The sequence below is a fragment of the Trichogramma pretiosum genome, unplaced genomic scaffold, assembly GCF_000599845.2.
Source record: "Trichogramma pretiosum strain Unisexual culture from Peru unplaced genomic scaffold, Tpre_2.0 scaffold137, whole genome shotgun sequence".
Classification (NCBI taxonomy): Eukaryota; Metazoa; Arthropoda; class Insecta; order Hymenoptera; family Trichogrammatidae; genus Trichogramma; species Trichogramma pretiosum.
Genome location: NW_019641636.1, coordinates 38,362 through 108,245, shown reverse-complemented (window position 1 = coordinate 108,245; position 69,884 = coordinate 38,362). Strand labels below are relative to the sequence as shown.

The window sequence follows — 69,884 nt, the reverse complement described above, 5'->3', positions numbered from 1 at the left end:
AATTTGTAAATAGTGTATATAGTATTATTGTAAATAAATCATTATTGTTGAGTTACACAAACTCTATGTGTTGTGAATCACACAGCCTTTTCCTCTTTTCAGGACGCGGTGTAGAGTTTGCTTGTAAAGTAAATTTAGCTTCAAATATTTAAATATTCTTATTTATTTCTTTTTTTGCTTATTTGATTAAGAAAAGTCGAGTCAATTGTTCGTATACCACCAAAGAAGAGAGACAGCGGACCACGGGAACTCACAGAACTTCAGTATTGGGTACCAGGAGACCGCAAAAAAATGTTGGAGCAAATCCATGACCCGCACCTCAAAAGCTCTACTTTTAAGTTTGTAAGTTTTGTTAAATAAATAAGAGTTTTCGTGTGTGTACCTGGATGTGTGCTAATAATCTCTAAACCCTCTCACGCCTCTTCCCCGAGAGAGAACAAACCTCTCGTCCTTTGGAGAAGATAAAGGGGCCGAAACCCCGAGAAGTTTTTATGTAGCGTACGCGCGGGGAGTTACGTTGCACGTGTGTATGCATTTTTTTCAAGTGCTTTTATCGAACTATATTCATATTAACATAATATAAAAACTAGTTAAACAATATAATTACTAGTTGAAAATCTTGCTTTCGCTCTCACTCGGGATGGGCACTAGGTTAGGATCCGGACTCGGCGATTATTCACCAAAATTGTTGAACTAGCCAAGTTTTAAAAATTCATTAAATGCTTATTATATGGAGTCGTTGAATGCACTGCTTAACTGCTGAAAGGAAAAATTCACCGAAAGTTTTGGGGTACCCAAAGTTATTCAAAATGCTTCAAATACACAGTGTGCTTGAAGAGCTTATAGGTTTGCCAAAAATACCTCCAAATTCTGTAGTAATGGTTCGAAAGTATGTGAAACACTGAACATGAAACCGTTCGAACGAAAATTCTAACTGCTACTCTAGTAAAATGTCTTCTTAAACTGTATCAAACCATTATTGCCGTTATTTAAGGTGATGCCGAAGTCCCGATTTTGACCGACCGAGCATTAAAATTGTAAATTTAAATAACTTTTTTACTAGACTGATTTTCAAAAAACGGCTATGTGGAGCCCTCCGTATTGTAGCTGTGAATAACTGCATCAAATTTCAGCTAATTTTGTCGGGTAGTTTTTTCGGAAAACAGGATCAAAATTTTTTATCCTGCAAACAGTAATCAAAAATTTTGATCCTGTTTACCGGAAAAACTATCCGATGAAATTGGCTGAAATTTGTCGCATTTACCGTTTTTGGAAAATCAGCCTGGAAAAAAATTTACGAAAATATACATTTTCTGTGCTCGGTGTGACGGTGAACTCCCCATGCTCACCGCTTTTACGGGCTTCACAAGGTTTGGCCAGCTTTGCCGGTAAACGACGCGCCAGACCAGTGGATACTCGTCGCCGGCCAGGGTCTGGCTAGCTAGATAGGAAGAAAAATGGCACGAACTTACCTCGAGGTCGTAGGCACGACTCTCCTCCGAGAGGAGACGCCGACGGGTAGGGAGCGGGGACTCCGTGGACTGCAACACTGTACCTGAAAACGTACCTGCAAACGAGAATATTCGCGAGAGAGAGAGAGAGAGAGAGAGAGAGAGAGAGAGAGAGAGAATGGAAGAGAATATGAAGGGTTGTTCGAATAATAACACCAAGAATTAAAGAATTAAAGACCTCGTAATGAAACGTACACATCCGCTCTCGGTCGGAGGGAAGAGGTACGCAGCCACACTAGCCGACAAATTCGATGGACCGTTCAGAGTCGCGCGTGTTCTAGGCCCGGACGTGTATTTGTTAGACCTCCCATCGAAAAGGGAAAACCCGAAGGTGCACGTCGTGCACCTACAAGCGTGGAGGCGACGTAGCCCGCGAAACCTTAAACCTACCGTGAGTCCAGACGCACCGGAACCACAATAGATAAATCGACGATAAGAACCCAAGAAATGCGAAAATCTTTAGAATAAGCAAACCGAACGCAAATCCTAAGTCCAAAATCAACCACCCTACAGTCGATAATCATGTAGGCGCGACACCCTTAACCGTGATGTATGTACTTTTTTTCAGACAGCAGCAACCATGGCAGATAAGAACAAGTGGGTGAACGAGTACTTTGCCATGATGAGCGCTCGCTCGGCATCGGCGATGGTACGTGACCTCGCAGAGAAGCAACGGGTGGCAAACCCCTCCGAAGGGGCGAATGATGACGAAAACAAGGACTCAGTGCCCTTGCCCTCCACCACTGACGAAACCAACAGTGGAGATACTTTGCCGCCATATGCTGACCCCGTGGAGATAGAGCTCTCGACCGCACGAGCCGTCAACGAGCCGGACGATGGTTACGTCCCGCTGCGCAAGCCAACTCGGCAAGCTGTTCATCAAGTGAAAACAACGGTGAGCGAAGTCGCGTCCAAAAGCGACACTCCAGAGGAGCCCGCCACTGCGGATACACCACAACGCTCTAGAGCATTGAGACGCGCACCATCAGTTCGTCCGATGCGCCCACCATCAACGGCACACAACACCGAGCCGGACGCGACTACCACCGCTTCGCACCTGACAACAGCCACGGTAACGGTGACGGTACCAACGGCACCAGCAGTGGCCCCTACAATCTGACCATTGGACGCCCTGCCTTCGACCTCGGGAATTGAGCTGGTGAAAACGGTCAAGGCGGCGTTGGGGGCCGTCCCGAGAAACCAGGAAGCTCCATGAGAGGCTTCAAGGTCTCGGCCAGGCATGCTGAGAGCTATCTCGAAGGAACGAGTCGCGCTTCCTCCGTCGTGTGGCAGATGCCGATGCACGGCGGAGTCGTTGTGGCACCTCGTCGACGCCGTACGACGCACCGAGTGAGGGGGCGTTGTTCGGCAAACTGGATTACCTGCCCTGGGACGAATTGGACCCTTCCCGTCGCAGCTGCTTCAACTGCTGGGGGCGAGACCATTTCCGCAAGCAGTGCCCAACGAATAAGTACTCGTGGTACTGTTATAACTGCGGGCGTGATGGGGTGCTGATGGACGCATGCCCACGCTGCTCCAGGGAGTACTTCAAGTGGTCGGGCAACCGTAAGGACCCCCGACCACATTTGAACCACCCTGTCAAGCGCAAAGATGCCGTCAAGCGCCGTCCGATGCCGTCAGCTGCCTGCTTGGCTCCATTGCCGGGCGAACCGGCCAGGAACCATTACGAGGGCCTGCGTACGGCGTTACAATACACCAACCCGGCGGAGCGTGACGTGGTATTCCTACAATACTTTCTGCATGGACCACCGAGGACACCTCTCAAGCGTTGGGACCAGGTGAGAAAGGAGGCGCGCGACCATCCCTACTATCGATCGCGCCCGAATAGACACTAACCTTCTTGCTGTTTTAGGACTTCCAATCGTACAAAGATTTTGGCCACGACGAATGAGAAGGAGTTTTTGGACCTCACGTAGCCTCGACGTGGCCAAGCGCCAGCGTAGTCTCTGTCGCGCTCTAGCTTTATCTATTCCCGGCAATTGCCAATTGTTCCTTTATTTTAGGTTAAGACAGACTAAGTCACGTAGTCGTAAAACGAGACCAATCGGGCAATGACGTCAATACTATTTGACTATCTAGATTTTCTTTTGTTTATTCTTGTAGATTGTAAGATCATCGGTTAACTGACCAGGCAATGACGCCATGATTTGAGTTAATTCTGCTCATTCGTTTTTTTTTTGTTTATTTTAGCTTGTTTTGTTGTTTATTTGAGTTACTTTTTTTGCTTAATTCTTTTTTTTCATAATTAGCAAAGTCCTGACCAAGAACGGACTCACCTCCGATTACTCACATAAAACAGCCGTGAGGCCAAAATCTCTGTTGTGTTGCCAATAAAGTACCTTTACAATCACATAAACCATAACATGCATCTCATCACTCATTTCCAGCCCTGTCCAAGATCGGCCGAGGTAGCGTGTGAGATGACGAAACATATAACGGTGGATAGTTTCGGCTTAGGGGGGGAGGAGGGGGGGGGGGTTACGAGTGTCACAGCTTCGCCTGCGGAGAGGCAACCCTCGCGCGCGCTATACGTGAAATGCCAATCACGAGGATACCGCGCCGACCAAGCGAATAGCCTGCATGTGAGTAAGATTTTCAGGCCAAGAGACGATACAGCAGAGCAGCGGGGCCGAGACCAAGATCGCAGCATGAGCAAGCAGCATGACACAACGACAAGGCGGTGGCGTGCATGGGTAAGCCACCTGCCGCCATCTCTCGAGCGCCGGCAGGCACGTGCCGAGCGAGCTGAGCAGACGGAAGAGTCAGTAATCAGCGAGCCTTCGCAGGTACGAGAGCGAATGTGACACGTGCTGACAAAAAGAGATTCATTACGGTCGAGTAAGAGAAAGTACGGTGAAAAGTGCAGTGAATGGCCGAGATAAATCACCTATTCTACCAGTGCATATAGCGAAGGTTCCGTCCGAGAACTGGTTGAACTTGCTTTGCAAGGCAACGACGGCAGCGTACACCGCTGCGTGGAACGCTCTTCGGTACCAGGAGAGATATTGAGGTTAACCGCACCTAGCCAAGATCATCGCTGCTGCCGTGAAGTCGCCGTCCGAGAGCTCGAAGAGAGAAGATCTCCGATAAGTAAAATTCAGAATTTAATTAGTTTAGTAAGTCGCTTGGTCGGTCGCGTAGGTGTGCGTTCATGCATGAGAGTGTGTGAGCATCGCGAGCTGTGTAGTGCATCGTGCTTCGTCGAGCCATGGCGTAAGACGCCATCTTGACCGCGCTCGCGTGTGTGTTGTGTTGGCGTGCATCGTCGCACACACTCGCGTGTTGAGTCGTGTCGCGTAGCCGCCGGCGGCCAGTATTCGATTTCGATGGCGAGGGCTGCATTGCGTGTGTTGGCGTGCATCGTCGCATACGCGTGCATGGGTTCAGCGGATCGGTGCCCTTTCTCGCTGCATCGAGCACTCGGCGGATCAGCTCCGCTTCTCGTTGCGTCGCGCGCTCAGTGGCTCGGTGCCACGTCTCGCTCTCGTCGTGGCCCACGTGACATCGGCCATCTCTTGTCTGATTCGACGCGTTTCGTGTGTGTTTCGTGCGGGGCACCACGGCTAACGCTCGTGTATTAGCGTGCATCGTCGTATACGCGTGTGTGTTGAGTTGTGCCGCGGCATACGTGCGCTAGGCTTTGGTACGGTCAACGATCGTAGAATACATACTATACTAACGAGACGTTAGATCTCGGTCGTGATAGCGTCCGTACAGCAGCGAAACGAGCAAAGCGAGTTCGGAATACTGCCGAGAATATTTTTCGGGCCCTGCATGGCCCAACTTAACAGGAAATTAATAATAAAAATCCACAGTCGTAATTAACAGTAAAATCGCTGTCGTTGTTATTGCACATCTTGGACTTCCTATTGCACCCGAGACCCGTTCTTTCAGGTAGTGACGTCTGACGGTAAGTTGGTGACGCGAGTTGACGCTCACGACTCGATTGACGACGGCCCAGACCCCCTTCACATGAGGTAAAGTAATAACTGCTCGAGCTTGCCCCGCATAAAAATTAGACGACGAAGGAACGAGCAGGAGCAGTTGCCTTCCCCATTTCTGCCTCGTCGCAAGACATTATTTAATCTACTCTGAACTGATCTCTTGTACACTCACACTTTGTCGGGTACGCTAGCTGCGTTGCCGCCTGAGGGTCGGCACGGGCACGATAAGACAATCGAATTACTCACGTTGCTCCTCGCCCACGAGGCTCACGACCACACGGGTGGACTCCGCGTCGGGGGGGTCTCACAAAGCCGAGGTGCTCTCCTCGCTATCGTCTGCTGGCCGCAGACGTGAGAAGGGACGCGCTGGAGTAGTAGAACCGATGTTGTGTTCGATGAGGCTTGGTGCGCCACGTGAATCGCCAGCACGCACACTCGATAACTATGGCCACCAAATTCACCAAACGCAGAGACTGAACTCTCCACCAGATCACTGCAATTCACACGAACACTCGCACACTACTCTTAACACACGACTCTCTACACTCGATACAACAAGGATAGCAGCGGCGATTGCGTACCAGAAGCTCCTGATGCTGATGCTCTGAGATGTCATTCTAGGATAATATTCTCGAGTAAAACCTGTAATTTTGTGGAGAAAGTTATCTTCGAGTTTCGAGTTCGACCGGGCTACCCAGGATAATTGAGAGAATCTTGATGTCGAGAGAAAAATCTACATGTATCGCTTAAATAAAACTCATACATATCAAATCGATGAGCAGCATCTATATTTATATAGATACATATATCCTAGCCTTCCCAGTTGAAAATAGTTGCATGGATTTCCTCGTGGATCAGCTACGTGGAATCGATGCTGATCGGAGATGGATTATGCGTGGAAATAGCGTGGAAACAACGTAGAAACAGCGTGGAAACAGCGTGGAAAGTACATCGATTCCACGAGGACAGTTTATAGATTCCACGAGGAAAGATCATAGATTTCATGTAGATTTTCACCAGTTTATCCACGAGGACTTTCTTAGACGATCCACGAGGATATTTTGGTCATCGAAAAAATGAAAAAAAGTTTCTCCCGTGAGTAGGAATTGAACCGGGGATCTTTTGTTTTCGAAGCTGGTACTCTAGTGACTGAGCGCTCAATCAGATATATTAGTAATCGATTTTAAGTGAATAATAAGAAAAAAATATAATGAGAACAATTTCATTTTTTGTAATTTTTATTCAAAATTTAAATCGTTTGAATAAAGTTGTGTGTAAGTGGAAAAGAATTTAATTACCAAACTTTTGAGACCTAAAGGAATCCAATTGAATGAATGTTGTTTTCAAAATCATGCGGTCAAGGACTTCAAAAATACAATTCAATATATATGAATCCTGGATGAATTTTAATAATAAAAGGAACTACAGACATATTGCTTCCTCATAGAGGGAGCTCTGTGATAGGCTCGAAAACGAGATTCTGAACCAGACCTCGTAGGACAATTTGGTTTATATATTTGGAAACTACATTGAATTACCAACAAATGTCTGTATGAGTTTTTGTTTTCTCGGCCTTTTGGCTAACATAGAAATGTAGGTAGGTCCTGATGGTCGTGATCTAACGTACTTAGGACACTAGACAGTGAATCAAAATTTTAAATTACGAATTTTCAAGTTAATAACCGATGCCTTTTGTTAATATTATTTTTTATGAGGAATATATGAGGAATATATGAGGAATATGAGGTTAATATTTTTTTTATGAGGAAGCTCTTTGCCAATAAATTGGCAGCGGTTTTTTTGTTGTAAAAGGACCTGCAAAAACATATTTTAACATAAAAAACCAAAAATTTTAATATTAATCCTTAATTTTCATGTTATTGCATTTATAGACATAAACACAGGTGTGTCCCCTTTAGAATTCGCAAAGTAATCATATTTTATTCGAAAGTTTTCTTTAAGAATTCTTTAAGAGTTATAGATATGACCACCAATAGAATTATTTTTGAGTTCTTATAGTATTCTAAAGTATTCATAAAGTATACTTAAAGCATTCATGAAGAACTCTAAAGCATTCGAAAAATTTCACGCGTGTTTTGACTTATTTTTAGGTAAAAAATTCATACATAAGGTACGTAACCATCTCCTGTTCTTGAGGGCATTTGGTCACTGATGTAGCACTAAGACTACTTCTCCGAAAAAATTTTTACCTTCATTTTGTTACTCTATTACGTGGTAGTTACCTCTTTCAAACAAGAAAAATCAAAATTTTGCTGGTAAAATAAAAAAATTCGTAATGATATTCGCGTATCTAAGAGTAGAGGCATACTTCTAATACTCATTACTATCCTGGCCGAGTTTCGTCCAAATCAATGCATTATTGAAGAAGAAAAAGGAAGACAAAAAATAATCATAATCAATAATAATTTTTAGGTTACAATATTCTGTATCCTCGTTTTTCTCCTTTGATAATGCATGGATTTGGATGAAACTCGACCAAGGTGGTTAATAAGTGTATTAGAAATATGCCTCTACTCTTAGATACGCGAATATCTCCCAATTTTTTTAATTTAACATAAATTGCTCGGTAGCCTGACGGTATCAGGCATTCATGGTTAACGACAGCTTTACGCCTTGACAGCAGTTGGCTGCGACACTATGTCTCTCTCTCTCACTCGTTTCACGCCAGCAGATCTCGGATGAAAGGAGCACTTGCCTTCTCTAGGCCACGCAGCGATGCACGTGGGCTTGACTTGCCCTTGCAAATCAAGTTCAGACTTCGATACTCGTCTCCCTCGATTACAGATCACGATCTGCACGTACATGCTCATTACTTATTTCTCTTGGGTACTGAACTGCACTCGCAACTTCACTACTTTTTCGATCTTGGTCGCGAGTTAGCCTCTTGCTTCTATGCATTTGCACGACCACTCTGTTCGCTACGAGGGCTGCGTGGTTACTCTATGTTTCGCGTCTGCTCTGCTGGCCGGGCACGTGCCTAACGGCACTTGCGAGATGGTGGCAGGTGGTTTACTTTCGCACACCGTCGCATAACTCAGTTGACCATATCTTTTGGAATTGTAAGCTTTTCGAAGCTCCTAGAACCAAACTTTTGTCTAATTCAAATCAAATATTTATTTGTAACCAATACTCTGTGATAACACTAGTAAGTCGGAAAACATTCATGTCTTACAAAGTATATGTATATATCCCACTTTATACTAGAAATCGACTGTACACTGTAGGTCTTAAGTTTTTCTACATTATACTTCTTGTATGTATAAATCCTATGTATCGTTACTCGTGGCAATGTATAATATGAACGCCAATTAATATACTTTCAATTCAATTCAACACCGTCGCATTGTTGTGTCGTGATCATGCCGCTGACTAGTGATACCCGTTGTTGATCTTTGTCTCGGCTCTGCTGCTAATCTGCACTCTTTCTTGGCCTGAAAGTACCTACTTAAAATACATGCTACTTGCTTTATCTCATTTTTATTACGCTTTTCACGTGGAGCGCGCGTAAGGGTTGCCCATCCGTAGGCAACTATGACTCCCATCACAAGACCTCCACGTGTTCTGGGCCTGCCAAAAACACAACGCACCTAGAACAGTACTCTAAAAAAAATTAAGTAAACTAAACAAATTTCCATCCTTTACAATATCCGAAACTCTTTATCATCTCGAACCACTTACCATCGAAATCCTCTCCAAATTCTTAATTCTATGCAACAAAAAACTTCAATCCTTCCTTTTTATACTTTAAATTCACCAATCTCTTTTTATATATTCTCGCGCCTTTTTTGTAAGGCCTGTTAATGGCCATATGATATACAGCTCACTCACAATCGGCGCCACCAATGAAAGAAGAAAAAGAAGAAGATAAAAGTTACCTAGTTTGCTGCTAAAAAACGGCTCAAAAATTATTTTTCAACACTTTTTTCTTGACACCTTCAGCCTTTCAATTGCTTCTGAATAGTTTATTTAGAATGTGCTAATTACTGTGCATAATTGGCTATTCATAATTTATAACTCGATTATGGCTACATCTGTGGAAGCTGAGGAAGATTTTAGGTACTGTTGCTGTTGTTAAAAAAAAAAAAAAAATGTATCTTTGGATTGCTAATAAAACCTTACAATCGTACGACTTCGACGTCATATGTTTTTCTTAGCTTTCATTTTGTGTGTTAAGTTTCATATAGATTTAAAAGCTTTCAAAATTCGTATTCGTGTCGTATATTCATTTGAATTTTTATTTAATCATTTATGTCATTTGACCTTCTTATAAGAATATTATTCAAATATAGTTGCTCATTGAAATTTTTTATAAACTATGTATTTAAATCAGGCTTTTATTATTTTTTTTAATATGTTGGAATAAGTTTTTCTATTTTAAGCTTGAAAGATTTAGTTTTCACGCTATGATAAAGAAGAAATAATTTAACAATAAAGCGATAAACATATAAGCTGAAATGGCAATTGATGATCCACTATTGCAGAAATCATTTGTACAGGAACATACTTCCTGACGTCCACCAAATCCTCCTCTTTGATAACATTTCCCTTTGTAATTTGATTCGTCCCAGGCGCAGCTACGTATGACTCGAGTATCTGCTGGCACTAAAAAATAAACATCCTTTATTATAAAATTCTACAAAAAGATGAAAGTTGCAAGTTAACTGATTTCGTATAAAATTCATATAATTATAAAGATGATCTCATTAACCGACACTTGCGCGCTAGAAAGTTGGGCAGAAATAATCAGTCGAATAGAGGGCCTTCTTTAGAGGCTTAAAGTTGACTATTTTAGTGTTTTTCCGAAATTCTTTAAAAATCGCCAATATTCAAATAATCCGTAGATCAGTGTAGAATGATATAAAAGTAAAAGTGATTGAAAGCTTTTTTGATGCTTTGTTGAAAATTGTCCAAATTTTTAGAAAAATGTTTTGTAATAAACAATTGATTTTTTTTTAATTCTCCAACAATCAGTTTAGGCAGTAATTTAACTCACAATTTTATGAGTGTTGATTCTCTACGAAAATCGAAGATAAGACGATGATTTTCAAGACTTATGATGATTTAAAATACGTGAAATTTTTCTACGCTAATTTCAAATCTGTGGCGTTGAAAACATCTAAAGATGACTATATTATCAAAGCCACAATGCAATTTGGAAATGCAACCTCGACCATGAGTTCAACCTGGAACTCTCGCCTATAGCTGGCGAGTGCTATACCAATTTCCCTATCGAGGCCTCGGTCAAATTCATCTCTTCCCCAATGAAAATATTTTTTTTGATCCCCTGGGCGAAAGTACGCGGTTTCGCCATCGATTTCGATGGCAAAAGTCGTACTTTTAGCCACTGTTATTTCGCTTTTTTTCACTGCAAGCAATTTTGTCCCCTAGCAACCGTATATTGTTATTGGAGGTTTTAGTTCGAATAATCAATCTCGTTTATATGAGCAAACGTGTTATTGAAAATGCATTTTCAGCGACCGAAGACTTTGACGAAGAAAATGAAATTTTTCGGAAATTCGAAGAAGAAGCTGATTTGATTAGGCTATAGCCGGTATATAATAGTTCAAGTATAATACAATCATTGGGAGTAAATTCAATTGTAAATTCTACGACGAATACTCCTAATACTATTAATGATTGTACTTTTGTCAAATGTACGTTTGTTAATTGTAAATTTATTAATTCAAACCAATCTAATAAGTAAAAAAAATTTTATTAGTGTTTTTGAGCAAATATTGAATAATAGAACCGATAAACAAAGATCAGATAAGGACAAACGAAACTAGCTAGACTTCGAGACGAAGTCAAATTGCGGCTCCGTCTAGCGTTAGCGCGTTATCAAGGTTATTGAGACGATTGAGCTCATAGATCATTTTCAAAACGTACTTTTATGACTTAAATTTCGGCAAAAACGAAAAATGAAAAAAAATGTGTGTTTAACTGTTCATGCAGAGCAACCTGGGTGTTCGGTCGTCTTGCCCGTGGTAGTGGCCATAACCATTCATGTTCTGAAGAAGTGTACGCGACCCTGGTGCAGAAAGTTCAACCGATACCATCTGAATATTACGACAGGTGACCAAAAACACTACTCGCCAGAAAACGCAAAAGAAGAAAAAATTTAACATTTTTTTTTTTTTTTTTTTTTTTTTTTTTTTTTTTTTTTTTTTTTTTTTTTTTTTTTTTTTTTTTTTTTTTTTTTTTTTTTTTTTTTTTTTTTTTTTTTTTTTTTTTTTTTTTTTTTTTTTTTTTTTTTTTTTTTTTTTTTTTTTTTTTTTTTTTTTTTTTTTTTTTTTTTTTTTTTTTTTTTTTTTTTTTTTTTTTTTTTTTTTTTTTTTTTTTTTTTTTTTTTTTTTTTTTTTTTTTTTTTTTTTTTTTTTTTTTTTTTTTTTTTTTTTTTTTTTTTTATAGATAGAGAAATGCGTTACGCACCGTAAGGAGGTTTGAGTTGAAATCAACCCCGAACCTCCCCGTGTGTGGGACTCGCCCTTAACCGACTTGCGTCGGTGAGGGAATACCCACTAAAACTTTATCTGCCCGAGCGATGGAAGTGCTCGGACGCGGCTTTATTTCGTGGTGCCATCTTAGATGGTGGGAGACCACGTTCTCCAAAGTATAGGAACGTTCTCGTAAAGTATAGGAAAAAGGCTCACGGAAACAGCTGTATCTCAGGGCAAAATCAAAATTTTGGAATTTCGAAAAAAGCAATGGAAAGGGGAGAAAAAATCCTATTCAAAAATTGAATAAAAAAAATTTTGAATTTAAGGTGTATATAAGCCCTTAATGTCTCCTAAAGCGATTGAAGCCACCTGGGAGGTTATAGAGTGGAAAAAAATTGAAAAAAACACCAAATCGGTTTGACCAAACTAAACACCAGTCCGGTTCGAACTCAATCAGATTTGGTGTTTTTTTCAAGTTTTTTCCACTATTTAGCCCCCCAGGTGGCTTTAATCACTTTGGGAGACATTTTTTTCTAAAAATTTGGACGATTTCTAACAAAACATCAAAAAAGATTCCAATTACTTTTACTTTTAAATCATTCTACACTATATCCAGGGATTATTTGAATATTTTTGATTTTTAAAGAATTTCGGAAAAACGCTAAAATGGCCAACTTTGGGCCTCTAAAAAAGTGTAATAAAAGGCTTCAATGTTCCTAAAATTTTTTTGGGACAAACCTGTCATGGAAGAAACCCAGTTTTTCATTATTGCCAAAAAAAAATTTTTTTTAGCCATTCGACTTCACAGAGAATTGGCCAAATATTATAAAAAAAAAAGAAAAATCGAGAGAAAATCGTGTTAAATGCCGGCATTGAAATTGGTTCATCTAAAAGTTAATTGTTTACCTTACCACCGTGATGAGAAAAGCTTGATAAAAATATTACTAATATTTCTTGTTAGAATCTTCTTTCGGGTCTGATGTCAAGGTTAGTAGAAATAAAAACGTAAGACATATATGGGCTATTCCACAACAGGTGTTGCAAGCCCAAAAAATGAAGTTGAAACTAACCATTTACTCTTCAAGAACACAATGAAAAATGAAAATCCCGAAGAGCACAACCCCCTAGGTCCAACCCTCATGGATCTACAGGGGCTCAAAGTTGGATTTTTATGTTTTGAGGATATTTTGCTTGTTACTCTGTTTTTTTGGGGTGAATATGAAAAAAATTTTACATAGCAGCGGCCCGAAAGTAGCATTTCCCGGCCGCTGCGCTAAACGGGATATTGATATTTTCGGGCCCGGGGTATGTAAAATCGTATACTGGCCTATACCGGGAAAAAAGAAAGCCTCAGTGCACGTGCTAATCGACCTCGGCTTCGCCTCGGTCGCTTATTTCACGTGCCCTGGGACTTCTCTGTTTTTCCTGGCCTAGGGCAGTAATATACTATTAAACCATGCTTTTTCATGTAAAATTTGATGTAGAATTCAAATCTGTAATCAGATGAGATATTCATAACCTCAAAGACCCTTGAAATAGCAAAAATGGTGTAATAGGAGATGAAAGTCAAAAAATAAATATGTTCGTATGCCTCAAATTGGCCCATATTGTAATATGTTCATCGATACACCAAAATACAACTTCTGATAAAGTTTGGTAACTGCATTTTACATGAAAAAATATGGTTTAAAAATTTTTTCATATTCACCCCAAAAAAGCAGAGTAAACAAGCAGAATATCCTCAAAACATAAAAATCCAACTTTGAGCCCCTGTAGATCCATGAGGGTTGGACCTAGGGGGTTGTGCTCTTCAGGATATTCATTTTTCATTGTGTTCTTGAAGAATAGATGGTTAGTTTCAACTTCATTTTTTGGGCTTGCAACACCTGTTGTGGAATAGCCCATATACATTTATCCATAGAAGTAGCCTGGTTGTAGAAATGTAAGATATTCATTGTGCGAGTCATCTAAGCTCAAGCTCACTTTCATTTTCAGTCCCGTCATAATATATAATTTTATTTTTAATCAAATATAGACGCTCATTTTATTTAATTTATGCAAAAACTTATTCACAGTCAAAACAGATTAATGTTCAATACTCACATCCATTGACACTAAATTCAATAACTTGTTTTATTTTTCTACACATCGTATATTTTGCTCCTTCCACGTGCTCCGAACAATCTTTCTTCAATGCATCTGGTAGATTTCCTTCTGCACATCGACTATCTATATGACTGTTACACTCAAAACAATGCAAAGCCTCCACACCTAGAAAAAAATAAGTCAGTTCAACTGAATAGATTTATAAAAACGTATACATGAGTAGTCATATAGTTTTTAGGTTAAACTAAAAAATGAATAATACTTCTGGAAAAATAAAGGTGAGAAGTAAGATATTTTATTCGCCTAATTTACAAAGATATTGCTCGTGAAAAAATAAATGGTAGCCACCACGTTAATAGGTCATAAGGACCGTGCAATTATCAGCCACGTCAAAGCGGAGGATTGATTCACACAATGAAACGATGCAAACTGCAACAGAACAGTATTTGCAGCTCTGTTGATGTAATAATTTATGTGAAATTTTATTTTATTAAATTTATTCAAGAGTATATAACTTACAAGGAGAGCTTTTCAGGTCCGGGTCACAAATATTTACCAAACTTTTTTGGGGGTCTTTTGGTACTCAACATGGAAGCTCCCAGTGCTTAGTTTGATCTAATGGGCCTTAGGGCCCATTTTTAGAGGATTTTCCACATTATAAAAAAATCTTTGTTATTTTCTATATTGATATAGAAGTACTTAAAAGAAAAAATGCAAGAATCATAAGTTTTAAAACTTTTCAAAGAACCGGCTTGGATTTTTTCAGAATTTTTGGGACCATCTATCACTTAATTCAAGAGGCCCAAATTTGACGCTTTTTTAATAGATTTTAGGAAGACAGTGGTAGATGGTCCCAAAAATTCTGAAAAAATTCAAGCAGATTCTTTAAAACATTTTAAAAATTAGGTTATAGGTGGTGCTAACATACAGGCTCGCTGGATCACAACTTTATTAGAATATTCTCACAATTACAGTCACAATTATAGTCACGAAAAAATCGTTTTCTATATAACTATGCATAGATATAATGATTGCGCAACAATATTCTATTCGTGTGATATGCAAGAAATACTTTGAGATCTCATAAAAAATTTCAACATATTCCACGAGCACTGCATCAACGTTACCGTCGATACCACTTTTTACGTGGCTGATGGATTTCTGCCACTCTCCTCACCGCATCAGCATTTAGAACACATAACACAAATGTAAAAAAAATGTTAACATTGGGCACTAATAATTCATTCTTCGCAACACTATCACTGAATAATTTGTTGTTAAATTTAAACTACGACACCGCGATTTTTCTGCCACACGTCAAAATTCACGGATATTATAGTTTGTTTATTACGTTGTTTTTTTTTACATCTCACTTCATATAGTTGTCAACTTGGGCCTGGTTATGACTCCTTCGCTCTCTTGGGACGCTCATTATAAAAGCATTTCCTCTCGCATTGATGGAGTGCTTCATTGTCTGCGAGCCGGGGCTAGTTTTTTGCCCGTCAACATAAAAAAGATGCTTGTCAACGCTTTCATCGTGCCTCATTTTGATTACGCCTGCCTCGCGTTCATTGACATCTCTAGCTCATTGGACATCAAGCTTAGGCGATTACTAAATGCTTGTATACGCTATATTTTCCAGCTACCAAGAGACGCTGCACTACCGCCTTATTACACCAGGCTCGCCAAGTGAATACTTTCTAAACATTCAAACGTTTAAAGCACTCAATGGACTATGCCCCGTATACATCTCGGACATCTATCACTGGACGGGCGAGAGAGTCCGTAGATAGGCGAGAATCGCGGATGGAGCACCGAAAATTGAGGTCCCATTTGCGAATTACACTACCTTGAAAGCAGGATTTTCTATGAGAGTAGCCAATTCATAGAATACACTTTCAGCTCAACTACAGTCGTTGGGTCCCTTGGAATCGTTCAAGACGTTGCTTGGACATTATTTGAGGCGGCACCAGACTGTTCACTAATTGCTATATATTTATTGTGCTCATTTGTATATTTTCACACTTACTGCTTTTAATTATATATATCCTTGCTTATAAATATATAAATTGTGTATTATAATTTGCAATTTGTTATTATAGCCTACGTTTGCTTATCGTTTGTATTATTTGGCTCAATATTTTTTTAATATTTTGTTTATCTGTAATTATTGTAGTTTATTGCTAATTACCATCGGGTCTTTTGACCTTGGTAAATAAACTATTCAAATCAAAGGGTGACAGGAATCTATCAGTTACGTAAAAAGTTGTATCATTGGTGCCGTTGATGCAGTGCTCGTGGAGTAAGTTGAAATTTTCTATGAGATCTTGAAGTACTTCTTGCATATCACAAGAATAAAAAATTGTTGCTGAATCATTATAACTTTGCATAGTTACATGGAAAACAATTTTTTTTCCATCTGTTCACAGGTCCGAGCACAGCTCTTTATCTCTTAATCGCAACCCTTACATCCAATCGGCTATTGCATTTATTCCGACTAGCTTTCCTTGGGTGCACTATAACGAATTGAGAAAAGAAAAATGAAAAAATCTAAATTTGGAATGGCCAAAATTCACCGTGAACTCAGGAAGTCACAATGAAGAGTCTAAAATTGATTTTTATTTATTAATACATATGCATGTATTGATTTATGAACTAATGCCCCGCAGTGCTATAAAAATAAAAAATAAAATTATTCGTCAACCATAGTGTCATTCATTCATAGCTTGATAAAAATATTATGAACAGAAGAAATATCCCAATCAATGCACGAAGGAAGGAAAATACCCATTCAACTATAATTTTTATCAATCAATCTAGCTGGAATTCGATGGTTTATATTTTGTGTTGAAACATAATTATGTTTTCTCGAGCTCAGCTCGGTGGCTCCCTCGTGTGTGCATGTGTTTACGGATTGTACTGTGTGTGCAAAAGAGTGGCCAGATACTGCTGGGACTTCAGACCGAGTACAGCTACGCTGCTTACTTTTGTTCGCATGCGCTCACATCAAAGGGCACTACAAAGCACTAGCACAACTGACAGTTTCGTATCACCGCTAGTGCGCGCGAACCCGTAGGGCCATTAATCGGCAAGGCCAAGACAAATTCATCGCAGAGTCGCCGCAGCCAAGTCTACGAGCTCGACGGGGTTTCCAACCTTCTGTTGCAGAGTTGACTCCGGAACAACATCGGATCTCGGCTACCACTCGATCCACATCACTCACCAACTAAACAATTTGGAACTTGTACACGCCAACTCGGCCCCGGTCCTTTTCAGGACCATCTCACGTAGGATTTCGAAAGACCTCGAACTTTTGCTAAAGATCGAGGCTAACTGACTTGTCAATTGCAGCGTGCAAACTCTGCAATTCTTTTCGGTTTCCAGCCTCTTCAAGGCTACCGTTCGAAAGCTGACGAACTTTTGTAAAAGTTCAATTCAAACCGTCTTAGCAGTGGCAGAGTGTAAACTCCTAAACTCTTTTCGGTTACTAGCCTTCTCAGGGCTACTGTTCGAAAGCAAACGAACTTCTGTAAAAGTTCAATTCAAACCGTCTTGGCAGTAACAAGAGTGTAAACTCTTAAAGCTCCTTTCGGTTTTTAGCCTTCTCAGGGCTACCGTTCGAAGGCAAACGAACTTAATCATAATTCGACGTTTCCACATAACAAAAATAAATACGAAAATATTACTGTAATGCCAAAAAACATCGAACAAATATGACAATATCAGATATTTGTCATTTTACTAATGGTTTGTGTCATTTTACTCGCATTGAAACTGTTGTGCCCCCTTTAAAATTGGTCACTTTAAAAACATTATAAGTCACACAGAACCGGAGATACAGCTGTATGAGATTCCTTATTTTGTATCTGTTTCTATGGAAACAAGCCTCTAAAGTGCTTAGATCATTTTAGAATATTTTTTTCTGAAAATTTTGACAATTTCCAACCAAAAAGTGTCCTTGCACTTTTTCGTTCAAATAACCCTATACTGAGATAAAAATAATTTTATATTTGCGATCATTATGAATTTCGGAAAAAGGCCAACTTTGGGCCTCTGAAAAAGGGAGAGATATCTTTATGGGTCTATAGACGGTTCCGAAAATTCTTATAAAATTTGGGAACATGTATAGCATCACAAACAACAAAATTTTCATGTTTTTTCCGAAAAACAGAAAAAAAATAGTTTAGGACATTCGATTTCACTGAGAATCTGTGAGCTTTTAATGTATATGTTTACGAATTTTTTTGTAGTTTTTTTGCTTTTAGAATTTTTTTATTTTTGTATTAAAATTCTAGAGATCAAGACTTTAGTTTTCTTATGGATTGATTGTCCAGTCGTAGGCACTTTTTATTTCACAAAAAATCAATTGGGATAATATTAGTGCAGTGTTATAAATATTTTTTTTCAGTTTCATATTAAATTTGGAGAATTTGCTGACGGTACTCACTATCACGGTACTCACATTCTAGCATAAAAAGATCCTATTTATTTATAATACTTCAATAAAACTTTTTTCTGACTCAGGAAACTTTAATTTACAGTAAATACCTACGAAATGAGAAGTTCAGTGACAGGCTATATATTTACGTACTCTAATGCTCCGGTTACGTGATTTTCGCAGAGGCAAAAATAAGTCACACTCAGCTCTACCGAAGCTAAATATGTAGCAGCGGCTGCAGCCGCTAGAGATGCCGTGTGGCTTAGACGATTGTTGTACGATCTCAAGTATCCAGGTAATTCGTCCCCTCCCTTGTTCGTAGACAATCAGAGTACAATAAAGCTCTCTAAAAATGCTGAGTCACACAAGCGGACGATGCCCATGGATGTTAGATTTCACTTTTTGAGCGAGAAAAATGAAAGCAAAGAAATTTCTGTCAAATATGTTTGTTCCCAAATGCAAAAAGCTGACTTCCTAACAAAGCCTCTGCGCAAAGACCATTTCCATTCTATGCACGAAGGCCTAAACATTTGTGAAATGTAAGTTTTTTTTAAATTTAATCAGCTGCACTTGAGAGAAAAGGCGGAAGTGTTAAAACATAATTATGTTTTCTTGAGCTAAGCGCGGTGGCTCCCTCGTGTGTGCATGTGTGTACGGATTGTACTGTGTGTGCAAAAGAGTGTCCAGATACCGCTGGGACTCCAGACCGAGTACAGCTACGCTGCTTACTTTTGTTCGCATGCGCTCACATCAAAGGGCACTACAAAGCACTAGCACAACTGACAGTTTCGTATCACCGCTAGTGCGCGCGAACCCGTAGGGCCATTAATAGAGAAAACCGTACCGCCGGGTGCAGGTCCGGACTCGTAGGTCGAACTCTGAGGCGGCACCAACGCGACCGTTGCCCTACCTACTGCAAATCCATTGGCGCTCCCCTTCCCCTAATCCTTCGAAACCTACAGACACAAAGCGTTTGAGCTATCTGAACCGGCGGGCTGATCACCCGTCCGGCGGCTACCCCTTCCCTTCTCTCTCGCGCCGTTGAAGTCCCGACGAGTATATATTGAGCGCGACCCTTCTCTACGTTGTCATTCATTCTTGAAGAACCATTCGAGCACCACGACAGCTCTCAGCTAACTAACTGGCAAAACGATTACATTGACGAACCTTTGCTGGACCTGAACTCCATCTTAGTCGCTCGTCGCCGTTGCCCCGTTCACGGGAGAATATGCCGTTGCGAGACTCCGTCGCTCGAGTACCGATATTTCCTTTGCTCTCTCTTCAGTCGACCTCATGTTCGGGTATCAAATTGGGTGGATGTCCTTTTGACTCTCGGCACGAGCAAGACCGTCTAGAGTTGCACTTCTCGAGTCTCACTACTCAACAGGTCGACAACCTGTGAGCAAGCTCCGACTTGCCGTTCGAACGAGCAAAGCACGTACAGCAACGGGTATTGACGAGTCCGTAATACTCCGTTGACGTAACCCTTCCCGACGTAAGCCCTCCTCGCGAGAGTCGAGGAAACGTCGGCCCACCTCTTTGAGGTCATTATTTTCTATCGTCGTACCTGCCATCATCGCCAGGAGTGCCTCTGTATCTTTTTCACGTTTTAACGTGTTAATCGAGAAGCGAATCTATTTCCACAGCCGATCAGAATCATCGCTACCGTACCGACTCTAACTACATCGTCTGCGCGCTTGCGCAGTAGCCCTTGTGAACAATCGACAACCCGGTATACAAAATTAATTATACATTGCGCGAAATTTTGAAAAAAAACCTGAAAAAAAATTGTTTCTATGAACAGTTGTATTTTTTAGATAGAACTTTCAGCTCAGCCATGAGCCCAGGCGATACAAAAAATTTTTTCAAAAACGACCCGGTCTAATGTGTATGTGACTGTATAATGTTATTGTATGAATTATTTATGTAATAATACTTTACTTAGTCAGTTCTCGATTATTTGCAGTTTGAATAGAATCTTAATTTACTTAATGTGTGATAATCGACTCGTTAATTATTGCATCGTATCGATTAATACTCTTCTTAGTATAATCGACGCGATTGTGGTAATTGATTTGCCGTTATTGCATCTTTGTGGTGCGACGTAATCAGTATTAACAGTTTTCGCGTATCCGGGAATTGCGCTGCTCAGAGACACTTTCTGCATTTTGGGATCTTCAGAGTGTATCACATCCGATCACTACTCGAGTCGTGAAGTGCTATCAAGGGAGAATTTCACCGTCGTGCCCGAAGCACTAGAATTTCCGTCTAGATGTAAGTTCTCTTCAGGGAGTACCCTTCTCTACCTCATCTTATGCAGAAACGCCCTAGCAGGGTTCACTACTTTAGCTGAAAGCCGATAGCGAGGTTGCAGAGATACTCACTAGCGTTATAGCTGTATTAGGTTTCGCTGCTATCAAGGAGCGCGTGTCGCGCTCCAAATGGCAAGTATGACAGTAAAACATATATAATCAAAAAAACTTTAGTCGAATACCGTTGGCCATTCGCTTTAAGTTCCACATCAACCGTGCTTGGATGCTGAAACCCGATTGATACTTCTAAACTCATCCTCATCCTTATTTCGATAAATCAGCGATCTTACCCTATCGTATCCTACACAGGGAGTCACAAGAAAACGCAAGCGAGCCCAGCACATCGGCCGAGGCACACAAGATTTTGCATACCAAGGTAAACACGCATATTACTTAATTTACTCATCACATCATCCACGCAGCAACACAATTTGCGACTCCTGATAAAGCCTCTTACGAGAGTAATCAGCCAGCAAATACGGGGGTCTCCTATTCAAGTCAAGATGATTAAAAATACAAATCTGTAATTTTCACATACAGGCAAACCCCGTTATTCGCGGGGATTCGGTTCCGAAAAAGTACCGCGAATACCGAATCCGCGAATACCGAAGCATTGTTCTTATGGGAAAAGGGGGGTTCGGTTCCTCGTCCGACTGAAATGTCAATATACATGTAAGCTTGGGCGTTATTTAAATGACACGACGTGGTTGTTGCAGTAAAATAACTGTGGGATTTATTTAACATTTACTATTTACATTATTTACAAAATTAACATTATTAAACTAACCTGAATCAACACAAATGTCGGAACTACAGTACGTTGTATCCTGTATAACCGTCTGCCTCTATCTGACATCGATACGCTTATTTACATTCAATCATACAAGACAAAAGGTACTAAGAGTCACATGACTCTTAGCTGTGTTTGAATCAGATACCTTACATCCCCCCGTTCAAAAACACAGGTAAGAGTTAATTATGCATTTTATAAGGCACCAACTTACTTACATGATACATACTTGATTCTTTTTTATTACCCGTATCAATTGTAAATATTGAATTCGATACTTTCTTTTCTATTTTAAACGGTCCTTTCCTTATACAATCTAACTTATTTCTATTTAACTTAGAGCTATTTTGTACATAAACTAAATCTCCTTCTTTATAATCGATAATTACACTATTTTTATCATAATATTCCTTATTCTGCCTATGGCTCTTCTCTGCATTCTCTCTTGCTCTCCTTCTATTTTCTTCTAAATTATCTTGATTATCTAAATTTATTTCTGCAGGCAAGTAATCATCACTCTTTCCCGTCAAAAGATACCTTGGTGAAAATCCGGTTGAAGAATGAACCGTAGTGTTATATTCCTTCACACACTCTTCTGCAATATTTGGCCATGGCCGGTTCTGCTGTTCGAAAATTTTGCACCTAATTCGATTTACTAAGGTTTGATTTGTTCTTTCATTCATACCGTTAGAGAAGGCACAGTCTACAGCCGTAAATATTAATTGTATATTTTTCTTTTGTAAATACCCTTTGAATTCCTTCGAATTAATACCTGCATACTGATCCGCAAATAAAATTTTTATCGTCCCTTCTTTTTCAACTTTTTCTATTAGGTGGATGAAATCCGTCGCTACTTCTGACTTCGATGTTAAAATAAATACAAACCTTGTAAAATGGTCTATAATTAAATGTAGATATTTTTTTGTACTTCTATTCCCTATAAATCCTCCAATAGTATCCAACGAAATAATTTCAAATGGTTTACTAGCTGGTCCTATTTGCGATAACGGTGCTTTAAAGTTTCCAATTCTAGTTTTATTTCTTATACACGTGTCACATGACCTACATATCCATCTAATATGTTTGTACATGTTTTTAAAATAAACCTTATTAGCTACCATTAATATTAGCTGTTTCGTTCCAATATGTCCTTGTACCATGTGCACTTTTTTTATCAATTCAATTCCGAATTTTTCTGTCACCCAAATTTTCTTCTTATTTTTCATTATTTTGTAAATTATCTTATCTTTCATCTCATAATCATTATTTAATTTCAACTGTTTTTGATCCTTAATAATTTCCTCCAATTTCAACCAATTCACTACTTTGACCGCTGATTCCAAATTATTATTATTCTCTTCTAATACTGGGTTTCGTGATAAGCAATCAGCTTCCATATTTTTACTTCCTGGATTATACACAATATCAAAATCAAACTGCGATAAATAATTCAAAATCTGACTCAACTCCGGATCATTGCATTTTTTTATATTAAAATTTTCTAATGGTTTATGGTCCGTAAAAATGGTAAATCTCTGTCCAATCAGGTAATATTGCCAATATAGAATCGCCTCTTTAATGGCCAGACATTCAATAAATATCGCTCTTTTCTTTTTCTGCGCTTCTGTTAACTTCCGTGAAAAATAGAACACAGGTTTAATATTATTATCCGATTGCGGTTGCTTAAGTACTGCACCCAAGCCTTGTAATGATGCATCTGTGTATATGAAAATTGGTACTTCCGGGTCAAAAATTGCTAAAATTGGACTAGAACACAATAGTGTTTTAACTTTTTTAAAACTATCTTCACATTCCTTCGACCAATTAAACCGGACATTCTTTCGCAACAAATTATATAAGGGTTCCAATAATAATGTTGATCTCGGAATATACTCCAAATAAAAATTTACTTTACCCAAAAATTGTCGGATATGTTTCCTTGTGCATGGTTTCGGAAATTCCTTTATCGCAATCAAGTTATCATTCAAAGGACTAACACAGTTATTGCCAATTTCATGTCCCAGATACTTCACTTTATGTTGTGCAAACTTACATTTTGACAGCTTTAATTTTAACCCTTCTTTCTGGATGGCTTTTAGCGTTGCTTCGATATGTTTTACATGATCTTTATAGTCTTTCGAGTAAATTAGAATATCATCTATATAGTTCATCGCGAACTTATCCAAATCATTTTTCCTTAAAATACTGGCCAAAATTCTCTGAAATATCGCCGGCGAAGACTTTAAACCGAATGGTACACATGCCCACTGCCAATGGCCATGGTGCGTTACAAACGCTGTTTTATACCTATCCTTACTACGAACCGGAATCGACCAAAATGCCGAATTTACATCCAGCGTCGAGAAATATTTACAGTTCCTAGCTCGCAGTGTTAAATCTTCAATTCGAGGAAAAGGTTGTCTTTCTGGCACCACTATCTTGTTCAATTCTCTGTAATCAATACATAGCCGGTTTTTTTTCCTTCTTCTTTTTTATACACCAAAGTAACTGGTGCCGCGTATGGACTACTCGATTCCTCGATTAGTCCCGCTTTACATAACTCTCTGACTTGATTTTCTATTTCTACTTTATCTTGAATTGAACACTTATATGGTTTTTTTGCTACATATTTATTTTCTGATAATTTTATTTTAGCTTCATAGTTTTCAACCGTACCTACATCAAACTTCCCTGTGGCAAAAACTCCTTCAAATTTATTTATCATTTCTTGTAGCTCTCCTTCAGCTTGTATGTTATTAACAACTTTGATTTTGTTTTTTTTTTCTTCCTTTATATCTTCTTCTTTTTCTCCATTATATTGTGAAATTCTAAACTTATGATCCTGACAAAGCTTAAATTTTCCGATACAGTCCAGTCCTAACAATATATTATCTTTAAACCTTTTACTATTTACAATAAAAAATGAGACATTCCTGGTAATATTAAAAATCTTAACCTTCAGCCTAATACTTCCTTCCGACTTCGAATATCCAAAAATTGTTTCTATGTTGCTATCCCCACCTACTTATTCACTTATATTTAACCTTTTCCAAAAGTTGTAATTTATCAGAGACACGTTGGCGCCTGAATCATATACCGCGATTGCCGGTTTATTATTTATCAATATTCGTATTCTTATAAGTGGGGTCACAGCTAGTTTTTTGCTTCTTCATCTTGAGAAATAGCTTCCTGAATTTCTAAATTATTTACTACCTTAATTTTATTATTTTTATTAGCTAAATTACTGTTTTTCGTGCGACAAACTCTTTCCGGGTGATACCTATTTGGAAATCCCGCTCTCTCGCAGAACCCACACGGTTTATAGCTTGCTTGCGACCTCCTGTCCACTTCCTTTACCTGTTGTCTCTGATTATCATTTGCTTTTTCATATGATCTATTTGGTTCCAATTGTTTGAGCGTCGACATTAAATCTTCCATTTTATTTAAATTTTTCTTATTTAATCTTGACCTCACGAAAATCGGCAGCGCTATAACGATCAAATTTATTTGTGATTCAATAGTTAACTCTGGATCAATATCGATCAAAAGAGTCCTCTTTTTCAAGGCAAAGTCCAGGAATGGACCACTCAGATACTTAAATGTATACGCGTGTGCGATTTCCGACCACGATTTTTGCGCAAAAGTATCCAAAAAGGAATTATTCCAATGTTCCCATGGGTGCGCTATAGTGTTCGTTTTCATAAAAATTGAAAACCACTCTAGCGCTGGGCCTTCTAAGAACATTCTGAGTGCCTCTGGAAACTTATTTTCTTGGATTTCCAGTCGTTTACATTCGTCAACAAATAATTTTAACCACGCATCTGCGTTGAAGTTTTTTCCATCATATTTATCTAATATAAAATTCTTGATAATCGAATGAATTGGCTTCTCGGGGTCCCCTTCTCCCATTGGCCTTAACTGTACCGAATTTAGCTCTCCAACTACCACCTCTTCTAAATAATACTCGTCACATACGACATTGTTTTCTTGATCTAAATATTTTCCAATCAAGTCTGCTGTTAATGTTATAACAACATTACGGAATTTATTGCGAAGTTTTAAGATCTTCACTACACCTTTCACTATTGGATGTGCAAAAAGTTCGGCGTGCTTTTCAGCCGTTTGTGTTTCTTTCGGGAACTGATACACCTGAGCTTGGCCCAATACTTGAATCGTTTTCACTTTAACTATTGTAGATTTTGAATCACTTGCTTCCGAAACAAAATGGAATCTGGCTCTGATATCTCCCATGTTTGTGTTGATTTGTAAGCTTGGGCGTTATTTAAATGACACGACGTGGTTGTTGCAGTAAAATAACTGTGGGATTTATTTAACATTTACTATTTATATTATTTACAAAATTAACATTACACAGGCACACAAAAAAAAAAAAATGCTCAGTCCCAGAGACCGGACCCAGTAGACTTTATGTTTTTGGGGTCGCTGAATCCGAATCCGTCGTCGGTTTTTCGCCATCAGATCGATTTAAGGTCATTTGAAGGTCATTTAAAGGTCAAATCATGTAAAATAGGTTTTAAAATCTGAAACTATTCCTACATAGGTTTTTGATGTTGCTGAATTCAAATCTGAAGTCAGATGACCTCTACGACCTTACCTTCAAGGTCATTTGAAGGTCAAACTTAGAAAATGCGATATAAAAATCCGAAAAATATATTTTTTTATGTTTTGAGAGTCGCTGAATTCAAATTCAAGGTCATTTTGACTCAATGTTGACATCTAAAGGTCATTTAGAGGTCATTTGAAGGTCAAATCATAAAAAACAGGTTAAAAAATTGGAAAAAAACTCCTATATGGGTTTTTGAGGATGCTGAATTCAAATCTAAAGTCAGATGACCTCTCAGACCTCACCTTCGAGGTCATTTGAAGGTCAAACATAATAAATTCGATATAAAAGTCCGAAAAACCTATTTTTTATGTTTCAAGGGTCGGTGAATTTGAATCAAAGTTCATTTCCACTATACTGACTAATTTTAAGCTTATTTCAAGATTGAATCAATGAAAAGAGGGCAAAACTTGATAAAATATTGTTAATTTTGCATGCCTGTTTACCTTTTTCTTTTATAACGCACCTTTTTTTCTTCAAACGATCGGCGTAAAGGTTGCCGTTTGCGTTTAGTTCCTCTACGTTGGCTCTCTCTCTTCAACATCCAGCAGTAATCAGCCATCATTGCAACATCCCATCTACCTTGATATCGCTGCTCCATATGTTTAATATCTTGATGGAATCGTTCTCCTTGTTCGTCGCTAAAATCACCGCAGTTTTTCGGGAACTCATCTGAATGGTTATGCAAGAAATGCAGTTTGTAAGACATATTACATTTCATTTCACCGAAATTGTTTATCATTGTTGATATTAAAACTTTGTAATCATCGCTTCTGCGATTACCTAGAAAATTTTCCACAACATTTTTGAAGCTATGCCATGCAGCTTTCTGAACCTCAGTCATCTTAGTTGGAAAATTGTCATCTTTCAGCATTTTTCTTATTTCTGGTCCACCGAATATTCCTTCTTATAATTTGGCATCAGATTTAAAGGAAAATTTAGATTCTAAATATTTGTAACCATTCATCACTCTCACTCAAAGCTTTTACAAATTGTTTCATAATGCCCAATTTAATATGTAAAGGAGGTAGTAAAACTTTTCTAGGGTCTACTAACGAACTGTTAATAACATTATGATGTCCAGCTTCTAAAGAATTTCTCTCAGTCCACTTGTGGTCGGTGTAATGGTTTTTACGATCTCTGCTGTCCCACAAGCACTTGAAACATGGGTAATCGCAGAAGCGATGATTACCAAGTTCGAATATCAACAATGATGAACAATTCACCGACCCTTGAAACATAAAAAATATGTTTTTCGGACTTTTATGTCGAATTTATTATGTTTGACCTTCAAATGACCTCGAAGGTGAGGTCTGAGAGGTCATCTGACTTTAGATTTGAATTCAGCATCCTCAAAAACCCATATAGGAGTTTTTTTCTAATTTTTTAACCTGTTTTTTATGATTTGACCTTCAAATGACCTCTAAAAGACCTTTAGATGTCAACATTGAGTCAAAATGACCTTGAATTTGAATTCAGCGACTCTCAAAACATAAAAAAATATATTTTTCGGATTTTTATATCGCATTTTCTAAGTTTGACCTTCAAATGACCTTGAAGGTAAGGTCGTAGAGGTCATCTGACTTCAGATTTGAATTCAGCAACATCAAAAACCTATGTAGGAATAGTTTCAGATTTTAAAACCTATTTTACATGATTTGACCTTTGAATGACCTTCAAATGACCTTAAATCGATCTGATGGCAAAAAACCGACGACGGATTCGGATTCAGCGACCCCAAAAACATAAAGTCTACTGGGTCCGGTCTCTGGGACTGAGCATTTTTTTTTTTGTGTGCCTGTGTTATTAAACTAACCTGAATCAACACAAATGTGGGAACTACAGTACGTTGTATCCTGTATAACCGTCTGCCTCTATCTGACATCGATACGCTTATTTACATTTAATCATACATAAGACAAAAGGTACTAAGAGTCACATGACTCTTAGCTGTGTTTGAATCAGATACCTTACATACATATTAGTAAAAAAATTTTTTATGAGAAAAAATTGAAGTTTTCATCAATATTTTTTTATTTTGTAGTAAAATATTGAGTCAAACTTTTTTGTTTTGCTCTGCGCAATAGATCTTTGTACAAGTTTTTATAACACTCTAATGATTTTTCGATATCTTGTCTAAATTGAAGGCTTCGAGTCATGATTGGGTCGTAATTCAATGAGACGCTCTGCATCAGCCAAAATATTTCCAACTACTTTCGCAGTAAGTAAGTAAGTAAGGCTCAGGTTCTTCATCTGCAATCATTTCTTCTTCAGCTGCTGTATTTTGCACGATTGCATCAATTTCGTTGACGCTTAAAACTTCAGTTGACGCTACCAAATCAAGAAGCTCGGATTCTTGCAAGTCACTGAAACCTTCTCCACCAACACTTCTTGCAATGTTAACAGCTTCACGTATCACTTGCTCTTGCTCATGACCTTGAATTTCAGACACTTGATTTTTCTCAACTAGTTCTGCACTTTTTTATTCCGCTTCGAAGGGCGATTCATAATTTAAAAAAAGTTTTTTAAATTTTTTTAAAAATTTATGCGCGAAAAAAAGGTTAACTTTGAGCGAAGAAACCGCGAATACGGAAACAAAATTCCGCGAATACTGAAGTGATGTCACAAACAGGGTTACCGAGAAAACGGAAAATCGCGAATACCGAATCCGCGAATAACGGGGTTTGCCTGTAATAGTAATTTAATATTTTTCGATTTCAATAAATAATTTACTTTATAAAACTAATACACCGATATTCACAATAATTGATATGAAGGGTAATCACCTAAGTGAACCGACCCACGTGCACGTGCAAGTCACATAGTGTTGACATCTTTAAACAGCTGTATCTCCGTCGTTTTCGAATCAATCTTAATTCTGCGCACGGCAATTTAAAGGTAATAAAAATACCTTTAAAATCAAACCTTGCAAAAGTCAATACTTCAATCCAGTCACCTTCTACATTAATTCAAAAAAATCTAAAAAACGACAATTTTGCGATTTCCCATCCCCCTTTATTGCCACCTCATAACCGAGGGTGGGGTTATCGACCCCTAAAAAATGCAACCCTCCTGGTTAAAAAATATGCTCCGGTGCCTGAGTTACAAATATTTGAATAATACGCAAAAATAGGTAAAAACGACTATTTTTGGACCTTCGAGGAGTCCAAAATTGGGCCCTAAGGCCCCTAGAGGACTAAATATTTACCTGAAGGCTATTTTCACATACCCAAATAACATACTAAATTTTGAGGCGGATCCGAGAACTCCCCGCACAAAAGTTGTACATATGAGCGCGTCCAGCATAAGTCGGCCACCCCGCGCGATTACGGCATTTTTGGCTGGAAGTGTCGTATGTTTAGCCCGCTCGGAAACGTTTACCGAGAATCAGAAAAAAATCGAAACACATAGATCGATAGATTTTTTCCTTCTTTTTCTAGTGGTGTACCTCCAATAATTCTTGAAAATTGATTTTGAGGTTAAAACTCGACTTGAATGTTTAAGTCTATTTATCCAAAAAATGTATCCTCCGATTTCAATTTAAACTGTACCAATCGAAAGAGGAGGTTAAAATCTATCGAAAACGATGTTTTCCAGGATGGAGAAATGATAAGAACGATTAAAGATTGTGACGGGAAGATACGACTCTTACCGCACAACGATCGATCGATAGACATAGGCTCAACCTCGCGCGACATACACACACACAAATACACACTCACAAACACATACACACATGAATCGAGAGTTGACACGACAAGCTGGCAGCAGCAATGGCAACATTGGCAACACAGGACGAGCATAGCAAGGAATGCGAACGACAAGTCGGCCGCACTAACGAAGCTTGGCCGAAAAGACGGAAAGCTGGAGCTTATCGATATCGCCTCGCTACGCTTGCGCGTGGCGTGATCATCGATCAGGCTCGAATACTTGAAAGTGCGACTGACGAGGACACTCTATGCTTCACGTTCGACTAGTGAACCTCGGTCCGGCATATTCAAATCCGTTCGGAGTGCAACTCGTAATTTCGTCGTTAAGACGCCGGCAAACAGTTCTCGAATTCGTAATTGAGACGCCGACAACCGCACTTCCGATATCGGCCGAAACCGAGAAATTGATTCGTTATCGTGTCGTGTGATACAAGTCGACAGTATCACCCGACTACGTGCAACCGCATTTGTGACCAGTGCCAGTCCAACACATCACTGGACAATTGGATCGATCCATTCCGACGTGTCGCCTGCCACTTCAGCCACGCCGCCGCCATCCATCATCGAGAGGGTCAACGACGACGTCAACGCCGAAGAGGCCGGCCTGCGTTTACCTTAAGTACACACACACACACACACCTACACCCGCTAAGAGCCATCGCGAATCAGTTTAGTTAATAATTAAAGGGACTCGCGCCCCTGAGATATTAAAATCGAGAGAGTCTGCATGCTCTACATGCAGTGGCGCCCCGAGCACACTTTGTAATTGTTAACTCAATTTAATTTCTTTATGCAATATATTTTACAATATTATTTAAACGTTAATCCTTTGTCTTATAATTTGTTCACCTCGCCCAATTTATCCTCACAAGATATCGAGAAGAATAGCGTGGGACGGCGCGCGTGACCTGTTTTCCGTGCGCCAGCGGCGGCACATGCGCGGCGCCGTGTCTTTGTCTTTTTGACTGGCTCGTAATCGCTTAAAAAGGGCTGGAAAAATGATATTAACACGTAAATCGATAGATTTTTTCCTCCTCTTTCTGATAGCGTTGTTGAAAAAATTCCCAAAAATTTTTTTCATAGTCAAAACTTAACTTGAATTTTTAAGTCAATATTTCTTCTAGTATTTCAATTTTGACCTCAAAATTGACATAACCAATCGAAGGAAGAGGAAAAAATCTATCGATTTACGTGTTTAAATTATTTTTTCAGCATTTTTTTAGCGAGTCGAAAAGACTTAGGCAGGTAAACAAGTCTGCGGGCTCCGTCTCGCGCTATTGATCTCGATATCTTTAATATTTCTTATCATTTCTCCATCGTGGAAAACATCGTTTTCGATAGATTTTTGCCTCCTTTTTCGATTGGTGCACTTTATTTTGAAATCGGAGGATACATACATACAAGTCCAATATTAACCTCAAAATAAATTTTTAAGAATTTTTTAAGTTACACCAATCGCGCGGGGTGGCTGACTTATGCTGGACGCACTCATATATGAAAAAACTGCTCATGTATATAATATCGAGACTTAGTACATTCGATGACAATATTAGTTGATGAATCATTTTTAAAAAGTTCACAAACGAAAATATCACGTGATATTTTAGCGTGATTTCTCATGTGATTGCTCATGTGATTTCTCATGTGATGACTTTCAGTAGATATGATTTATTAATCTGATATAGCATGAGCAGGTGATTAATTTTTTTTTCTAGTTTTTATCGTTAACGATTATAAAAGCATAACTTACAATATCAAGGCTCCATTCTAGGACCAAATCATAATTTTGTTACCTCGGTTATTGTCATTTTTTGTTTTTATATGGTCTAAAGCACGTCAACTGTACCCCTTCCCTCCTTGGATCAGAGTTGGAATTTAATTTTTCATATTTTATTCTGCTTCCCAAGGGTGAGTATGAAAAAATTATTGACACATGATTTTTTTATGTCAAATTTGATGAAAAATTCAAATGTGTCATCCAAAATCATGTTCATAACCTCAAAACCCCTAAATTATCAAAAATCAGCCTCAAGGCCAAAAATGAACATGTTTGTACCCAGCAATATGGCCAATATTGTAATATGTTCATCAAACTGCAACTTCTGATAAAGTCTGCTTGTCTGCTGATGACCAAAATTGATCAGAAGTTGCAGTTTGATTGAACATATTACAATATTGGCCATTTCGCTGGGTACGAACATGTTTATTTTTGGCCTTGAGTCTGACTTTTGATAATTTAGGGGTTTTGATGTTATGAATATGATTTTGAATGACACATTTAAATTCCTCATCAAATTTTACATAAAAAAATCATGTTTCAATAATTTTTTCATCTTCAACTTTGGTAAGCAGAATAAAAAAGGAAAATTAAATTCCAACTCTGATCCAAGGGGGGGGGGGCAGTTGACGTGATATAGCCCATATATTTTTCGTTGCATTCGAGTCATTCAATAGGCTCAACCAACAATTTTAATTGGTACAGGTTTCACCATCAATTATTCAGAGGGTGAATATTCGAAAAATCTTTTAATAACGTTCTCTATTAGAAACGTTTAATTTGTTGTTTTACTTAAAGTGATTTAAAATAGCTTATCAGGTGAGTGACAATTTCTTAAAAAGTCATAAAACAAATATATAAAACTTAAAAAAAATAATTAATCTCCTGCTCATGTTATATCAGATGATTTATTTATCTGATATATCACATGATAATTTTTAGTAGGGAGAGGTTAACAGTGTTAACTGAACGCTGTAAATAATTTTTTTTCTTAAACAAAACGAAGATGAAAATTTTAGAAGTTCTTGTTATTTTACAAATTTTCTATTATCTTGCATGATGATAAAATTCAAATTATAAATGTTGTTGAAAATTTCATGCAAACTTTATCTGTTTTTTTAATCCAAGTTTTGAACTTGAATAAAAGCTGCAAATTCTCGTCCTAAATTAATTGCATTAAATATACATATTGTACTTTAAGAATTAGAAATAAAATTATCAAAGTATCATACATTAACTGTAAGATCGCGCAAGATACACAGTTAGCAAATCTCGCCAAAATTCAATAATTTTTTTAGAAATTACTTTCAAAGTATTCCTAAGGAGTTCTTAAAGAATTCTATGAGCGGTCATAGCGGGAATTCTTTGCGAATTCTATAAGGATTCATTAAGAATTCTTAAAGAATTTGCTCAAGAATATCTTATAGAAGTCTTAAAGCATACTTAAAATTCTTTAAGTATTTTTAAGTATTCTTTCAATGAATTCTTTACGAGTTCTTTTCCCGAATTCTTTTAGAATTCATTACAAATTTTTGACAAAATGTTCACTCAGATTCGATAAAGATTTCAAATGCATATGATATGAAACTTGTTACTTTAACGCAGACTTGTATAATAGGAATATTTTAATCTATACGTAATTTCTATTTGTATAATATTCATAGAAAGTCAGTATCGAGTCTGATTAGATTTTACAAGGACGAAAAATCTATTTGTTGATTAATTTTGACTCAAAATCAATATTACATTGCATAAATTATTATTGCTCAATTTTATATACATGAACAAAAAAACATATTTCCTTATTTGTAAGCAAAGTCTGTATAATTAATATATACATTTCAAAATGCAGGAAGCTATAAAAATCACCTGCAGGATTACCTATTTCCAAAAAATGTAAAAATTTTATTTCTTAATCGTATGTAAATAAATGAATTCTAAAAAATATGAAAAAAGTATATTTTCCAAACAATAATTAACATAAAAATGTATTCGAAATTCCACGTTTTCAAAAAAAGTTGAATAAATTTCATTTGACAGTAAAGAACTTGATATTATGTGACCTTTATCGCCTTACCCTTGAGAAATTTCATGTAGCATCCGTGAAATTCAAATAGGATTTCTGTAGAACTCCTGTACAAATTTCGCGGGATCCTACTAGAAATATTCAAGGGTATGCCCATCATTAACAAACTAGCTTTTGATTATTATTCGAATTTAATGTATCTCAGTTAAATATATAAATTTATATTTGTAAAACTAACAGTAACTACAATTACTCTGCTTTATTCTATGCCGATCGATTTTCTATCAAATAATTATATAATATTGAGAAAAAAATTATTCGTTATTAATGAAATTCTTTGATTACAAGTCAACACGATATCATGAATTGTCACTTTATTACCTGACCAAGCTGGTTACTGAATTTATCAGATAGATGAACAACACAAGTCTAAATGTAAAGTTGTTCACAAATTCACATTTCAATTATTTGATACTTTGTAATAAGTAGCTTACCAGAATTGAGAAAGAGAAGCGCTGCACATATAGTAAGAAATGGGCTCATAATCATAATGATATTTATGCAGTTGATAGAAAGAAGTAATAGTTAACTTGTGTTTATTCTTATTTGGTCTCTCATACATAACTAGCATATACGATGCCCGAATTCCTGATGCAACAAGTCACTTTAGTTTGTAGCTGAGTGCTAATTATATTTAACTTGCGTGCTACTTTAACTTGTCTCATACATGGTGTACCTTAGATCAAATTTTTTTTAACAAAGTTTCAAACTTTGAATCGTAAAACTTTTACTCACTGATGTTATTTTAATGTAAATTTAACAACTTCCATAAATAAATTCTCTATAATATAATGTATTATATAGCAATGATAGTTATTTATTGAATTTCAGACAATTCAAATGTAAAAAATCTTAGTTCAACTATTGTATGAAATTGATATGGAATTATTTTTTATTAAATTCAAATAACATGTGTCGTTGTAGAAAATTCTTTTCATTTCTTTGAACATTAATAACTCTACGAAATCTAATTTACTGTTTTGGCAGTTTATTAAATTAATTCACAATAAATACTAAGAAAGGAACAGTTAGCTATTTGAAAGACATTGAAATCAACGTCAAGACGAATATTTTCAAACATACTTTCTGAGATTTACACCAAATTTTTTTGGCTTACAAGCTACGTCTAAGTCTTAATTTTATTCAATTCCAGATATCCACATAGCTTTTGAACAAAATATTATGTATCAATATTTGAAAACATTTTTAAATATTTTAATTAGAGGGGCTTGACATTTTATTAAAGAGTGATCAAATTTGAGTATTTTAGAAGACGTTGTTTTTAAATTTTATTTGTTACTTTTCAGTTAGTTTAGTATTTGATAATTCAAAAAACAACCTGAAGCGTATATTAGTATTGATGAAATAAAATTTATTCGTTTATTCGTTTATAGCAATAATCAGAAATTAGAACTTATTTTGCTGATTTATTTCATGAAAATACGAAAAAGTTGTGTAAAAGTAAAATGGATAAAGCCTTTAAATTATAGGGTATCTTATTTATGATTAGTAAGTTTATATTAAGCTGAAATTTTATATCAAAAGCAGTCTGTCTCGTCCAGTGCAGAAAAATGATTGAAAAGCGAGGTACTATGGTCACTGGTGATGTTCTCGAAATTAATCTGAAAAGGCATCAATGCCGGATTTACTTTTTTAAGGCCCATAGGCGGGATTCTTGTGGGGACCATTTGAGATAGAAATTTTTCATAGGAATGGAAAAAAGACCAGATTTTTTTTAATATTTTTTTTTATTTACTAATAAATAAAATAAACAATACTTCAAGGATTACAGTTTTACAATATATTATTTTTAAATCATTCTCGAACCTTCTTTTGCAAAACTATCAATAATGTCATCAAAATTTAACTCATTCAGTAGATCACACCTTCTACATTGAAATTGGTTTTTCTTTTTATCTATTTTTATATTGAGCCTACTGTTATATACCAATAACATAGTAGTAAGTATTGTAGAATTAAAATATATTAATTAAAAATGATGCAAATTAGACCAGCATATGAACACGCATGTACATTTACGATTTACATTATATTAGGCGCACATAGGCCCAACTGTCGCTTGAATGTATGTGTGAGGGTGCGCGACCAACATGTGCCGACGCATTAGATCAGACCCGCACATGTATGTATCTCGCATATGTGTACACGTGTATGTATGCGACCCGAATACAGAGAAGGCACGACACACGCACGGGGGGTGAAACCCGTGGCCTACTTCAAAATGGTATAAAGAAACAAACATAGCCGCACGCACGCTCACAGGTTTTTCCTATCAACAGGAGTTTGACCTATCGGTCACTGAAATCACAGCGTGACCCGAGCTCCAAAAAGATTTGCCCAAGGGTAAATAGAATGGCACATGCTTGACCCGTGTCAACAATGCTGGACACGGGTCAACAAGCGACGAAAAAACATGTATTTTATCTATTGAGGGAAAACCACCAAGATGTGCTTCCGCCGAGGATATGCATGAATAAATTAGTAAATAACCGGCGTAAAAATTGGACTTCGAAGCAGATCAGTTACTGTTATTGAGTAGAGTGAAGCTCTGGGCAGATAATCCTATACCGTTGAGTAGAGCGAAGCTCTGTGCGTGAACAATCAAGCGACATATTATAATAGAGACTCCGAGATTCATTGAACATCGAATAAAATATACTTGTATTTTGCGGGAAGTAGTAAAAAATTGTTAACAACGTACTAGCTTAATTGTAACCTTAATTATACGGCCGCGAGTGTCGAAGCAACTAATTGTTTAGCGCGAACGGTAAAGCGCGAGGTTGCATCCGAGCTTGCCCCAGCCAAGACGCGGTGACCATCAGCCAAGCAGCAGCCTAGCAACAGCCTAGCAGCAGCCACCATCAGCCGTTTGAATCAACAGACCGACAGCCATCGCCAGCATCAAAATCTGCCGACATAGCTTGTAAGCCTTATTAAAATAGTATTAAGTTATTATATTTGTAATAAAGCCTTTTGTGTGAACCTCACTCGAGCATTATACACTTATTTCATGGTCCTCCCCTCAGACAGCAACATTAACAATTAAGTCAAAAATAATCATTAATGAATAAAATATTTTATTAAATTGTATGTGGAAGTAGTCAAAGTTGATCTTATGCTTAGCTTGAGGTTGCGTTGATGGTTAATGATCCATCGAAGAAAATGAAATGACATAGAACATAGTCGTGTCAAGCCATCACTTAGAATCTTACGACAAACAGCTTAGATATCCTCAATGCTCATCGCTGAAGGGTCATAGACTGATACAAGTTAATTTAAGTGTTTGTAAGTATTTAACTGGACAAAGTACTTTCAAATGGGGTATTGAAAAAGGCTCTTATGCCTGTTTTCTGAAAAAAATTTTTTTTTCACTTTTTCAGCTTAATACTATAAATAGAAATATATAATTATTTAAGCCCCCTTTGAGCCCTTAAGAGTGAGAGAGGATTTTAGTTGGTGTGCGCTCGTAGCTCGGAGCGTAACTGGACAGATCAGCTCGGTGAGCTAACAGTTTGCGACGGCGTACAATCGGTAACGACGCCTGCCTTACTGAGCGCAGGCTTACATCGAATCAGGTGATGAATACATAACACTCTACTCGAGGTTCGAGCTACACTGAACTTGCTAACGCTCGGCGCCAGCAGAGTCGCCTTCAGCGGGGCGAGGGGAGGGGTATCCCCACAGTGCTCCAGGGTGATTTGAAAAAAAACTTCTAGACAGGTAGTCTTGAGTTTTTTGTTACAGCTTAGTTTTAGTATAAGAGAAACTGAAATTTCTGTCTTTGACAGAGAGCTTGAAAATAATAAAAGTAATAATTGTCTGCTTTGACAAAGTGAACAAAAAAAGCTTGTGCTTTGATAATACTTAAAGTTAATCAACGTAGAAAAATAATATTTTTTTATTTTCATTTCGATTATTCGAACTTAAAAATAACATTTTTCATTTTGATGAGTCTAACTAGAAAAATAAGTAAGTAGTCGTATTTAAACACACGAGGCGGCCTAAGACGAGCGACGAGCCAGGCGAGTCAGTTACTCGCAGACTCGGAGCAAGCTACACTGAAACGGCGAACGAGCGCTCCTTACGCGACAACCTCGTCGCAGATACTCGCACGTTCTCGAGGTTATGAACATCGATATCGAGTATCGTCTCCTCATAATTCGAGTAGGGCCCACTCGGATTGGTGGCATGACTGTTTACTCGAGCATCGTGGAGGGCGATTTGCACGATATTGTGTGCGCGCTACTCGACCATCGTGTGCTCGCTACTCGATGCCGAGTAGCGCGCACACGATGACGTTTAGGTAGCAGCGCCACGGCAGTTTGAGTGGCGGATTCACGACGCTGGGTGCTGCTCACTCGTTCGCCGTCTCAGTGTACAGCCTCGAGTGAGCTCCTTCACTAAACAGTAGACTAAATACTCAATAAACTTGTTATAATTACTCTAGTACTTTCTGTGGTCACCTTCTCATTTACCTTCCTCTTACCCTATATCACAGCTTTGATGTCAATGTGCACGTGCGAAAAGCGAGCGTCCGGTTAGGTGAATTGCGCGGGGATGAGCTTGTTGTACCGAGAAACGTTTGCCTGTTGGCAGTGCAGGCAGTTTTTTACAAACTTGTCAATGTCTTTGGACATCTTTGACCAAACATATTTCCTGATAACTAATTTACAAGCTGTCGACGGACCTGGGTGCGCAAGCCTGTGAAAGCTCTTTTCTCATGGAGGCTGGCATGTAAGGTCGAAGAGTGCCGTTGTCGAGTTTAAAGTAAATTGGCACCAAGCCATCATTGACCGGTCACGTTATTTTTTACAGCGGCAAAGCATAGTCTTTGTCGGCCAAGATGAATTGGAACTGGTCGTCAGTTCTTTGCTCTTGCGAGAGCTTTTCAAGAAACAAGGTCGTTGCAAGAGCAAAAGCGTCTACGTGCTCGACGTCGAGAAAAGAGGAAGAAGAATCCGCCCTGAAAATGCGAGAAAGTGCGTCTGTGACTAGATTTTCAACCCCAGGTAAGTACTTAATGCAGGTAGTATACTGCGCGTTGTACGCTAGTTGTCGCTGACGAACTAGAGGTGCGTTCTCTGGAGCTTGTGAAAAGTGTATTGCAGCGGTTTGTGGTCGCAATAGATCGGAAAATCTTGACCTTCTAGGTCGTGGTCAAGGTGACGAATGGCTAGAAATATGGCCGTGAGTTTTAGATCATGCGGGGCATATTCTCTTTGCCCCGTTGTAAATTTTTTTGAAAAAAATCCAAGCGGCTGCCGGCCTGAGTCGGTGTGTTGCTGAGTGTGTTGTTGAGGACTGCACCTACCGCAATTGTCGAGGCATCTGTCACTAGACGTACGTCTTGGGACGTGCGTTTTCTTTAGGGAAACCGAGAGCCGTTGCTGTTGCGACGGAAATACCACTTCTTCTTGGCCGAAAACACATTATGTGGAATTGAGGCGCAGGTTGTGCTGCAAAAGCCTATCCAAGACCACTTTCATATGGGCTCCGTGTTGCTCTCGAGTGTTTGAGGCAATTAACACATCATCGATGTAGATGAAAACGAAATCAAGATCACCCAGTGCCTGGTTTACATAATGCTGAAATGTTTGTGATGCATTGTGTAAACCATAAGGCATAAAGAGAAACTTGAACAGGCCGACTGGAGCGATAACTGTCGTTTTCTCTATGTCCTCCGGCGCCATTGGAATTAGATTAAATGCCTGATATAAGTCTAGTGCCGAGTATATGCAAGTATCGTTAAATATTGACGAGAAGTCATGTAGGTTTGGGACGGGGTATTTGTTGGGCTGCGTGACGGCGTTGAACTTGCGAAAATCGCCGCACACACGAAATTCGCCAAGGGACTGTCTGAACGACGACAGGTTCCGTCTTCGCACCAAATTGAAAATTGTTTTTTAGCTGCTTTTAATTTTTCCGGAAGCAGACGCCTAGGACGTTGAGCAATCGGCTTACCGGAAGTAAGCAGATGGTGAAATAAACCAGTGGCTCGTGCACCTGAGCTTTGAAGAGAGCCGTGTATTGGCTGAGTACTTGGGCAAAAGGGTGTTGCAGATCAATCAGGCTAATGCCGGTGACTGGTGCAGATGCAAGCCCAGTTGAAAATAGTTGCATGGATTTCCTCGTGGATCAGCTACGTGGAATCGATGCTGATCGGAGATGGATTATGCGTGGAAATAGCGTGGAAACAGCGTGGAAACAGCGTGGAAACAGCGTGGAAAGTACATCGATTCCACGAGGACAGTTTATAGATTCCACGAGAAAAGATCATAGATTTCATGTAGATTTTTACCAGTTTATCCACGAGGACTTTCTTAGACGATCCACGAGGATATTTTGGTCATCGAAAAAATGAAAAAGTTTCTCCCGTGAGTAGGAATTGAACCGGGGATCTTTTGTTTTCGAAGCTGGTACTTTAGTGACTGAGCTATCAATCAGATATATTAGTAATCGATTTTAAGTGAATAATAAGAAAAATATATAATGAGGAAAATTTCATTTTTTGTAATTTTTATTCAAAATTTAATTCGTTAAAAAATTTAATTCGTTTGAATAAAGTTTACAAAAAATGAAATTGTTCTCATTATATTTTTTTCTTATTATATTCACTTAAAATCGATTACTAATATATCTGATTGATTGCTCAGTCGCTAGAGTACCAGCTTCGAAATCAAAAGACCCCCGGTTCAATTCCTACCCACGGGAGAAATTTTTTTTCATTTTTTCGATGACCAAAATATCCTCGTGGATCGTCTTAGAAAGTCCTCGTGGATAAACTGGTGAAAATCTACATGAAATCTATGATCTTTCCTCGTGGAATCTATAAACTGTCCTGGTGGAATCGATGTACTTTCCACGCAGTTTCCACGCATAATCCATCTCCGATCAGCATCGATTCCACGTAGCTGATCCACGAGGAAATCTATGCAACTACAGTAGATGCCGCTTATATGAATCTCGCTTAATCGAATCCGCCGTTTATACGAATCAAAACGCTTGGTCCCGATTTCCCTCTATACTTTTACATGTTAATTAAAAGTCCCGATTTCAGTATAATGGAATCAAAACCCGTTTATACGAATCAAACGATATAGAACCGTCATCAAGTAAACAAATATAAAATTCGAAATTCACCATGCCTAGAAAAGATTTAACGTTGCTCCAGAAGAAAGAGTTACTAAAACAGTACGACTTTCTCGAAAAGTGCAGTCAACGTGAAGCAGCAGCAAAATTAGAAGTTTCACAGACGCAACTCAATAGGATTTTGAAAAATCGTCATGACCTAGAAGCGGCTAACATTGAAAACGGAAGTTTAAATCGTAAAAGAAAAAGGTGTGGAATAGACGAAGATGTTGAGAAAATTCTTAAAAAGTGATTAGGAAAATCAGATTTCAAAATCACCGATGGTTGGTTTTCCCGATGGCTTCGAAGAGAAAATATTGTTTTTTGCAAACCTCATGGAGAGCAAGCTGAAGCTGACGCGAAAGGGGCTGATAACTGGATTTTAAATGAATGGCCACTCGTAAGAAAAAAATATGAACCTTGTGACATATACAACGCTGACGAAACGGGTCTGTATTTGTGCGCTTTGCCTGAACATACTTATATTTTCCAGAATGAAAAACTTTGAAAAACGGGTAAATTTGACAAACCTATGAACGTTTTTTTTTTATTAATATTTACCATTTCTTACTGCATCGTTTAATTGAATCAGCCGTTTATACGAATCAAAACGTCTGGTCCCATCGTGATTCTTATAAGCGGCATCTACTGTATTTTCAACTGGGAGATGGCCTTGAGCCGAAATCCCTGAAGTTTTGTCAATAAGTGTTTTGGCTTGAAGATCAGGTAGCCAACCGAAGTGCGCCAGCGCGTCCACTCTGATAATCGGATACGGCACTTCTGCGCTGATGAATGACCAACGCTTCGATTCAACGCGTGCCATACGCGTGGATAATCGAGTCGTTGGCAGCGTGAAGAGTGAGAGAAGGAGAGGGCGAAGTGCAGTTTCCATCTTCAGGCAGAACTGAGACCTCTGCACCTGTGTCGATGAGGAAGATAAGGTGTAAGGATAAATCCTTGATGAAGAGACTCTTAGTGCCAAGTGTGCCTGGAAGGCTGGCTTCGCAGATGTCCAAGCAAGGTGCTTTTTTGTCTTTCTTCTCAGCTGCCCATTCTCTCTCATATTTTCGCCAAGCAAAAGGAAGGTCGAGGTCTTTCTTGGCCTTCAACTTGTATTTGAAATGATAGTAGCATAGGTCCTTGTTGGGACCGAAGTTGGTTCTAGGTTGCGAACGTAAACGCTGATGTGAGCTTGACCGCTCACAAGAGCGACTCTGCCTGGGTTGAGATTTGGCTGCAATAGCAGCGATGATCCTGTCCGTGAGCTGATCCATTTTTTCGGAATCGAGATTACCTGGGCTGTGTATGGCTGAAATCTGAGGGTAGCTAAGCGGTTTAAGTCGCTGATGAAGTTGATCCGCTTTTTCTACAGTGTCCTGTTCGTCGTGACGAGTGATGTCATCATCCAGCTGCACAGCTATATAGTGTTGAGTCACATGCGGCTGCTGAGCAGTAAGGACGTGTGACGTGACGGAGTGCGCGAGCGTGTATAACCACAAATACTTATACTATACTATAATACACTATTTATAGAGACTCATACGTAATCTTACCCTAAGAGTGCGTTCACAGTGATGGAAAAAGCCAGAACACCACCAATGCGGCGGGAATATATAAGAATGCAACGCCGTCTGACTCGAGACATCGCAGGATCATATAACAAGAGAGTTGGTAGTGAATTTAAAATGTCACGCTTCTGATGAGGTTCTGATGTCCTGATTCACGGATATTATGTTTAGATTGCGCAGGGCTTGATTATGTGTCGATGGACGGTCATCGTAAGGCAAACCACTGACACTCGCTCGAGCCGATCTCTTTCGAACTTCTTCGGTAATCATGTTCTCCTAATCATGATTCGTGAAGGCACGGGTATTAGCTTCGGTATATTAGCACCGGCTTTAGCACCTTGGTTGCTTCTGGTATTTACCTCGATAATATACCGGTGTCTACCTCGAAATATACCGGTGTCTACCTCGGTATTACATCGGTGTCTACCTCGGTATTACACCGGTGTCTACCTCGGTATTACGCCGTCACTGACCTCGATGTCGCGAGGTTGGGAACGCGGAATGCGAGTCTAAGACCTTAATTTTAGTCTGGTAAATCATGCACTAGATGGCGGTTCACCGAGACTCTATATCTCTCTATATCGAGTGTCGAGAACCTGGCTTTTGTGGTTACGTCTAATGAAAACATAATATTCATTGAAAAATAAACGTGATGAGTGGGAAAGTATGAAGCGTAAATGCAAAACTGCAAGTATACTGCTGAGGATTAATATGTACATAAAGCGTTAACCACAAAATTTACGAGGTTTTTTTATCAAGTTTCAATGTTGGAGATGATTGTCCAGTTCTCGATGCCCCATTTGATGTTTATTCTATAGTAGTATGTCTGTGCCAGTATGAAAACAGCTCCCCTCCCTCGCCCCTCCGAGTCGTGTAGGCCTCCCTCCCCTAGCGACATCTCCGCTCCTGACGCCCCCTCCCCCGGCTCTCATAGTGGCATGCGCGCGTGCGTGTGTGCGTGTATGTATGCATGAGCGCATAGCGCGAAGGCCGTGTGCGCGCGCTCGCGAGCGCCGTGTGGGCCCGAACGCGCCGGTATGGCGGCGCGTGCACTCGCCTATGTGTATGAAATGAGCGTGAGTGCGTAGCACTCACGCTATGTGTGCGTGTGTGCGTGTATGTATGGCTTAGGGCGTAGCGCGAAGGCGGCGTGCGTGTGTATGTATGCGTGAGCGCGCGCTCGCGCGCGCCGTGTGAGCTCGAACGCTCCGGTATGGTGGCGCGTGCACTCGCCTATGTGTATGAAATGAGCGTGAGTGCGTAGCACTCATGCTATGTGTGTGTGTGTGTGTATGTATGCACGAGAGATGTCCCACAGAGCAATCGTCGTTGAAAGACGATCTTGATCTATAGTACAGCTGCTATACTTTCACCTGGCGCGGATGGGTCAATTGTTCGAGCAGTGTGCTCTGATTGGGTTTTGGAATAATGAGAAATTTGTTTTGCTGTTAATTCTTTATTGAATGCCTGCTTAATTTTACATCAATGCATGTGTTGTAGTTCTTTTTGTCCATATAACATAATATTTACCAACATTTGTTTAACATTTTTAACGGCGCAATCTATCATAAACGAATCGCTATGATGTGAGCACTTTGTTTCACGCTCGATCATAGGAATAACATGATTTACATAGTCGGATACAGTAGAAAGATTAAAAAATTGTGTATAGCCATAGGAGCGTAGCCAATGCGCAACGGCAAAGTCTATTACATATATCATTTTCGCGTCTTTTAAATGCTCGCAAAGTATAGCATTGATACACTCATAGTCAATTTCACCAGACTCCCAGCTCATCCCATGTATATATGAAGTGTTCTCGTTCAAGCGACGGACATCTGCATCCAGCAGATTTTTATGAAAGGGCGGTTTGAAGATCCATGTTTGAGGCTTTGCGTCAAACGGAGCGCATCAAAGCGTCGCAGCGGAGTGGCATCAAAGCCATTTCTTTGACTATTAATTTGTCCTCGTTGTCGCGAAAACCAAGTACGTCTAGCAAGTAGCAGCTCATTTTGATAACTAACTTGCAACCGCTTTCACGGGAGCCTATGTTACTTTTTTAATTTCTCCACTCAAAATATTTTGTTCTATGATTCTATCGTGCAAGATAAGACAGTATGCAGACGTATTGGCTGGAAAAGGTTCGTTGGACTGAAATTCGATGCGCACATCTACCGGCGCTGCCTTCAGAGATTCATTCTGCTTCGAGCAATCAATGATTATCAGCGGCATAAATCCTTAAAATGCGCCCGACTCAACATTGGTTTTGAATTTTTGCCATAATAATTCGACTGGAAATTGGCATACATCTTATAAAGACGGGCATATTGATTTTGCGTAAAGTCGATATTCAAATTGCCATAGGGATAATATTGAGAATTTAAAAATAGCCGAACATTAGTTATGTGACAGTGATCGAACATGCTCGCGTTTTGGTAAGCACTTGACTTTCGATTGGCCTGGAAACCTATAATTATGAATCGCGGCTTTTCAAGCTGACTCGAGGTCTTAACAGCCCAAACATGCTGTCTTGTGGCCACAGGTATAGACGGCCACTCAAACAGCTGCCACGATCTAAAGGCTATTTTAACAGGTCGATTTGTCTCCAGTTCTTTGAGAAGCTGAATTTTATTAGCATTTGAAAGTTGTATCGACGGCATACACCATTCCATTTTTTTCAAAGTTATCTTGAATGCTTCCGGTTGCGCCGCTCGTGCTGCTTCCTCGCGCTGGGCCTGTGTGGGATTTTCACCAAGTTCGACTGGCTGGGGTCGCAACTGCACTACTGCATTTAGATCTGTGCGTGATCTTACCAAAATTAGTTCATGGTTTGCGTTGACAATGATCTTTTTATAATCCTCAGCAAAACCAAAAATCATATTGAGCGGTAAATGCACATCGAAATTTCCGGCAGTATCAACGACGGGCGGGTGCTGTGATAGATCGCTACACCATCCAGCATTCTCTTGACGATGCCCCCGTGCAGAACTGAACGAAGCACATCCTTTCATAGTAGTCGTGATACCAGCTGCTTTGCATCGATCGATTTCAATCGCATTGATTTCATAGCGTATTTCATCAAACAGATGACATATGCCATTATTCACCAACTGAGTCGAAGTCACCGGTGTATTTGCGGTGGTCGAAAGTCTTCCAAATATATGTATGTAGCTTTGCGATGGCAGCAAATTTAATTCTTGGTGCTGTATGGCGATTCTTATCTCATCATTATTGTCGAAACTCGACGATGAATACGGCTGATGAGCATGAATTTCATAGTGAGTAATAGTCTCATCGAAGATAACATCCGAGTGAATGTCTAATACATCATTCATTGTGTCTTTGTTTCTTTTTTTTATCGATTTTCTTCTTCTTCTTCTTCTTCTCTACTTTGTATATGATTGCTACAAAGGTACAAAAGCAAGCTACTTTTTCTTTCCAGCTTCGTAGAAACCTAGCGATTTTAGAAACTGGACGTTTTGAGCACTTAATTTGGGGCGTTCCCGGTTGTAACTGACTTGATCTTTGCATCGCGTCTCTCTTTTATAAGGATGTACAATTTTATTTGTCTTGAAAACAATCCCCATTACGTAATCGATCTGATGTGAAGACGCGCGGTTATAGTTTCTCCTTGAAAATCGATAATTTGTCCTTTCTGATCAACTATGCGCAATTGAATATTGTCAATTGTAGAAATATTTATCGGCATATAAATTATGCTTTGTGGTATTTCAACGATTTTATATCCAAACCCGACTGTGGGATAGAACTCGTGAATGGTATGTTCTTTTTCTCCATTCATATACGCACCCGAAGCAATATTACACTCTATGCGTATCGAATTTATACCAGTAATCGTCACACACGAATCAGACAAGTGGTAGGTATTTGCTTCAAGCACGCGCGAGCGGAAACCCAGCAACTCTCCAATACAATCTTGGGGAGTAAAATCTAAAATTTCACTGCAGCGAATAGTGCTATGGCCCGTGTTGGCGTCGATTCGAAGATCGAATGAGATATTTTTTTTGGACAATCGTATTTTTACATAATCATCAATATCCGCAATTTCGTAGCTGCCTTTAGGTATTTCTACTATCTCTCCACCGGCATACAATTTATTATTTCGAGCGTAAGTAGCGCATCAGTAGCGCATGAGCTCGGGCGGTGGCTCCAAGTCCCCAAAACTATCGAAATAAACGACACTTGCGTCGTTTTTACGGTACGCCACCCAGTGGCTGCCTATGTTGTTTGCGCTATCAAGATTTACAATAGCACATTCTCTGCTACGTGGCCCATTTTTTGGCAACTGATCACGCATATACACACCCCTAAAATGAGGAATTTTTAAAAGCTTGGCGAATTTCACCAATTCGATATTAGAAAGAGCGTGAAGCGGCAATTTTATTTTTGAAGTTTTTTTTTTTATTGGTTCGACGCTGTTGCAGTCTCTTGACGACTTTTTTAGGTCCATTCACAACCAAGCCAAAACCTTTTTTGAATGGTTTCAAGTACATGCCTTTGCCAATGGCAATTTTTTCCATTTTGCGATTGTGATTTTTCATCTCATTCAACTCTCGTTCGGCAATCTTGGTCTGATTAACCGCTTTAACGATATTACTAATGCCACCAGACATCGCACCAAAGGCCGATAAGGCGGCAAAAGTAGAAATCAAAAAACCTCCAATTTTTTTCGGAAGAGGTAGCGATCTTGGGATGATGATATTATTTTTGCCTCCTATGGTTTTGATATTTTCTCGTGCTCGTTTAATCGCCAGACCTATATTATTTCCATTAGATTTCACCGATATTTTCACAGATTGAAAAAGCGAAGAAAATTTCACTTTTTTAGCTCGTTTGCTACATTTCGATGTGTTTAGGCCCATGCCCGCCTTCTTTTTCACACCCATGGCTTTTTCAACGACGAAAGCCGCAGCTTTCTCACTCAATGATGCGTCTTTCGATTGTAATCTTTTAAGATCAGCTCGCCTCAAAATAACATCCGCCGCTTGACTTCTTTCCGTGAATTACGATGAATAGAGTATGCTATGTCGTGCTGCTTACAGGCCTGATCGAGTCTATTAATGCCTTCTTGATGGATTCTTTTGTTTAATTGTGTGCCCGGCCCACAGAAGCGATAGTGTGGTATGTGTGCTTCAAACGGTAGTCTATTAATGATATTATTGAGAAATCCACCTGAAACCAATGTTTTTTTATTGGACATAATCACTCGATGATCTGTCGCCCAGACATCGTAAAACTAATGAGCTCGCTATAAAATGCGTGGTATTTATATCATTTGATTCATTTAGATCCGATACACCATGGAGTTTATCCCACAGTCAATGAGTCTATCCGTGTCGAATTTCGACGACGGCGGCGATAAAACTCTGATAAAAAATAGACACGGTTCTTTACTGCCAAATTCAATTCGTAGTATTGTGGTTGGGCCCTCTGGCTGTGGGAAGACAAATTGTTTATTAGCGCTGATAACCCATCCCAATGGTTTACGATTTGAAAATATATACATATACTCAAAGTCGCTGTATCAGCCGAAGTATCGTTTCTTAGAACAAGTGCTCGAACCCATAGACGGAATGCGATACTTTACGTTCTCCTGATCGAGAAAGCGTTGTATCGCCCGAAGAGGCATTAGCGAATTCGATCATGATATTCGACGATGTTGCGTGCGAGAATCAATCCACGATGAAAGAATTTTTTTGCATGGGACGCCACAAATATGTTGATAGCTTTTATTTAACCCAGTCGTACGCGCGTGTGCCGAAACATCTCATACGCGATAATTTAAATTTCATTGTGATTTTCAAGCAAGACGAGACAAATATAAGACACATCTCTAACGATCACGTTAATACCGACATGACCTTCGATCGCTTCAAAAAATTGTGCTGCGAGTGTTGGGCGAATCAAAAACACGGCTTCGTCGTAATTGATAAAGACAGCGAAATGAATAAAAGTCGATATCGCTGCGGTTTTGATTCTTTCGCTATAAATATGTAAAAACACCGAGTGCATGCGACAGTATAAGCCATTCAGCCATAATGAATAGTCTGGAACGCCATAGGGACCAATTAAATCAATTAATAAAGGCTCGCGAGGCAGTTGAAAAAAAATACAATTCGATTAAGAGAAACGATGAGACATTCGAAAAAATAATATCCGATACGTTTAAGCCAATAACAAAACCTCTTCATAAATTGGTTGATCTGACCGCCGACGATAATGAGGCTGACTTTGACAAAGATAGATCTATAAAAAGGAGTAAGAGCGTTCTACTCGATATAAAGAAAAAAGAAAATGAAGAGGATAATTAGACTGCCATTGAGAAATTAGATGTAGCTGCTGGGTCGAACGATGACACGAACGAGACGCTGCCGCCGCTACAAGTCAGTAAAACTGATTCATCGGAACATGGTGACATGGGATATTTACGATTTTATCTTGCAATTCTTGAATCAGGACGAGATTTAAACAATATACTCGATCCGACGGGTGTTAAAAAGGGATCTGGTAATAATAGTTATCAGCTAAAGTTTGGCAACTCTGATATATCATTCAGAGACAAATTTATTGTACTCGATGAAAAGCATAAATATAGCATCACACCCGGCTTGATCGAGTTACTTTTCAAAAGAGACCCTATTGGTACATATGTCTCTGACACTGACTTGAGTAATTTTCGTAATATTTTACAGTACACAAGTGCTCACAGAGTAAAAAATGATCCCAACGCTCGTGTAAAAGTATGGAATCAGCCAAAGTATACAAAATACATTCATCCATTGTTTAATGTAAAAATTGGAGGAGGAGTACTCGCCGAGAAATCATTGCCCGGGTTGCGGGGCAATTTTAAAGTAGCATATTTAAAGCCTAAAAAATACTATCGCTATTGGAATGATCCCAACGAGCTGTGTGAGAGATTAAAATTATTGCTGGGAGAAAAGAACGCCGGCAATAGCTCGCACGACAATGAAATTAATTTGATTATCGAAGAATTACGCGAAGAAGGGTATATAAGGTGATTGTTTCACGAGAGATTAGACAGTATCAAAATGTAGTTTGACGTGTTTGGATTACCAATTGCCAATCCCTCCTCCTCATCCTCATTGACGGATGAGGAAAAAAATAGACTCGAAATTTTACAACCGAAAGGTAAACCACGCCCACCTCAGCCAACATACGATCCATACCATCGCATGAATATGGATAGGCTCAAATCGACTCTTGTTTCGATAGAAAAAATTTATGTCGACGACGGTCATTACGACGCCCACAACAAACGCATCACGAATATAGCACCTGCTGTCGAGAAATCAGACGCGATCGATCTGTCGACTCTGCGAAGCAATATTAAATCATCTCATCTGGAAATTGAAAGGCTCGAGAAACAAATTAACGACAAAATCAATGCCATCGTGAAATTTGATAGAAATGGCAATTACGACATGATGTTTAAAAAACTGCAAAACGTCGCCGAGCCCGTCAACGATTCTGATGCGGTTGTTCTTAAAACTGTTCGCACGGTTGAGAAAAAGCTGATGGATTTAATAAATAAAATACCGCGCGGGCTGCCAGGCCGTGGCTACAAGACAACCGCAGATGGAAATTTCGATTTAATGGAAAAACGTCTGACTAACATGGCGCATCCGTTGGATGATTTCGATGCCGTCAATTTGTGGACTCTAAACTTTTATATTGCCGCTATTCGCGGTAAAGCACAGAGAAACATCGATGATGTGTATAATAAGCTGCATCAGAGTATCATCGATTTGAGCAGAAATTTGAACCAAACGACGGACGGATTAAAAACCCAGATTGACGCGATCGAGAAAAAACGAGAAAATCTCGATAAATTACTCGAGCGTCAAATTAATGAGAAACAGCAGGCAATTCGCAACCCAGAAATTCATATTCTGAATAGGGACTAATCATATAAAGCTAGTTTTTGAGCCTGTAAAATCATCAGTGTTGCACGAAGTGTGATAGGTTAAGCATCGAGTGAGAAAATGAGCTCTGAAAGCGTGTGTGTGTCCGAAGATACGTGTGGTCATTCTATGCAGCCGCACATTGGTAAAGCAGAAGAGTCTCGATCGTATCTCGAAGTCAGAGACAGCGATGATGCCAATACAGTTTTGAAAAAATTGAACGATTTGAGATTTGCTCAAGAAAAAAAATTTGACATTGATCATACACGACTGACGAATCTTGGGGATGCCGTCGAAGATACTAATGTTGTTAATCTTCAAGTACTGACTGCGTCAACTTCATCGATTTTCATAAAAGTGAATAAATTTATGAAAGAAATTTTCATGCAAATTTCTACATTTCTAAAGAAAACAGAGAAGGGTGATATTAATTTTGAGAATAAAGTAATAACAAACATCGGCGATGCACAACTCGAAAACGATGTAATCAATTTTCAACTCCTCAATGATTACATATGTAATGTCGAAAAGATTATCAACTCGACTGAGCCAGGCCCTCGGGATGTTGGACACGATTTGGCAGATGACAAGTATAGCTACGATTTGCACGAGAAGCGTCTCATTAATGTCGAAAATCCTATAAATGACTATGATTTGACAAATTATACCACTCTGCGCTCGGAGGCACAGAGGGCAATCGACACAATCACGGAAGGACACGACGGCATTAAAAAAACAATCGATATCGAACTCCGGTCTCTCAGAGAAAAACTTTTATCTGTGGCATCTGATTTGAAGGTGCGAGTGGCCGTGGTTAAAGAACGCTATGATCATCTGCTTTCGATATCGCATGCCCCACCAGATCCTCGCTCGTTTCCAAAAATACAACAGTACACATACAAAGACGGAAAAAAATATTACTTGCACAAAATCGAGGGAACGTATCTTAATCTAGGGTATCATTATTTGGAAGACAAGCAACAATGAGCGAGCGAGAAAAGATCGTTAAAGAACTCCATAGGCCCGCGCGACGCAATTACAAAAGGTGGAGCTATAAAATGATTGGAATCGATGATACCTGGCAGGCAGACCTCGTCGAGATGATACCCTATTCCTCGACAAACAAGGGCTTCAAGTATATACTTACAGTAATTGATTGTTTTTCAAAATTTGCCTGGGCTATCCCTCTGAAAAGCAAAAGAGGCGAGGATGTGACAGCAGCCTTTTCTTCAATTCTCACCGATGAAAAATATCCAAAAAATTTACACACGGATCAGGGCAAAGAGTTCTACAATTCAAATTTCGCGCGATTAATGAAAAAGTTCAAAATCAACCACTATTCGACATTTAGTAATTTAAAAGCTTCCATCTGTGAGAGATTCAATCGGACGCTGAAAGAAAAAATGTGGCAACGTTTCACACTTAATGGCAACAACAAGTGGCTCGATATTCTAGACGATCTGGTAGCGGCATATAACGACTCGACCCACCGCACAATTAATATGAAACCCAAAGATGTGAATAGCCATAACGAGGAAGAACTTGAACGTCGCTACGCGCTCTTGGATAGTAAAAAAAAAAACAAGGTGTTCAAAGCAAAATACAAAGTCGGTGATAAAGTGCGTGTTAGTCGTGTAAAGCAGCTATTTGAGAAATCATATACTCCTAATTGGTCTACCGAGATATTTACAATTCAAGAAGTCATGAAAACTTATCCGCCCACGTACCGTTTAAAAGATCAAGATTGTAAGCCGATATCTGGTATTTTTTACGAACAAGAAATTTATAAGACGAATCATCCAGATGTATATTTGATTGAAAAAATTGTCAAAAAGAAGGGAGATCGATTTTCTGTTAAATGGTTAGGATTTGGTAATGAACACAATAGTTGGATAAATAAAGATGATTATAAATAAATAAAAAAAAACTGTTGTTGTTGTTTCATTTAAATCACATATTCATATTGTAATAAACTTGTTGATTATTTACAGAGAGATTGTACAATAGTATCATTCGTTAATTTTGAAATTTATGACACCAGCACCTATGTGTTTACAAATTAATTTTTTTACACTCGCTGCTTCGTTCATTTTTACAAATAAATCATTATTCTGCATCAAGGCAGCACCCATTTTATTGCTCAAATAGACACTCACACACTCACCATTCAGATAGCACACTTCTGCGACTATTTTAGACCCATAGCGATGAGTCTTTACAATTTTTATCGCAGTTACAACAAATTCACGATTTTCTACCATGTCCGCAATTTTCATGACTACTGGGTATGCGTTCAATGCTATTCTGTTTAGTTGCTCGAGATCCATTTTTTGGCTAGGATGGCTGATGGTTATTGCACGAGTGTTGATCGAAGAGTGATACTCAAGCGACTTTTCTTCGATAGAGAAGGAAGATCAATTTTTTCTTTACCAGCGAGATGTCGCTAGAAACCAGGGTCCCGGTGGCGGTGGAGGCGTCGAAGTTTTTTGCAGACAAATACTGCATACCTCCTCTTCCTCCGGCTCCCAGTTCTCTGTGTGGTACGATGGTTGATAATACTCCATCGAGTTTTTTTTGCAAAAGGTTATTAACCTTCTGCAAAACGCGAGTGACCACCGTCTCATGAACTGGCTGTCGCAATATTATGGCCCGAACAGCCAAAGCAAATTCTAAGTCCTTGTGGTTTAACTGGAAAGAATAAAAGAAAAATTTTCAATTAATTATGTTAAATACTAATGAGTAAAGAGTATTCAATACTCAATTATTTAAAAGAAACAAAAAAAAGAACCATAGAAATTTTAAATTACAAAGTACTTACTGGTGCCATTGCAGACGGTACAGATATTTTTTTCTTTTCCTCGTGTGTACACGATCAGAGTTCACGGTCTAATGCGCTCGGTCCATCGTTATTACACGAGAACGGAGTCGGTCACTTAAACGGCGGGGGCGGGGTATTAAAATCTCACCGTACACACACACACACACACACACACACATACCTGCACGCAATGATGTGCATGAAAATGAGATATCAATTCTAGTTCTTCACGTACATTTTAAAAACTAGATACTTGCTCTCAGCGCCGTAAAGTTTTTTCAAATTCCTTGGTCCAAAAATTCAAATAAAATTTTAAAAAAAAATTATAAAAAAAAATGCTGCCTTTTCGCTAACGATTCGAAGATGTTGGTCGAACCTCAGCCTGGCGTCAATGTGTACGCCCAAGTGGTGGATATACGGGGACGAGCTTATGCTGCAGTCACCTACTGTGATGGTTGTGGTCTCCATTTTCTTCCTGCTGGTGATGAGAAGGATCTCCGTCTTATGGTCCGCCGTTACCAGACCGAGCTCTTGAAGCGCGCATCGCACCTGCTCGATGGCAGAGCTCAGATCGTATCCGATCTGCCACAGGTGCTTGGCCACGGCTAGGTGTGTGTGTGTGTGTGTGTGTGGTGTGTGTTTTTTTTTTTTTTTTTTTTTTTTTTTTTTTTTTTTTTTTTTTTTTTTTTTTTTTTTTTTTTTTTTTTTTTTTTTTTTTTTTTTTTTTTTTTTTTTTTTTTTTTTTTTTTTTTTTTTTTTTTTTTTTTTTTTTTTTTTTTTTTTTTTTTTTTTTTTTTTTTTTTTTTTTTTTTTTTTTTTTTTTTTTTTTTTTTTTTTTTTTTTTTTTTTTTTTTTTTTTTTTTTTTTTTTTTTTTTTTTTTTTTTTTTTTTTTTTTTTTTTTTTTTTTTTTTTTTTTTTTTTTTTTTTTTTTTTTTTTTTTTTTTTTTTTTTNTTGCCCGCCGTGTCCAGCATGCACAGCGGACGATACGAGGACGGCTCGTCTGGGGGCTTGCCTGGCTTTGGGAGCAGGACGAGTCTCTGGCGCTTCCAGGCAGACGGGAAAACGCCGGTCTCCAGACACGTCGTGTACACACTTAAAAAGGCGTCGGGACGCGCGGCGATAGCGAGCTTGAGCGCCGAGTTGGGTACGCCATCCGGGCCTGGCGCCGAGCGCTCCTTGATCCTCGACTGAGCTCCTTTGAGTTCCTCCAAGGTGACGGCTGGGATAAGCTCTCCTGCCCGTCGCGGCAGCTGCAAGGCGGGCCCGCTCGGGACCCGCGGAAACAGGGCCGCCACCGCGCCGCGCACCAGCAGCGGAGAGCTAGGCTGCCTGGTCTGCGGGCATCGCAGGCGCGACATGGCAATCCTATATGGTTTGCCCCAGATGTCACTGTCGACCTCGTCGCAGAGCTGTCTCCAGCACCGACGCTTGCTAGTCTTGATCGCAACACGCAGCAGGCGTCTTGCGGCGGTGTAGTTCGCGCTGTGGGCTTCCTCGTCCTGACGGCCACGCGATCTCTGGAAGAGCCTGCGAGCCCGCAGACAAGAGCGTCGCAGGTCAGCAATCTCCGTCGTCCACCAGTACACCGGCTCGCGACGGCGGCGAGGGTTCGCCTTGGACATGGAGGCATCACATGCGCCGGTGATGACGTCCATGAGGCTCGTCGCCATATCCTCCGCAGTCCCAGCAGCAATCGCTGCGCCGGATACAAAGGCAGAAAAACGATCCGCATCGAGGGTACGGGCGCTCCACTTGAGGCTCCGGCGCGTCGCGGGCCTGGTCGAAGTCTCGTCGTCCTCGATCTCGAAGACGATGGCCTGATGGTCGCTGTGCGTGTAGCGCCCGCTCACTGTCCATGACACTACACGAGGGGCAAGTGACTCGCAGACGAACGTCAAGTCGACGACCGAGCTGCCCTGTCTGCCGTTGAAGGTCGGTACGTCGCCGGCGTTGAGCAGCACCGCATCAAGGAGAGCGAGCGAGTCAAGCAGGATGGACGCCCGCGGTCTGGTCTCCCTGCATCCCCACTCCGTCGACCACGCGTTGAAGTCCCCTGCGACGACAAGGGGCCGCTTGCCACGGGCCTCCTCGGTGATGTTAGCAAGGAGGGCGGAAAATTCTCTATCAGTGAGCCTTGGCGGCGCGTAGACGCTGAAGAAGAAAATTCCGCTGACTCGGGCCCATGAGAAGTAGGGATGTACTCTCGCCGGGCGCTCCTGAACCGGGATTCCTCCTTGCACCCAAATGGCCGCTTGGCAGTTGGCATCGGCGAGCCATATGTTGGGTGGAGCAAGGTTCTTGTATTGCTCACACAGGATGGCCACATCGATGCTCAGCTTGCTGATGGTATCGCGGAGCAGGTCCTGGGCAGCCTCGCAGTGATTGAGATTCAGTTGGAGGATTCTCATCATCGACGGGCTTGGGTGGTCTTCCGTGCGAGAGGGCAGCTCGGGCTTGTGGACGCGTGACGATAGTCATCAGCTCCTCGTTCTTGGCAGAAGACGCACGCTGGTTGGCCTTTGCAGTCCTTTGCCTGGTGGCCCTTCTGGCCGCATCGATGGCAGAGCTCCGTGCGGTCGGGACCCCTGCAGCGAGCGGCCACATGGTCAGGACACCAGCAGCGGTAGCAAAAAAAAATTTTTATAATTTTTAATGCCTACAGTTATAACAAAGAGTTTCAATGAGTTTTGATGTACGACATTGATTACAGCATGTCTCGTGTACCTATATTACACTTGTAAACAATCATAATACATAAGTTGTAACAATGATCTAACAATAATAAAAAATTTTTGTGTAAGTTTTTGTATTCACAGTGTAATTTGCATTCTTCAACAATTACACATTTACAGATCCATAACAATACATGACCTATCAATTCAGATGTGTCACGTTCACCAATCTTTAATTGATTAAAAGAGAAGCTCTCCCGTGGCCTCCTACGCCCACAAATTTTTCGCGTAGAAACCTATTTTTTTTATAAATTTCTATTGAACAAATTGACAATCAACAAATACAAAAAATACTTGCCTCGCCATTGTAACGTGACTATGCGATCCATCGTACTTAACAGAAAAGCACCAATTAATCATAATTGATCAATTTAATGCTATAATTTGGTAATATTAAAATAGACAGTCATGTAAACATACACCATTTGATGTAGAATATAAACTTTATAAATTTAGTGTATTAAATGTTGAGTTTATATCAATGATCTATTATTGTATTGGAGTAAACTTGAATTATATATCATAAAATTTATAAATGAAAAACCTGTCATAAATATTTAATTATTTAATATTACAATATTATAATATTAATGAATGACTTATTTATTACAAGTTTAAGATAACTGTAAATAATTGTAGTTTCAAGCAAATATTTTTCAATACATTATTCCTCATTTGTATTATACAAATGAATTAATTACCGTAATATTTCTATTTTTTATCACTGATAATTTATGAAATAATTTCGATTTTCTACAATACTATCAATAAATATAAACAATAAATTTTATCAGTAATTTAATTGATTCACTGTATACTACATAAAAAATTGCAGCAATCTTCATTTTAGGTAAGTCCTCAGTTTTTAAATCAGTGTTTTATTTCCTGCACCGTTTGTCTTATACCAAAAATTTCCAATGTTTTTATAATATGCTATAAAGTGTCCCGTTTTCGGTTCTGGTTTATATCCTAGCAACTCCACATAAAACCCAAGTTCTATCAGTAATTTTGATTTCCTTTGGAATATCTTTCAGTTCAGAATGATAATCGAATGTCTCTATTGTCTTTGACGATTTATTATATAAAGATTTATAATAGGCATCTTCCGTAGTTATCTACTACCGTATTGTTTACTATCATTTCAGTCTCTTTTCATCTGTAACGAGAATCTGTTTTCATCTTTACCCTTATCGTTCATTCGACATTCATTGGCAGGTTCAACATTTTCATCAAAGTCTTGAGTACTTTGTCTTTAATCTGGACCAGGTTCAAGTTGTTGATTTTCATCATGAGGTTTCATGAAGAAAAATTTCAGGGACATCATTCATTTGTCGATGATTAAATCATCTTGAAATTTTACCAATCTTGACAGGTAATTGCATCATGATATTGTGATGCTACTTCTTGATGTAATGTAAAATTTGGAGCCAAGTGGTCAATATTACTTTTGAGTGAAGATTCCAGTTCATATGATTGTAATGTTTCCATCATTTCAAATTTTTATTATGAAAGAAGCTCAAAATGTAAATATAATCTGAAAAATGTCATGACTCGTTAAAAAAGTTACACTGGTGAAAATTGTCTGATTCCTTTTTAATACACAATAAAAATATCACATAGTCTGATACTGTCATTTCAGTTTCTTTTTATATATTGTGACGATGTCACTGAGCGGTAAATCGCGAAAATGACGCAAGCTGTAATGTGTCAATGTGTGAGTGAGATGCGCGACCGAGAGGATGATAAAGTAGGAAAATCGAAGTATCACTAGAGCGCGCGTTCGAGGTTCAGGGCAAAGGAAGAGCCAAGTTAACCTCGGACGCGTCTCTCGGACCACGTGCACTGGAGAGCGGATCGATCGGTGCGAATCGAGCGCTCGCGTTCGATGCGTCGTCGATCTGCGCGACAGTGCACACGGGGATTCGCAATTAGAAAGCGAGGTAGAACGGACGTGTCGAGGAGTGATAAGCTGTGTGGCAGCGGTTGAGGGGGTCGTTAATAAGCTGTGTGGCAGCAGATAAGTTGACCGTGGAGAAGCTGTGTGGCAGCGGTAGAGTCGGTCGTGAACAAGCTGTGTGGCAGCAGATAAGTTGACCGTGGAGAAGCTGTGTGGCAGCGGTAGAGTCGGTCGTGAACAAGCTGTGTGGCAGCGGTAGAGTCGGTCGTGAACAAGCTGTGCGTGCAGCGGAAGTTCGTGTGTTGTGTTCGTGGAGAGGTTGAGCTTAAGCCTGGAGTGCAGTGCGACGAGAGAAGAGTTGCGAGGTGACGAGGCGATCGTGAGGCTCGGAAGGCAGCGAGCCGCGCGATTCGCTGTACAGCGACTTTTCTGATCAATCGTCCGAGGCATATCCGAGGCGAGGCAAGAGCCCTTGGACCGGGCAGACCACGAGGACGGAGCAGCTGGGGGACAGCGGGAGTCAACATCGAGAATAAAGGCCGAGGCAACGGAGCGACGAAGCAGGTTGTAAATTGGATTAAGCTTGGTCGGTCGCGCGGATGTGTGAGAGTGTTGTATGATTGCGTAGTGTGAATGTAGAAGAGAAAATAAGAAGTTCGCCGTAGAATCGTTGTAGTACGAGTAGTGGAGATCGGAGTAATTGTAGCGAGTACCTTGGATTCAAGACGTGGTTCGAGTCCACGTGTCGCGTTTCAGGCCGGCGCGTGGCCAATTTTGCGAAGCGGTACTTCCGCCTTGGACGCTCCTGTAAGAGCAAGCGAGATAGCGCGTTTCGTCTTGGTCGTGTGTGACCAAATCGCGCGTCTGCTAGCGCGAACCGAGCGAGGGCGTCGACCGTATTTCGGAGAAATGAGCCGATTGCGCGCAGTGCAAGTACGCGGCACTTGACTGGGACTCGCGTCGGACTAACATTGTAATCCGCGCGTTTTCCCCTTGGACTCGCGTATAATCAATTACGTCCGAGGCATGAGAGGATGATAATGATGAGAAATGAGATGACAGTGCGAAGTGAAGCGCGATTGCAGTGATGGTTGTATGAATGATAGTTGAAAGTCGAAGCTAAATAAAGAACGATTATTTGTGTGCAAAAGTACATTTTTCGTAGTCTTTTCGCGACCCTCTCTCACTTATTTTCAGCTTGGACCGCCGACGCTCGCGGCGCACTTGGTGGCGGCTCGACCCCTTCTGAGGTAAGACTCAACGATAGGCTAACCGGAGCCTCGGTAAGAAATAATTAGACGGCAGGCCGAGCATGGGCTAGTGCCCAAAACCTCGCACGTCACAATATGTAACAAAAATCTGTTTAAACTTGATCCCTATGGCGCATTTTACATCCGTTGTCAGGTTAAACATATTCTGGGGCAAAGTATTCAAGATACTTAGTCATAAATAAATAATTACTGATTGTATGATCAGGAAGTAAAAATGTTTCATAAATGCAAGATCCAGCTACATGTCACTATGTAAATAAGTCACCACCAGGCACAATTGACAGATGTAGATTTAAATCACAAATGAATCTGACACCCCCTACTTGTCCTTTGATGCTTAAGGTTGGAATAATTCAATATTATGCGCCTCTTTCAATCATGAATTCACTGACAACTTTTCTTAACAGTCCACTTGCAGCTATTATTTTTCACATGTCATCGGGTCTCATACTTAAGGAGAAATACTGTCATTACACAATCAACTAGGTAGAATACTTCTTGAATACTTTCACCATGAAGAACACCCATGTCAATATACAAAATGCAACCATGGCACTTGGATGATTCCAGAATAGCATATGCTAATGTGATTGATGAGACACGTTGCAGAGGCGTCAAATTTCTTGGCAGGATGTAATCTTCCTCTCCACTATATAGCTATACTAGGGGGGCTCCGCCCCCCTGCTCGCTCCGCTCGCCAACCCCCCGATTAAGTTTAACACTTGAATACAAAAAATAATGATATTTTTAGTAATAAAACGGTCAAGTATTTTATTGATGAAAAATTAAAAAAAAATAGTCTGTGGGAAAATACATTTTTGGCTATATTTATCTAGTCCGGGAGCGGGCTACCTTCCCGTAGAAAACTGTAGGTGAATGGTTAGAATAAGGTGTTATCGATCAATTTTGACGCACGAATTTGTTGGTTAATTTTAGCTCTGAGTGGTACCATATCATCAAAAATGCTTAATTAAATTACCAAAATGGTCGAATATGGATCTTTAAACATCATGCTCGTGTTCTAACAAAAATTTTTTGAGAAAAATGTTCCTTGTGATTTTTCTCTAAAATGCATATTTATCGAGTTATAAGCCAATGAAAATGAGAAAAACGCTAATTTCGTGATATTCGATTGCGTGTAATAACATGAAAAACAATATTTTCGATGATGTGACCGCTTTTTATTATTCTTCGGACATCTCTATGCAAAGTCTTGTAGTTTTTTTCAAGATTTCTAAGGATTACCTAACGATAAATATGCATTTTAGAGAAAAATCACAAGGGACATTTTTTTCTTAAAAATTTTCTTAGAATACGAATATGATGTTTAAAAATCCATATTCGACCATTTTAGTAATTTTTTTAAACAAATGGGTTTTTAACCACATGGTACCACTTGCAGCCAACATTAATTACCAAGTTTGGGTTCAGCGAGTCAAAATTCATCGATAACACCTTATTCTAATCATTTACCTATAGTGTCTTACGGGAAGGTAGCCCGCTCCTGGACTGATCATATTACGACACGATTTTTTTTTTGATTTCTTGGAATTTTTTTGTTGTTTATTATAAAAGTACCTATGTTTAAAAGTACCTTTGTATTATTATACGTGATATACGTTATTGTTATAAAAATACCTGTCGCATATCCTGTTGATTTACGGTGGAGGAGCAGTGGGGGAGCAGTGGGGGAGCAGTGGGGGAGCAGTGGGGAGCAGTGGAATTTTTGGGGAGCAGTAATAATTTATACGGGGAAAAACACCGAAAATCATGTAAAAATCACGTGAATTTCACATTTTTGAAAAAATTGTGGGGGAGCAGGTGGAAATTTTGGGGAGCAAGCGAACCACATCCTCTCTACTATATAGTAATAGATACACAGCTATCATGATTCGGTTCTGTTACACCTGAAAAGAAGTCACGGATTTATAAATAAAGTAAAATTGAATATGATTATATTCAACTTATATATACAATAAAAATTAGTCAAACCTTTTGAGGAAACTCCGGTATATATAGAATAAACATCAAATGGGGCATCGAGATCTGGACAATCATCTCCAACATTGAAACTTGATAGACACTCCGTAAAACCTCGTAAATTTTGTGGTTAACGCTTTATGTACATATTAATCCTCAGCAGTATACTTGCAGTTTTGCATTTACGCTTCATACTTTCCCACTCATCACGTTTATTTTTCAATGAATATTATGTTTTCATTAGACGTAACCACAAAAGCCAGGTTCTCGACACTCGATATAGAGAGATATAGAGTCTCGGTGAACCGCGATCTAGTGCATGATTTACCAGACTAAAATTAAGGTCTTAGACTCGCATTCCGCGTTCCGAACCTCGCGACATCGAGGTCAGTGACGGCGTAATACCGAGGTAGACACCGGTGTAATACCGAGGTAGACACCGGTGTAATACCGAGGTAGACACCGGTATATTTCGAGGTAGACACCGGTATATTATCGAGGTAAATACCAGAAGCAACCAAGGTGCTAAAGCCGGTGCTAATATACCGAAGCTAATACCCGTGCCTTCACGAATCATGATTAGGAGAACATGATTACCGAAGAAGTTCGAAAGAGATCGGCTCGAGCGAGTGTCAGTTGTTTGCCTTACGATGACCGTCCATCGACACATAATCAAGCCCTGCGCAATCTAAACATAATATCCGTGAATCAGGACATCAGAACCTCATCAGAAGCGTGACATTTTAAATTCACTACCAACTCTCTTGTTATATGATCCTGCGATGTCTCGAGTCAGACGGCGTTGCATTCTTATATATTCCCGCCGCATTGGTGGTGTTCTGGCTTTTTCCATCACTGTGAACGCACTCTAAGTGCAATCATTAATCATAGTGCATATTGTGACGTGCGAGGGTCTAGGCAGCAGCCTGTGCTCGCCCTACCGTCTAATTATTTATTTCGGAGGCTCCGGATAGCCTAACTGGTCGTCTTACCTCAAAGGAGGGGTCGAGCCCTCCACCAAATGTGCCTCGAGCGTCGGCGATTGTGTGCTGAGAAGTCGGAAAGGTTCGCGAAATGGCCACCAGAGGGAGTTAGTTTAAATCCAAATCAATTGTTTATTTTCTTACGTTAAGTTACTATTCATTCTATTTATTAAGAAAGCTCGTCGAATTATTACTCAAATGCAGATAAATTACAGAGGAAAGTCTAATAATTACTTCAATGACGTCACAATACCATACGGGTTTCGTGCAGTAAGGTCCAAGGGGAAAACCGTCGAGTCACAATACGAGCTCGGTTCGAATCCCGATATCGTGCCGCGCACCCGCACTCACGCATCTCCCACTCACTATACGCGAAGCTTTATGTCACATGAGTTCGCTTGCGAAAGTCCAAGGGGACTCACCGAGTCACAACACGTGCCCGGTTCGAATCCCGTTTTCGTGTCGCGACCTTAATAACACGCGGAATTGACTTAACGTTGCTCGGCCTGCGACGGCTTCGCTGCTTTCGCGCGAGCGGATACGACGAACTGCGAGGTGGCCGCTTACAAACTCGACGAAACGCGCGCGACGTAATTGCAACTTGTTCGCCTCGGACCAATCACACACACACACACACACAATGACAATTATTCGACTCGACTTATTTACTACGTGACCGACTCTTCGCTCGTTCCACGACATGCGACACACAGCACACTTACGCACACACGACCGACCAAGATTAGGAAGTTTACAGGTTAAATGCTTACAATCTCCTCGACTCGGTCCGACGACGCCATGCCGTTGTCTGCTTGCGATATGCTGCAGACTTGTCCGAGTCCTGGTGTGGTGGATCTGCCGCTTCTCACTCGTCGACTCGTGCTACTAATCGGCTCGTGGATTGGCGCCGTTCACGGTGAACTGTCCGTCTCGTCGTAGCCTCGCACTAATGATTGGGTTCTTTGTTTGTCACTTCGGTGCTCGCACGATGCAGGCTGCGTACTCCACAAGCACACACACAGCACTTCGGGTTCGGCTTCGACCAATAAAATGGAAAGCATGGGAGGAATTACTGAAGTAGGCATAAAAGACAGTCATGTTGCTTCTAAGAAAAACACACCAGAGACGAAGCCCGCTGTAGGGAGGAATCCGATGGCAGCACTCACATGCCGAATAAAAACTGTACGGATAATACAACCGAAGAACAGAAGAGGGCGTTAGTGTCCAACGAGACCTCTAGAGAGAGCTCGCCGGCTAGGAGCATAAAAACTAACCCAAAAAATGAAGCGCAACCTCCCATCTATGTTAAAAATTGCAATGCAGCTGATTTAATTGAAATATTTAATTCATCGGATAAGTCTGTACAGTTCGTCATAAAAAACACAGCAGATAGAGCATGTGTTTTAAATACGCAAAATGAAGTGGCCTTCCAAGCAACAACGAAGGACCTAATTGAATTAAAAATTGAATTTATCACATTCACACACAAAAACAAAAAAGTAAAATCAATCCTGCTTAAATGTCTGCACGAGCAAATGTCTGTGAGTGAAGTTCAAAACGAAATTAATACTCGTGAATTAAATAATATCTCAGTGACAAAAATTAGTGAGTTGCTGGCAAGCCAAGAAATAGCAAAACCTTCCTTCTTCAATTAACACCAGACAGCATCCTGAGCTCACTGACCAACATCAAGTGCATCGCTCATCAAGTTATTAGATGGGAAAGTCTGAGAAAATCAGAACCCCCACAATGCAAAAGATGTCAGCGAATATCACACGTGGCATCAAATTGCCATATGAAATATAGTTGCGTCAAATGCATAGAAGATCATGAGCCAGGTATGTGCAAGGTGACCAACGAAAGTGGATTACCTGTGCAGTGCATACTGTGTGGCAAAGTGGACCACCCAGCCTCTTATACTAAATGTAAGGTTCGAATCAAGGAAGTTGAACTATTCAAAAGCAGGAACAGAACAGCCAACAAAACATACCAGAACAGCAGCCAGTTCACCTACTCTGAAACGCTGAAACGCAAACTCACTCCCAATCCTGTAGCACCTGATGCACATGAGGAGAATTTAATCAACATAAACAACAACACCAGCTTCAACTACAAAAAGAGATAACAACTTCAACATCAGAATAAACTGCCACCAGGGCAGACAGAACACACAATGCAGGACAGTGGTACACCGATCATAAGCAACAGTACTCGCTCAACTACAACACAGGATTATCAGGCTGCCCCAGGAGGGAACGGTAACAACATCCCACATGTAGAACAGGCTAACAATAATAAAACCTACCCATCTGAATATGAAGAGACTACATATAAACCAATAATAAATAGATTAGATTTCCTTGAATCTAGCTTTCTTACATTAATTAATAAATTAGAAAATTCAAATAACAAAACAATAGAGTTTAGAAATAATCTATGTCATACGTTTAAAACCGAGCTTAATGCTATCAATAATAAAGTGAGTAAAAATGTCCAGAAAATCAATTTTATTATGAAAGTTTTTCATGTAGAAAATGGCCCCAAACAATAATACAAGATTAAATCTAATGCAAAGGGCGAATGACAGCTCTAATAACTTTGTTAACTTAAAAATTATCTCCTGGAACGTCAACTCAATCCTATCTTTATACAAAAGAAATAATTTGGACATTTTCCTCAAAAAACACACCCCTGAGGTGATTGCACTACAAGAAACAAAACTGAGTTCCAAGTACAAGCTCAATTTTGTAAATTACAACATATTTAGAAATGCTAGAAACTGTAAAAGCGGTGGTACTGCCATTTTAGTTAATAATAAAATTAATTGTACTCACCTAGACTTAAAACACACATTTGACGTACTTGAATGTACAATTGTAACTTTAAAATTAAAGAACAAAACTAACTTTTATATTATAAGTGTTTATACACCACCTGCATTAAAACAATCAATTGACAATGATTTGAACTTTATATTAAATACACTTAAATTGAGTAGTACTAATAACAATTTTGTTTTGATAGGTGATCTTAACGCCGAACACTCTGACTGGAACAATCTAAGCGCTAATGGACGTGGCTGGCAGCTGAAACAATGACTGGATAGCAATACATTAGATTTTAATGTAAAATTACTATATGGCCGATTCTCTGTCAACTCAACCGGTTAAAATTTTTTTGCTATATCTAATACGATGAAAACATTCTTTGGGATGTCAGGAATGTAGAAAAAAATTTATAGAGCGATTGGGGCCGATTGGATTTTGTGCTTTTTATTTTTTCGCCGAGCGATTGGATTTTGTGTTTTTTGTTTTTTCTCGATTATTTCGATTGTAAAAGTCTCCAGAGTGCTCAGATCACTTCGGGACCCATTTTTTCTGAAAATTTGGACGATTTCTAACAAAAAATCTTTGGGGCACTTTTACTTTTGAGTCATTCTACACTGAACTACAGCTTAATAAAATATTTGCGATCTTTGATAAATTACGGAAAAATGCGAAAATGGCCAACTTTGGATTTCTGAAAAAGGGTGATAGAAGGCCCCAATCGCTCTATAAATTTTTTTCTACATTCCTGACATCCCAAACAACGTTTTCATCGTATTAGATATAGAAAAAAAATTTTGACCGATTGAGTTGACAGAGAATCGGCCATATACAGATTCTCCTACGCTGTACAAAGCAGCCAGCTTTATCGACCTTGCCCTGGTAAAATCCAACATCACACTTCAAGGCACCCTAAAAACTATAGATACAGATAGCGATCACAGAGCCATTGAGCTTCTCATAAATTTAGACACTGAAGTGGACTCTCATCCAAAAGAGATTGCTGTATAAAAAAAACCAATATCAAGAAATTTAATAAATACATGGATGAGCATCACATAGAAATTCCAAATGATAAGAACTTATCCAACGAGGAGATTGACTCATTTATTAAAGATATACAAGACTCGATAAAGGCAGCCATGGAGAGCTCTACACCGGCTTATAAGCAACATGACAGATTTGCTAACCTGCAAAGCAAAACAATCTGTAAATTATACAAGCAAAAACACCAAATCCACAGCAGACTACATAAACTACACAACAAAAATGACCCTTGGTCAAAACAATTATATGATATTCTCAAGATGGAAATGAACACTGTCAAAACCAAGCTGCAAGCTGAGTTCAGTAAAGAGGCGAGACACCAATGGGCCAATATGATTAATAAAATTGACTACAGGGACTCGGACAACTTTTTCCCCAAAATTAACGCATGCTTCAGGAAAAAAAACTATAATAATCAAATTAATGAAATCATTGAGAGAGAAAAACATATAGAGCTACTGGACATATGTAAAATTGATGCTGCTCATATAACAAAAGTTAACGGTGATGCCATTGTATCTGATCCAGCATCTTGCCACATGATCATTGGCGAATTTTTCAGCAATATAAATAGCAAAGACTGTAATGATAATTCACCTCTGGGAAAGATAATAATTGAGAGAACAGCAACACTTAAGACATCACTTAATAATCTGCCTCCATGCACAATCTTCAATGCCTCCAATGTATCTGACAACCCGAAGCAAAATGATAATATGGGACTCAACTTCACCAATTCAAAGACAACCGCATTGCTACTTAGAAATATGAGTAACAAGACTTCATCAGGCCATGACGAAATACCTAACATTATCCTAAAAAAATCAATCAGAGCTATATTAAAAACTACACAATTATCTTTAATAATTGTTTGAACAACGGTTATTACCCGGCAGCATGGAAGTTAGCTAAATTAATAGTACTTAACAAAAATCCCGACAAGCCATTAGAATTAGATAATTTGAGGCCTATTAGCTTATTATCCGTCATGAGCAAGGTATTTGAACGCACCATCAAATTTAATCTAGCAAATTTCTGTGCAAACAATAAGATATTACCTGATCACCAATTCGGCTTTCGCCACGGACACGCCACTACTCATGCAATCCACAAGCTCACTGCCGACATTAGTTGGAATCTGTTGGGGAACAAAATGAAAGGTGCAGTACTAATTGATATTAAAAAGGTATTCGACTCAGTATGGCATGATGGCCATAGGGAGGGAATATGGATATGCATCTCTTGAAAATCATCAATAGTATGATAACAGATAAGAAATTTAAAATAAATGGACTGGAAAGCATAATGGAAAATGTCAAAACATATATCATTACTAAAGGACTGCAACAAGGGACAGTGAACTCTCCACTGTTATTCAATATATTTACGGCGGACCTGCTTAAACTATTCAAAATCAATCAAAGTGAAATAGAAGGGTTGGCGTTCGCAGATGATCTGATCATCTACACGGCACATAGAAACATGTTAATGGCTCATAACAATCTCCAAGATATATTCACCAAGATAATTAAATACTACAATCAATGGAAATTGCAGATTAATCCGACGAAATGTGAAACAATACTGTTCTGCCGTCCTCTCAGCAAAGAGATGAACTACTCTAAGAAGCACTGAAAAGAATTCAAGATAAAGGACAGCACTCAAAACATAGCTATTCCTCACAAGTAAGTCAAATACTTAGGTATTATTCTGGACGACCTGTTGAAATTTAATGCTCATTCAGAAGCTCAGATTAATAAGGCCAAAAAGGTGTTCGCCAAACTCTCAAACCTATTTCACTCTCCTCATCTCAGCTAAAGGGCTAAAATTATATCCTATCTCTCTAATTAGACCCATTTTAATTTACGGCTGCCCGATTTGGTTTAATCTGCCAGCTGCGTCCATGGAAAAGCTTAGATTGTTCGTACTTCTAAACTTGGACACGGTCATCTGCTCTGTCCGACTTTAACAATACTCGTGCGAAATGTAATCTTATATCCGGACACGAGATTATTAAAAAATAAAACTCTATTTCAAGAAAAAAATGACGCCAAAGTGATCTACGAAGCAAAAGTATTCTGCAAATGTAAAATGCTACATGCTTTGCATTAAAGTTTTTCTTTTAATTTGCTGAAAACCAGTCGCGATTTTTCCGCTCTAACCTACGTTTTTTTGCAATAAATTTTTCTTATCAAGTTATCGACTTAACATTGATTTTTTATACTTTTTTAAGTGAAGCTAATGAAAAAAGGGTCTGAAAAATGTATTTTTGAAGCTTTCATAAAACATAATCATCAGCATTATTTTAGTTTTTAGTTCACTTTTATTAGATAATAGTGTTTAAAGTCAAGTGTCCGACTATAGGCTCCAATTTCTGCTGTGTCCGAGTAATAGGCGTTTTACATACGTCAGCAGAAAATCTTGTTGATGACGATCTATCGAGTTGGTGGGTGGCTGGGGCTACTGTTAGCCAGCTGCTGTTCGCGCGTGTGAAATTCAATGGTAAAACTCAATAAACAAATTCAAATTGATCAAAACGAACTCGCGTAGTCAAACCCGTAAACATCCGCTCTCACACTCCTCAATCGCGTCGATCAGCGTATCGAACCAAACACGCGATGTAATCACAAAGCACACTTCATACCAATCGAGCAACATACAACAAGATATCATACAAAAGTATCGCACACTAGGCGATACGCTATTTATACTTAATTATTCAGCTGAGTCCTTGAGTCATGAGCGCGATTAAACAGTACACTATAAAAGTTACTTCTCAGATAATACGTTGATGGAAACTAATCAAAATCGAACAATCTGCGCGCGCCGTGAACGGTAAACGACAAATTTTGTCGACTCGCAGCGAAGACAAATCTTCGTAAGATGCGAAAAGCTCCGTCGCAATATCGAAAACGGCGTACCGATACGTTCGAGTGTCAAAATATAACAACAACAAAAAAATGAACTTTCGCAAGGCTCGACTCAAGAGGCTCAATGTGCATAAACAAATTATTTATCGAAAATTCTATGTATAAATACTCAAAATTTCTAATGACAATGTATCAAAATTTCAAAGTCTAAAATTTACTACATATGTGAGTAGGTAAGACAAATAGAGAGACTTTCTTTTGCGTCTCTATGCTTCGAATAATTAGCAGTGTCGATTGTACCTTGTGCTGAAGCGTGGAAAAGCCGACGACTCGCTGACAATGAAACTTCTCCGCTGAACCGCTGTAGGTGAACGTCGCAGAAACTCGCGTCGGCTGCTACACAGCGGCGCAGATGGAATGCGATCGCTGCGGCCTGATGTATGTGGCACCGACGGCAGGAGAGACGATGCGTTCACGCCGTTGAAACTCCAAAGATGTCCGCCAAACGACGCGATAACCACGCGTCGGGGCTCCGAGCAATGGCAACGCAGCGAGAGAGGCGACGAGTAGGCAGCGGTGTCGTACCGGCTCCGACTTGTGTGTCAAAAATGGCCGCCAACTAATGTATGAAGCAGTGCGGCGAACTCGCCCGCAACGACGACGACGACGAGAGCAAAACTGCGAGATGGCAGCAGCCGCTCCTCGCGATAGAAGGACGGCGTCGTCGAACTCTGACTTGAATGTCCGAAAATGACCGCCAATTGATGTAAATTGTCGCACGGCGTACTCGCCAGCAACGACGACGACGACGAGAGCAAAACTGCGAAATGGCAGCAGCCGCTCCTCGAGATGGGAACACGGAGTCGTCGAACTCAGATTCGAATGTCCAAAGATGGCCGTCTATTGGTTCAATTTGTCGCGCGGCGAACTCGCCAGCAACGACGACGTTGACGATCGCAGAGTGTCGCGGCAGCAGCGCGCGCTCCGTGTGACGACGAGACGGAAACGCCGAACCCCAATTT

At 39.5% G+C, this 69,884-nt stretch overlaps 3 protein-coding genes across 3 annotated transcripts; all 3 read right to left on the bottom strand.

Annotated features, from left to right (window-relative positions):
• Positions 1-9,705: 9,705 nt before the first annotated feature.
• On the bottom strand, positions 9,706-34,368 carry LOC106658078. Its single transcript, XM_023459354.1, has 3 exons — positions 34,212-34,368; positions 14,038-14,205; positions 9,706-10,099 (listed from the first exon to the last, which is right to left on the bottom strand). The coding sequence occupies exons 1-3, from the start codon at positions 34,264-34,266 to the stop codon at positions 9,894-9,896; spliced, it is 429 nt and encodes a 142-aa protein (XP_023315122.1). The 5' UTR covers positions 34,267-34,368; the 3' UTR covers positions 9,706-9,893.
• Positions 34,369-41,735: 7,367 nt separating this feature from the next.
• LOC111693761 lies at positions 41,736-42,200 on the bottom strand. The gene has a single exon (XM_023459358.1). It carries the CDS (start codon positions 42,198-42,200, stop codon positions 41,736-41,738), a length of 465 nt encoding a protein of 154 aa, XP_023315126.1.
• Positions 42,201-44,716: 2,516 nt separating this feature from the next.
• LOC111693760 lies at positions 44,717-45,829 on the bottom strand. Its single transcript, XM_023459357.1, has one exon. It carries the CDS (start codon positions 45,827-45,829, stop codon positions 44,717-44,719), a length of 1,113 nt encoding a protein of 370 aa, XP_023315125.1.
• Positions 45,830-69,884: the final 24,055 nt, after the last annotated feature.

Coding starts and splice junctions, on each gene's coding strand:
- LOC106658078 (XM_023459354.1), bottom strand. CDS start 34,266: ATGATTATGAGCCCATTTCTTACTATATGTGCAGCGCTTCTCTTTCTC. Junction 14,206..34,211: donor GCTTCTCTTTCTCAATTCTG/GTAAGCTACTTA, acceptor ATTTTTTTCTAG/GTGTGGAGGCTTTGCATTGT. Junction 10,100..14,037: donor TGAATTTAGTGTCAATGGAT/GTGAGTATTGAA, acceptor TTTATTTTTTAG/TGCCAGCAGATACTCGAGTC.
- LOC111693761 (XM_023459358.1), bottom strand. CDS start 42,200: ATGGATCAGCTCACGGACAGGATCATCGCTGCTATTGCAGCCAAATCT.
- LOC111693760 (XM_023459357.1), bottom strand. CDS start 45,829: ATGAATGATGTATTAGACATTCACTCGGATGTTATCTTCGATGAGACT.